General features: G+C 42.3%; 1 protein-coding gene across 1 annotated transcript; it reads left to right on the top strand.

The window, feature by feature from the left end:
- The first annotated feature begins 39,445 nt into the window (after positions 1-39,445).
- Positions 39,446-54,275, top strand: LOC125457771 (extracellular calcium-sensing receptor-like). The gene is given in 6 exon segments (XM_048542363.2): positions 39,446-39,654; positions 41,240-41,531; positions 47,954-48,772; positions 49,217-49,444; positions 50,992-51,115; positions 53,208-54,275. Coding segments are annotated over 6 exon segments (2,586 nt in total). The 3' UTR covers positions 54,122-54,275.
- Positions 54,276-72,089: the final 17,814 nt, after the last annotated feature.

Genomic DNA, 72,089 nt, shown 5'->3' with positions numbered 1-72,089 from the left:
CAAGCCAAGCAGCATAAATAAAAGATGACTTGGTGATGAGATGCCATCCTCTGTGCAGTTGCTTCACAGCACTATATCCATGCTTTACATCAGAAGCTAAAGAAGAAAATATTCTTTAAGAAAAGAAAAGCTTGCATTGATGTAGCACCATCTCATGACCACCAGTTGTCCCAAATTGCTTTACGACCAATAAAGGATTTTAAGGTCAAAGCTGTAGTGTGGAAATCATGGTAGCTAATTTATGCTGAGCAAAGCAGAAATATGATTAAAAAACAGAAAATCAATGTTATTATGTGTTCATTGAGGAATAAGTATTGAAAAGGTGAGCAGGAAGAACTGCCCTGCTCTTCAAAACAGTTCACATGGTCTTTTACATCCACTGGACCAGGCTGGTACGGTCTCATTCTGAAGTCTCACCTGAAGGATAGTCCATCCTTGACTTTTTGTGCAAGAATCCAGGCGTGGAATATGACAGCAGCAGAAGCAGGCCCATTAAATATTTTTAAGGCTGACATACATAAATCCCTTGTCATTCAGGAACCGAAGGGATGGGGGGTTGGACAATAAAGTGGAAATGAGTCCATAGTCAGATAGGCTTTATCTTAATAAATAGTAGAACAGGCTCAAGGGACCAAATGGCCTGGTCCTACTCTTAATTCTTATGTACTTATTTGAACCCCAAGTTTCAGAGACACAAGTGCACAAACAACTGATCCACAATAAAATCAAAGATGTATAAATGTCTACATTCAGACAACAGTACATTGGTGTGAACCCCAGACAAATATTGGTCAAGCCAAGAGCACCATCATGGAAAATGCGCCCTTAAACTGAGAAGTAGACCCTTTGCTCAGTTTTCCCCATTTTGAGCTGCTAACACTCACCAATGTTCCACTCCACCAGGGTGTTCCCATATTTGCTGCGAAGGATGACGGGCTCAGCTTTAATGGGACCCCGAATGCAATAAAAACCAGTCCCAACATAATCTGGGATACCTGCAAGAGTGACAGGCAGAGGTTGCTTTTATTCTTATGCAATCAGTTTGGAAGATTCTGCCATTATAGTGGTCAGGAAGGGAGGAGAGGATGAGATCAAAATATACAGAGACAATGTAAATCATCGAATCCCTACAGTGTGGAAACAGGCCATTCAGCCCAAACAAGTCCACACCAATCAGAGGCTCCCAACCCACTACATACCCTATCCTTGCAACCATGCATTTCCCTTGGCTAATCCATTGAGTCTGCATATGTTTGGGCTGTGGAAGGAAACCCACACAGACAAAGGCAGCCACCCAAGGGTGGAATCAAACCCGGGTCTCTGGTGCTGTTCAGCAACAGTACTAACCACTGAGCCACTATGCCACCTCGAAAGCATTTACCAATACTGCCATTTAGGAATGGAGGAATTTTACACAAACGTGGTATTGATTTTGCTCAATACAATTAGCAGAAGGAATCACTTAACATGGTTAGATGTAGAAAAATCAAAGCATGACATAACTCACCAAGTTAAAGGGGCTTACAGTGGGGTAAAATGAAGCTTTCAGATCAGCCTTCCATTATTTGCAGGGCATGGTCATTAGTTACATTGACTGCCACTGCCTTTGCAAAGATTTGTAGCAGTGTCATAATACTCCACATAAAGAGGCCATTTGGCCCATCATGCCAGTGTTAGCTCTCTGAAAGAACAATCTAATAAGTCCCATCCTCCCAATCATTCCCCTTCACTTGGTCCAATAATAAAATTTTGTAAATCTTACACCTAGAGCTATTCGCTTTCCTTTCAAATCATTTAGTATAGTTGGTTCCATTGTGTGAGTTGTTTCCATTCTCACAGGAAGATCCTGTCCGCTCAGTTTGCGATCAACAGGATTAGGCAGATGTTGTCTACTACTTGTTAAAGGATCCATTATCTGCTGTTGGATTGAAAAATCTGTCAGGAACAAACAAAGAGCTCAATTTGTATAACATATCTCCAAGTCATGATAAGCAAACACTAGAACGATTTCTGAATCATTCAGTCGCACAATTCATAAAGCAAAAATGTAGTTTAGTTGAAATGATTGTTATTGACTAGTCTGTGAGACCAGTATGAAACAGTTGCCTGCTGAATATTTATACCTTCTCCTGGTTGAAAACATTTGACTCAGGTTGTGACAAGTCAGTTTATTGCCAGTTCAAAACAGTCAATACTGTTTAACTTATCTCAACCAAAAAATCCTCACTTTTTTATTTGTATTATTCTGGTTATTTTCTATAAAGGAAACAGGTGAATCCACCCCTAACAAAGTAAGCTTTTGTGAATCAGTGCGAAGTGTGAAATACTAAAGAAAACTTGTCAGGAAACAAAAGAAACATTAACTGAAGCGTCAACCTTCAAGTTGCACTTTGTAAACGTCGTACAAGTAAAAAAACTTTCTTCAAAAAATGTACAAGCGGCTCAATCTATTTTCAGTGAACACTGTTTCTTGTTGGGATCTTGTGCATTTCTAGAATGTATACTATAGGAGGGATTGCACTGGAGAGGGTGCAGAGAAGATTTTACTACCGACCTATGGCGCCCCTCTCATTTGATGCTAGTCCAATTCTCCCTCTGACCATTGCAGGAGGTATTTAGAACCACCTGAATATCCTGGAATGGATTGGCATCGCTGCCACTAGTGCCACCTATAAAAGGCCACAGTGCACACCTTCAAGTGCTGGCAGGCCAGAGCTACCCTGCACAATTCCTCACATTTCCCCTGGACATGGCAGATAACATGAAATTGCCATTTCGCTTCATGGGCAGGGACCTGAATGTCCTTGTGTGCAGGCTGATACAAGAGATGGGACATCTTCTGTCCTCAACACCAGCAGAGGAGGCCATGACGCCAGAGACTGGCAACTCATTCCGAGGTTGCCACCGAGGTCAGTGCAGTAACAGCCATCTGGAGGAATGTCTATCATCAATGGAAGAATTACCTGTTGTGTTCCACCAGTTTACATGCTACTATCTTCTCTTGAATACCTCAGACTCACACTACATCTACTACTGCTGCACACACCTCCCACCAAGACACATGTTCCACCACACTCACTAGACTGTAAGATCAGAAGAATTAGGAACAGGAGCAGGAGCAGGCTGTTCAACCCCTTGAGTCTCTGACATTCCTCATATTGACTTTCCTGTCTTTTCACCTGTGATTTCTCTACTGCTCAACATCTGTCCATCTCAGTTTTAAATATTTGCAAGTTGTCTACCCCCACAGCTATCTGTGGCAAGGAGTTCCATATGGTCACAACCTTCTGAGAGAAGAAATTCCTCCTTATCTCAGCGTTAATTTGCACACCTCTATTCTGAGATTCTGCTTTCTGGTCCTAGGCTCTCCCATGAGGGGAAACATTCTCTCAGCAGTTATCCATCAGACTCCTTTAGAAATCTTATACATTGCACCTCTCACTCTTCTAAACTCCATTGTGTGGAATTCCAACCTGTTTAACCCTTGCTCATAAGACAAGCCCTCTATACCAAAGATCATCCAGGTTAACTTTTTCTGAATTACCTCCAAAGAAATGACATCTTTCCTAAAATGAGGGGCCAAAACCACGCACAGTACTCCAGGCATGATCTCACCAGCATCTTGTGCAGTAAGATTTCCCTACTCTTATACTCCAACCCACTTGAAATAAGGGCCGACATTGTATTAGCCTTCCTGATTATCTACTGTACCTGTGTGGTAGTTTTCTATGATTTTTGCACAAGTCCACCTAAGTCCCTTTGTGTTGCAGTTTTTTGCAGGTTTTTTTGCCATTTAAGCATTGCTTACCACAATTCACTCATTCACTCTGTCACTCCCCACCCCCCACAGGATGCTGCTGTTTATTTATATTTAACATGAAAAGGCAAGAACCTTTAAATTGACTTTGGTCTCCTGCCATTGGGACACAGTATCGTTCTACCAGTTTACAAAGGGCCCACATTTCTCCTGTCCATTCTCATTTTTTGAAAAAATTTATTTTTAAAAATTGCTTTGATTTTGACATGCCTTTCAAGTTTCTCCATTTCTGAAGCCTTTGCTGTCTATTTTGTTGACTTTTGTCATCCTAATTATATCTCCTGATTTTGAAGGTCTGTGGCAGATTTCTCTTTTTTTAACTTTAATGAAGTCTTTGATCTCTTTTAGACATTCGTGCCATCGTGCTCTGTGTTCACTAAAAACAGAGTTTGCCCTTTACACTGATACTGTATCACTTTAAATATTTTTGTCCAATCTATTGCTGATCTTCCCTCATGTTGCACAGGAATAGATATTTTCTGTAGCTAATCTTTATTTCAATACACTGAAGTCATCTTTATCTAAATCTACAAAGTTTCTCCCATTCAAACTGAATCACATTATGATCAGTGCTAGGTATACTTTCTTCCACTGATTTGTAATCACCAGTGGGAGTTAAAAAAACTCCTGGCACTATTTTGAAGAAAAGCCTGGGAGTTTTCCTCAGACGTTCTTGTTAAGATTTATCCCTCAACCAGCATCTCTTAAAAATTCTTGTAAATGTCACCATTACAAATTGGAGGATCTAGTGGTGCGTAAGTTGGCAGTCATAGCTTTCACAACCATAACGACACTTGAAAAGTACTTTGTTGGTTGCCGGGTACATTCAACTTTCTCATAGTAGTGAAAGGTGCCATAGAAATAAAGCATTCTTTTCCTTTCTTCCTCCTAAACATATTAACCAAATTTTTGTTTAAATGTCACATATAAATAAACATACATTCAAAAACTACTGTAATTTTGAGAAGTTTCTGCAAAATAACATCACAGTATAATGCATAATAATGCATAAAGAACAGAATGAGCTTAAGAAACAAAGAGCACTGCGAAATTGTTTTGTTTACCTGGATTTTAGCAGTTGTATAGAATATCCCAATGTGGTTTCTGCACAATCTTCAAACAATATTAGCCTGGAAAAGGTGAAATTGCAGAACTAAAATCCTGCAGGAGCTGAAAATCTGAAATAAATTCACAAATGTTGCAAGTTTGTTGCTGATTTGTGCGGAGAGAAAATGATTGAACACTTCAGGGCTTGTCATTAGAACGGGCAAAGTGAGACATGCAAAAGGTTTAAACCGGAGAATTGGAGAGGAAGGAATAAAGAGCGAAAGGGAATGTCTGCAATCACACGCACACAGGAAACTGTGAAACCGAGGTTTTAGTTTACCCTGCATCACACACGTCTTGCAGTGAATAGTCAAACCTCAGCCATCTGTTTAAATGTGCTTGGGTTAGCTGATAAAAATTAGAAATATATAAATGTCAACTGGTGCTCTTAGAATGACAACTTGTGCATCAGAATCTATTTAAGTAGAAACCAAATGAGATAAATGGTCTTTTTTAGGCAGTGGTGTATGAATTGCTAAGAGACAGAGGCTTGTAAACAAATATCACATTCTTCGCACATTCTAATTTTTAAGGTTTACTTCCTGCAAATCTACAATTGGAAATGCAGATTCTTGCAATCAACTGGTAAAAATTGATAACAGAATTTGCATAGAAATTAGTGTCATTAAACTATTTAGCTAGATTTCCTGATAGAGGCTAGGTAGAAGATTAAAGAATGGAGCCTAAAACGTATAATCCCTGGTTCACTCCCAATGCCAAACTCAAACAGGGGAAGGAACAAAAGGATAAAGGAGATAAATCAATGGCTTAAGATCTAGTGTATTGTTCGAAGATTCAGGTGTTTTGGACAATTGGAATGTCTTTTGGGGTAGAAAAACCTGTTTGAAAAGGATGTGTCTAACCTGAACTGGAAAAGAACCAGTGTCTTAGCACAAGAGATTTGCTTGTTCCATTGAGGGAGACTTTATGTTGATAAGTAGCAGGAGTAGAGGAATAAGTAGCAGTGTAAATGGAAGGACTGATGGGGAAGGTTCTTCATATTAAGAGAGCATAGCAATTAGAAAAGAAAGCCGAGAGTCAGAGTATGTAATAACACTAAAGAACTAAATTGCATTTATTTCAACGCAAGTGGTCTCACACGTAAGGCTGATGGACTCAGGGCATTCTTAAGAGTATGGAATTAGGATGTCACAGCTATTACAGAAACTTGGCTGAGAGATGGACAAGTCTGGCAGCTCAGTGCTTTTAGACGCCATATGAAGGATAGGGAAGGAGGCAAGAAAGGAGAGGTGGGGTGGCATTTTTGATTAAGGAATACATTACTGCTGTAACTAGAGAAGATACTTCTGAAAAATTGTCCAGTGAAAATAGATGGGTAGAAATTAGAAGTAAGAAAGGAAAGATCGCCTCGATGGGATTATAATGTGGGCCTCGCAGTCGTAAGAGGGAAATTGAGAAATATGTCGGAAAATCTCAGGTCTATGTAAGCATAATAAGGTTATAATAATGGAGGTTTTAATGTTCCAAACATTGACTGGGGCTATCATAGTGTTAAAGGTTTGGATAGTGAACAGTTTGTTAAATGTGTTCAAGAAAATTTTCTTAACCAATATGTGGATGGCCCTACTAGTGAAGGAGCAAAACTGAACCTCCTTTTGGGCAATAAGGCAGGGCAGGTGACTGAAGTAAAAATGGGAGAACACTTTGGTTCTGGTGTTCATAATTCTATTAGTTTCAACATGGTTATGGAAGAAGATAAGCCTCCCACAAAAGTTAAAGTTTTTAATTGGAGTAAGGGAAATTTTAATTATATGAGACAAGAACTTTCAAAAGTTGACTGGAGTAGACTGTTGGCAGGTAAATGGACAACTGATAAATAGGAGGCATTCAAGCATGTGGTGACAACGGTCCAGAGGCATTAGTTTCTTATTAGAGTGAAGGGTAAGATTAAGGAGCAATAATCTCTGGGACCTGAGCTAACATATCCCAGATCACTGTGGGAAGTAAGGGAGGAAATTGTGAGGCCCCTTCCATGAATATTTGCATCATCTATAATTGCTTGCAAATTGCCTGATGATTGGAGGGTGGCTAATGTCATATCTTTGTTTAAGAAAAATTGTAAGGAGAAACCAAAGAACTATAGACCTTTGAGTTTGGCCTTGGTTGTGGGTATATTGTTGGAGGTAATTATAAAAAATAGGAGTTATGGACATTTAGAGAGGCATAAATTGATTAGGGATAGTCAGCATGGTTTTGTGTGAGGAAAATCATGTCTCACAAACTTTACTGAGTTGTTTAAGGAAGCTACCAAAAAGATTAATGAGGCAAAGCAGTAGACATTATTTACTTGAACTTTAGTAAAGCCGTCGACAAAGTTCCACATGGTAGACTAATTAGTAAAGTTAGGTCACATAGGATTCAAGGTGAGCTTGCCAATTGGATGCATAATTAACTTAATGGCAGGCCACAGAGACTGGTAGTGGAGGGTTGCTTTTTGGTTTGGAGACATGCCACCAGCGGTATTCCACGGGGATCAGTTCTGGGTCCTCTTTTGTCTATCATTTATATAAATAATTGGCATGAGAATTTAGAAGTCATAGTTAATAACTTTGCGGACTAGGCCAAAATTGATGGCACTATAGACAGCGAAGAAGGTTTTCTAAGATTGCACAGGGATCTTGACCAAATGGGTCAATCAGCTGAAAAATGGCAGATGGAGTTCAATCTGATAAATGCGAGGTATTGCATTTTGGTACAACAAGCAAGGGTGGGGCTTATATAAGTAATGGTAGGGCCTTGGGTGGTGGTGCAGAACAGAAGGGCCTAGAAGTGCAGATGCATAATTCTGTGAAGTTTGCATCACGTATAGACAGGACGGTTAAAAAGGCCTTTGTCACACCTGTCTTCATTGCTTAGTCTTTTGATTAGGGGTGTTGAAAAGCCATGTTGATGTTGTACAGTACCTTGGTGAGGCCTCTTCTGGAATATTATGTCTGGTTCTGGTCACCAGTTAAAGGAAGGATATTATTAAGCTAGAGAAGATTCTGAAGAGAATTACCGTGACGTTGCCAGGTATAGTAGGTTTGCGTTACAAAGAAAGACAGGGTAGGCTGGGACATTTTTCACTGGAGGTTAGGAGGTTGAGAGGCAAATTTATAGAAGTTTATAAAATAACAAGGGGTATAGATAGAGTTAGTGGTAGTCGCCTTTTCCCTAGGATGGGGATTTCAAGACTAGGGGTCACATGTTTAGGGCGAGAGGAGAAAGATTTTAGAAAGGCACAAGGGGAAATTTTTTTTATACAGGTGGTGGTTTGCATGTATGTTGAATGAACATCCTGAGGATTTGCTGGATGGGCATACAATTACAATGTTTAAAAGACATTTGGATAAGTACAAGGATATGAAAGGTTTGGAGGGATATGGGCCAGGAGCAGGCAGGTGGGACTAGTTTAGTTTGGGATTATGGCTAGTATGGGCAGGTTGGGCTGAAGGGTCTGTTTCCATGCAGTATGACTATGACTCTTTTGCTCTATTAGAGAGCAACTGTTTATCTGGCCTCTTAATAGGGTTTGACAAAGTTTGCAAAGTTATGTCAAAGATCAGTTAATCAGTGGCAGGACCCATACTGCAGGATGGTATCCAGTTTGGTATGCCAGGAAGGAACAATGCTAAGGTTTTAGATTGAGAGCAGAGGAGATTAATGGGAATGGTGCAAGAGATGAACAATTTCATTGTACCACATGGAGCAACTAGATTAACCAGAATTATTTTCTTTAGCACAGAAATATTTAAGGGAAGACTTGATAGAGGTGTTGAAAAATCTGAAGGCTTGATGAAACTTGATAGAGGATATAAAAAGAAGCTGTCACCAATGGCAGAAGTATTGACAATTTGAGGACACAGGTTTGAAATACACTTGTGTCATAAGTGAAAACATTTGCACGATTGATGGATGTAACCTAGAATGCAATGCCTTCAGAAGTGATGGAAGCAGTCAAGTTTTTTCGTATAAGGCAATGGTACTGAAGAGGTCAATGTTTAAGTGACATTAGCTCCATTTGTTCTACTGATATTACACACAGTCTGTAGGAAGACAAGGAGCTATATTCCAGCTTTCACAGGGTACAGATGTTTCTGTATCAGCTCCCTAAGATGCCAACAATTATGCCTGACCAAATGTAGTTGCACTTGTCGCTATGATCGCTAGGTATCTAAGAAATGTGCCTTTTCGGCAGATACCTCACAGCAGACCGTCCTCTGCAACTGATCTCTAGATGTCTCCAAAATGAAACAAGGAAGGATCAATGCCAGCAACTACTTCAAACAACTCTTAACTAGGAACACATACTGGAAGAGGTAGCAAATATCACAAGTATTGAATGTTGTATTAATAAAGTTTGTGTATGCACAGAGGAGATTAACAGTGTTAGCAAGACTCACTGTGTTGATTCAATATTTAAGAACATGCAATAGGAAAAGCTTTTCAATTTCTAGCTGGTTTTAGAATAGTTAGGTCCTTGTTTTGACAAGCAAAGACTCAATCGACCAAAGGGCCTTTGTCTGCGCTGTAGATCTCTTTGAGTCCATCGATAAATAAAAATGCAAAAGGAAGAGGGATTACAAGTGTAAAACCTAGTAATATTTTATCCCAGCTCAATTTAGATTTTTCTACAATGTCTTACTTCAAGACCAATACAGGTAATCACTCGGTGTCTCAGATTTCTTGAGGCAGAATACTCAGTGATGGACAAATATTAAAGCTGGGGGAGATGTTTAAGGATTGTGGGTTTTTCATACCCTTTGAACTCAGCATTCAGCAATTCCCATCCTATTATGAATTTAAAACCATTCGATATTATCTGATTAAAGCCTTGTCACATTTGACAACATTGGTTGAACACTTTCTCCCTACGGCAGGTTTTTTTTCCTTTATTCATTCATGGGATGAGGGTGTCACAGTCTAGGCAGCAGTTATTGCCCATCCCTATTTGCCCAGAGGGCAGTTAAGAGTCAACCACATTGTTGTGGGTCTGAAGTCACATTTAGTCCAGACCAGGTAAGGATGGCTGTTTCTTCCCCGAAAGGACATGAGTGAACCAGATGCACTTTTTCTGACAATGGACACTGGATACAGGATACATGGTCATCATTAGATTTTGAACTCCAGATATTTATTGAATTCAAATTCCACCATCTGCCAAGGTGGGATTTGAACCCAGGTCCCTGGACCCCCAAAGCATTATCTTGGTCTCTAGGTTAACAGTCCAGTGACAATACCACTAGGACATTGCCTCTCCTGGCAGGAAGGTGGGATGTAAAATTGGCTGTCATGACAAGGTATGATGTGAGCCTATGGCTTAGCTGTTTATATTCACATTTTACCAGGGGCAGGTGAGTTGTCAGAAGGCTCCCATCATTGTGAGAATTGAAGCTCATAAGTGGCGAAATAATGATCACACTAGACTCTGGTCCTATTCCTGTTTGTATTTTATTGTATTTGGTGGGGTCTCTCATTTTGGCTGCTTCAGTAAATGGACAGACTTCCTGGCCTAGGTACAGAGTAGGGGAGTGTTGTCAGCCTTCTGGAGAGACCACTCTCTCCATGGCTCCCTTGTCCGCTCCACACTCCCTCCAACTCCATCACACCCGGCACCTTCCCCTGCAACCGCAGGAAGTGCTACACTTGCCTCCACACCTCCTCCCTCACCCCCATCCCAGGCCCCAAGGTGACTTTCCATATTAAGCAGAGGTTCACCTGAACATATACTGTATCCATTGTACCGGTGTGGCTTCCTCTACATTGGGGAAATCAAGCAGAGGCTTGGGGACCGCTTTGCAGAACACCTCTGCTCGGTTCGCAGTAAACAACTACACCTCCCAGTCACGAACGATTTAACTCCCCCTCCCATTCCTCAGACGACATGTCCATCCTGGGCTTCCTGCAGTGCCACAATGATGCCACCCGAAGGTTGCAGGAACAGCAACTCCTATTCCGCTTGGGAACCCTGCAGCCCAATGGCATCAATGTGGACTTCACAAGCTTCAAAATCTCCCCTTCCCCCACTGCATCACAAAACCAGCCCAGCGTGTCTCTGCCTCCCTAACCTGTTCTTCCTCTCACCCATCCCTTCCTCCCACCTCAAGCCGCACCTCCATTTCCTACTAACCTCATCCCACCTCCTTGACCTGTCCGTCTTCCCTGGACTGACCTATCCCCTCCCTACCTCCCCACCTATACTCTCCTCTCCACCTATCTTCTTTTCTCTCCATCTTCGGTCCGCCTCCCCCTCTCTCCCTATTTAGTCCAGAACTCGCTCCCCATCCCCCTCTCTGATGAAGGGCCCAGGCCCGAAACGTCAGCTTTTGTGCTCCTGAGATGCTGCTTGGCCTGCTGTGTTCATCCAGCTCCACACTTTGTTATCTGGGAGTGTTAACAGTTGCCTGTATTAATATATATGTCTTTGATGATCCAGCCTGCAGGGCTTCATATTGAGCACCACATAATGTCATGGTCAGCTCATTATCATCTTAATGATAAGCCAATCTGTTTTGATGTGTTGCAGTTCAAAGTGTGATACTGGAGAGGAATGTAGATATCAATCACAAAGCCAGCATTTGCTGTCCATCACTAATCACATTTGAACTGAGTGGTTTACTGGGTCATTTCAGAATACAGCTAAGAATCAACCACATTACCCACGTCATAATGCCAGACTTCATTCTCTGAAAGGCTTCAGTGAATCAGATTAGATCATAGAATCCCTTCAGTGAGGAAAAAGTCCCTTCAGCCCAACAAGTCGACACTGAACCTCAAAGCATCCCACACAGACCCATCCCCTGTGACCTAATCTACACATCCCTGAACACTGGGATTTAGCATGGCCAATCCACCTAATTTGCACATCTTTGGGCTGTGGGAGGAAACTGGAGCACCCAGAGGGAATCCAAACAGAGAATGTGCAAACTCCATACAGACAGTCGCCTGAGGGTGGAATCGAACCCGGGTTGCCGGTGCTGTGAGGCAGCAGTGCTACCCACTGAGCCACCATGCCATCCATGAATAAAATCTGCAAGTTGAGGAAATGTAGTCAGTAGGATTTTACAAGAATTGGTGGTAGGTTCATGGTCACCATTATTGAGGGTAGATTTTAATTCCAGACTGTATTTATTGAATTTGAATTCCTTCAGCTGCCCTTCTAGGTTTTGAACCCCTGCCACCAGAGCATAAGTCTGTCCGTCTGGACCACCCATCCAGTGATACTGTCATTATTACCTCACCCTCTAGACTATTCACAATTCTAATTAACAAAGTGTCGAGCTGGATGAACACAGCAAGCCAAGCAGCATCTTAGGAGCACAAAAGCTGACATTTCAGGCCTAGACCCTTCATCAGAAGAGTTGGGTCCAGGCCCGAAACGTCAGCTTTTGTGCTCCTGAGATGCTGCTTGGCCTGCTGTGTTCATCCAGCTCCTAACTTTATTATCTCGGATTCTCCAGCATCTGCAGTTCCCATTATCTCTGATCACAATTCTAGTTATTATTTTAGAAAGCTTTAACAGTCCACAAATTTGCCAAATGTTTTAAAATACATTGACACATTAATCCCATTCCTCCCTTCATTCTTCCCATCCTGTCACCATCCACAAAATTGTGGATGAATCTGATTAATTTCCGAATAAAGAAACTCATCTTTCCTTCTCCTGCAATTTAACCTGTTGGTCCTTCACTTTATTTTCCCAATTTTAAAAGAAATCATAATAGAAAATCACAACGAATCACCTTACAGAATCATAGAAACCTCCAACCTCCTTATCGCTCCTAATTCTATGAAGGATTAACCACTCAGCCCCATGGTCCTTTAGTTGCCTATGCCCTTTAAGCATTTATCCAAATTCTTTTTCATTATTACTGATGAATCTGCTTCCCTTTCTGGTTGATCACAATTGGCTATTCCAGATCACAACTGGCTTCCTAAAAATATTATCCTCAACAGTTCAATTGCCAATAGCCATGAACTGTAAACTTGTTCCATATTTACTGCATCAACAACTCTCAGGTTTTTTGAACATCACTATTAAATCTCTCCTGCCCTTCTTTTACAGTCCCTTGTCCCCAAGTCTCTCCTCATGTAGTTGAAGTATTTCATCTCTGGTGCCATTCTGGTAAATTTCCACTGCTCCGTCTCTAAGACTTTGGAATCTTTCATAAAGTATGATGCCCATATCTTGATATAATTTTCCAGTTGAGGATTAGCCACTGTTATACAAATACTTTTCAGGTCTTGACTTTGCTGTTCTGGACATATCTGTATGAATCCCAGGTTCCAGTACTACTTTTAACAGCCTCTACTACTTGTGCCATCACCAACAAAGTTTTGTGCATGTGTGTCTGCAGATCTCTCAATCAACCTCTCGATCGAGTTTATTCTATGGTTTTTTTTTCTTAAACGTCTTTTGAAAGTCCATGCACATAATTGCTCCCTTGTCAGGAAGTACGTTTAAACAGAAAAGGATGCAACTAAATTTATTTCTGTGCAGATTCCAAAAATAGATGTGCATCATCAAAACTCAGATGATGCATTTGGAATTTCACATTATCAATTAGTGTATCAGTTGTGGTGTATAGGTTGTGATGAAGTTTACTCGTATTTCACAATAGCCTCAGTGCTAAAGAAATCCAAACTTTTGTCATATTATTCTGCAAGCCACAACCTGCTTGTGATTCAGTAGATGGATGCTTAGCTAATTTGATCTTTATTTAAATGCACTAAGAACTGTTTTCAAATATCACACGCTTGAATTAAATGTTTATCTATTTGTATCACAGTCAGTTTTTTAATGGTTGTTGTTGCTTCCACAGGAAAATTCTGGACTGGCCTTAAATAAATTGATTCAAACACCCATGGCCACTACTTTTACTTTGAATGCAACAAATAGCTCTAGGCACTCAAAATAAAAATAAAATTTGACATGAAACCATATAAGGAGATATCAGTGTGAGTGGTTAAAAAGATCCATTTTAATGAGTTTTCTTTCTTTACTTTTTTTAGTCCCACTTTTCGACACCTTTGACCTAACAAGAAGAGAGATCATGGCAATTGACTACCATCCAGTTATTTCCATGTTATAGGGTGTATGGCTGTTTGGACTCTGGGCCATTCGCTCAGTTTTGGTGTCAGCTCAGAGAAGCAGCCCACTGTGATGAAATTCTCTTTTGTATCCCTACTGTACTGTTCAAACAGCAATTTTTGAATACTTCAGTGTTCAAGGATCAAGAAATGTTTAGTTTGATGGTTCAAAACACTGGTTCCATTCAATTTTGTGTAGGGGCAAAAGTAGAGTTTTGTGAAGTTTTCAATTGACCAATCAAAAGTTTTCAGGTCATTGAGGAACTGTCTGTAGATTACAGGGAGTTGTAGAGGTAGTGTGAGTGTGTCAGAGAAGTAATCTCTGGGGTTAATGATATTGAATGGATTACTAATAGTTTAGCTGAACTGGACTGATTCTGCGTTGGGGATCAGGGATAATTTCCACGAATGGTTGGATGATTCTGCCCTGTAAGAGCTCAAGAAGGGTTTCTAGTAATGGCTAGATGCAGCTGAGTAAGATTAGAGCTCAGGAAAATCTCAGAGGCAGGTTGGTGCTTGATGAAGCTTGGTGTCAAGAAAAGAGTTGTGCCTCTTTGTAAATATTGAAATTCAGTTTCCAGAATCCAGGGGATCGATCATAGTCCCAGGAAAGAAGGATGAGTGACCAAAATATGAACCAAAATATTGAGTCACAGAATTGCACAGCATGGAAACAGACCCTTGGTTCAACTCATCCATGTCTACCAGATATCCTAAATAAATCTGGACCCATTTTCCAGCATTTCAGCCACATTTCTAAACACTTCCCATACATGTACCCATCCAGATGCCTTTTAAATACTGTAATTGTACGAGCCTCAGCCACTTCCTAGGATCATACAACCCCTATACTGTGGAAGTAAGCCATTTGGCCCATCGAGTCCACACTGGCCCTCTGAAAAGTATCCCACCCAGAACCTCCCCCTTACCAATAGCCTTGCATTTCCCATGGTTAATCCACCTAGCCAGAACATCTCTAGACAGTATGGGCAATTTAGTATGGCCAATCCAACCAACTTGCATATCTTTGGACTGTGAGTGGAAACAGGAACACCCAGCTGAAACCCATACAGACAAGGGCAATAACTTGCAAACTCAACACAAGCAGTTGCCCAAGGCTGGAATTTAACCCGGGTCCCTGGTTCTGTGAGGCAGCAGTGCTAACCACTGAGCCACCATGCCACCCATCCTCTGGCAGCTCATCCCGTACATGCATCACACTCTGTATAAAAAGGTTGTCCCTTAGGTCCCTTGTGTATCTTTCTCCTCTCACCTTAAACCCATGCCCTCTAGTCTTGAACTCCCCTACCCTGGGAAGAAGGCCTCAGCTATTCATCCAAATCACACCCTTCATGATTTTATAAACCTCTACGAGGTCACCCCTCACCCTCCCATGCCCCAAGTAAAATAGCTACAGCTTATTCAGCCTCTCCCTATAGCTCAAACTCTACAACCCTTGCAGCTGCCTTATAATTTTTTTTCTGCACCCTTTCAAGATTCGCAACATGTTCCCTATAGCATGGAGACCAAAAAAAGAACACAGCATTCCAAAAGCAGCCTAACCAATGTCCTGTACAGCTGCAACATGACAACCCAAATCCTATACTCAATGTACTGATCAATGAAGGCATATACCAAATACCTTCATCACTACCCTGTCTACTTGTGATTCCATCCTCAAGAAACTATGAAAGTGCACCCCAAGTTCTCTTTGTTTGGCAATACTCCCCAAGTCTCAACCATTAAATGTATAAGTCCTGCCCTGGTTTGTTTTTCCAAAATGCCATACCTCATATTTATCTAAATTAAACTCCATCTTACACTCCGTGGTACATAGGCCCACCTGATCAAGGTCCAGTTGTGTTCTGAGATAACCTTCTTCTCTGTCCACCACACCACCAATTTTGGAGTCATCTACAAACTTACTAACCATTTCTCCTATATCTACATCCAAGTCATTTATATAAATGACAAAAATCAGTGGACCCAGCACCCATCCTGATGGCACACTGCTTGTCACGTACGTCCAGCCCAATAGCTAACCTTCCACCATCATTTTCTGTCCTCTGCCTTCAAGCCAATTTTGTATCCAAATGGCTAGCTCTCCTTGTATTCCATCTGGCACCTTATCAAACTCCCTACTGAAGTTCATATAGACAATGTCCGCCACTCTGCCTTCATCAATATCCTTTGTCACTTCTTCAAAAAGTGACGCATGCTTTCCCACACACAAAGACATGTTGACTATCCCCATCCAATCCTTGCCTTTCCAAATGCATGTAAATCCTATCCCTCAAGATTCCCTCCAACAGTTTTCCCACCACTGATCAGTCTCACTGGTCTATAGTTCTCTGGCTAGCCTCACCACCTTTCTTAAATTAGCCACCCTCCTACCTTCCTGCACCTCACCAGTGACTATCGATGATACAAATATCTCAGCAAGGGACCCAGAATTAAGTTCCCTAGCTTCATACAATGCTCTGGGATACATCTGGTCAGATCCTGGGGAATTTATCCACCAAATGCATTTTAAGACATCCAACACCACCTCCTCTGGAATTTGGACACTGTTCAAGATATCACTATTTATTTCTCCTAGTTTTCTAGCTTTCCCATGTTTCTCCACAGTAAACACTGATGTAAAATATTTATCTTACTACTAATACTTACTACTGAGGGGTCTAGGCCCGAAACGTCAGCTTTTGTGCTCCTGAGATGCTGCTTGGCCTGCTGTGTTCATCCAGCTTCACACTTTGTTATCTTGGATTCTCCAGCATCTGCAGTTCCCATTATCTCTCCCACACACAAACGACCTTCTTGATCTTTCTATGTCAGAAAGACTCTTGTGTAAGTTCCAATGGTAGGCCAATTTAAGTGAAGAAATACAATCCTTTGTGAAGTTTTAATGAGATTTGACAACCTACTATTTCATTAATGTCTGGGGTGGATTGCTGAGAAATCTATGGGATCTGTGTTGACCATATTTGCAAATTGAAGTACAAATTGATGTCTTAAAATGCATTTGGTGGACAAATTCCCCAGGATCTGACCAGATGTATCCCAGAGCATTGTATGAAGCTGGGGAACTTAATTCTGGGTCCCTTGCTGAGATATTTGTATCATCGATAGTCACTGGTGAGGTGCAGGAAGGCAGGAGGGTGGCTAATTTAATTAAATTTGTTGCCTATGCTTTCTTTATGTTAAATCTGGGTACTGAAATGTAAGTTGTATTTAAATATATAGTAGATTGTATTACTGTTGTCACTTTCTGTCGTTGTTTGTTCAAAATCATGGAATCTATGACTTTATTGTCTAAGTAAGTACCTGGAGCTTACATTCTGTCAACTTTTAATAAATGCTACTGATTGTCAGCCAGATTGTAAAATAAATTAAAGGTGTGGTCTGGGATCATAACATCATTGACAAACACTTAGTTTTTAAAGAAAATGGTTTCTTTAGCAATAGTTCATAACTTCTTTTCCATTGTAATGTGGTGATACAATATAAACCAAGGCACCTTTACATCAGATCAAACTGACACGTATTGTTTTCACTATGCTTTGTACTGAATTGAATTCAAATATCCTGACAGTCACAAATTGGTAATTTCACTCATTCTAACCACATAGGCCCAAAGCCAAGACAATAAATCAGAAAGAACAATGCAAATTAATTAAAGATTCTAAAGCAGTGGCAATCATTAGCTCGATACTTGTTTTGGTGAGCGACAAAGGAGAATTGTTCTGAGATTTCTTCCAAATCTTCAGAGTTTCCTGTTTGTCAATTGTCAGCACCTGAGGTGTTAATATTCATTAAATTCTTGTTTTGTTTGAGGAAGCATGGGAGCCCAGCTGTTTTAACACCATCTCATTTAGTTCCTTAAGCCCTGCAGTTTAATTAATAAACATTACTCATCTCAATTTAACTCTCTTGTTATATAAAGTATGCCTTATACAGAGATACACATAATACTCATGATGAAGTATAATATATTTTTGCTTACATTACTTTGCGATTGTTCACCTTTGTTTTGTTCATTCCCAGGAATGTATCACACACCACATGAAACATCTCCATCCAATTTTTGATGAAGGGTCTAGGCCCGAAATGTCAGCTTTTGTGCTCCTAAGATACTGCTTGGCCTGCTATGTTCATCTAGCTTCACACTTTGTTATCTCCATCCAATTTCAAATCAGTTTGCCCAAAGGTTCTTATTCTTTTTGCATAATTTTATTCATCAAAGGTATTAATAGAACAAAGATGGGGCTTATATACAGATTAGCAATGACCAAGCAATTAGTGAGATATGCCTGAAGAGTTGAATGGTATCGCCCCACTAATGTTGAATTAAATCTGTGTATTTCCCATGTATTCCTGCTGCCTTGGCCAATATGAATTCTACAGCCAGCTTCATAAAAGCTGATTATTATGATATTGTTGTGGGGACTTGCATGAATTGGCTGCCTTGTCTTTTTACGTTATAACAGTGACTATATCTCAGCAGTATTCCACTGGCTCTAAAGTGCTTTGGGATGGCCTGTGGTGAAGGAAGGTGGTCTGTAAATGCAGGCCTTTCATTATTTCTCGAACAGGTTTTCTCAAACTGGAGTCCAGTTGCCTTGATATCAGAGAAAATGGGAACTGCAGATGCTGGAGAATCCAAGAATATCTAAGATGCTATTTGGCCTGCTGTGTTCATCCAGCTTCACACTTTGTTATCTCCAGTTGCCTTGATGTCAGCTAAATTAATCTTTCTTCACACTGTGACAAGCTCATAAAATATTTGATGGGGGATAGCTTCACACATGAACCACTCATCCAAGAGACGAGGTGAAGTTTTACATTGGTGGTGTTACAAAATGGCCAAAAGTCAATCCATCACAATTACAAACTCTCCATGATGGGCAATGCTGAGTAACAAATCATCAACCACAAATTGACAATTCTTGTGTGCTTGTCAGAAATGAAAAGGACTTCCTGTGTGTCCATAATTGTAGACTTTCCAGCAGCAACTGACCATCAACAAAAGGAACCTAGATAACAAAGTGTAGAGCTGGATGAACACAGAAAGCCAAGAAGCATCTTAGGAGCAGAAAAGCTGATGTTTCCGGCCTAGGCCCTTCATTAGAAAAATCTGTTCCCAAGGTGCTGCTTGGCCTGCTGTGTTCATCCAGCTCCACACTTCGTTATCTCAGATTCTCCAGCATCTGCAGTTCCGATTATCTCTGGAACAAAAAGGAACCTAATTAGCTTTAGCTCTTAGTGATAGCACAATCAGGCTCGACTATAATGAAACACCTACTCTAACTGGTGACAGTCACTGTCCAGTATCATCAATCTTAAAGTCACAAATGTCCACAAGGAATATCCTCTGGACAATGGACTGGAACTGGTGGGCAATATATCCTAGAAAGTCCAGCACCTTCAGAAGAATGGAAAAAAATAGGCAGATAAGGATAAATAGAATCATTGTCTTCAGTCCAGACAATCAAGACTTCCAAACTGTGTATTATTGTGTATTATTAAAAATAAGATTACGTACATTTCACAACCTCAAAGTATCTCCGAACATTTTACTGCTAATTAAATGCTTCAGGATTGTGATCACTGTTGTAATTTAGGAAACGCAGCAGCCAAATTACACAGAATAAATTCTCAGAAACACGCAATGTGATACTGAACTGATCACTTGGTTTCATGATGTTGCTTTAAAAACAATGTGAGGCCACTAGTGACAAATCAATCCACCACGATTAAAATCTCCTCCGTTCTGCTTCGAAATAGTGGCCGCAGAGCCATTTTTATACATCTGAGAAGGTTCAGTTCATTATCAATTTGAAAGATCAGCAACTCAGTCAGTGCAGCATTTTCTTAGTTGTGCTATGGGAACATCAGCATCAATATACGTTGTCAATCCACTCTGAAATTAGAGTGCTAAGCACTGAGTCATAGATGACTTTGTTCAGTGCGTGCTGTGGTAAATCCCACACTTCTTATGTGAGTTACTTGTTCAATCCAGCAAGCACCGACAGTCACTGCAGTTTAATGACAAAATTGCTTCTATTCAATACCTGTTCTGTGCTAGTTCATGGAATCCTGAAAGTGTCCTCAACATTCCCTATACTTGCATGGTGATGCCTTTCAAGCAAAACACAACCAACTGTCTTTCTCTAACAAACAAAAAACAGATAACAGAAAGACTGAGTAAATGTGCAAGAAATTTTTAGCATTCTGCAGACTCAGGCACTGGGAAAAAAGATTCATAGGGACAAAAGTTGCTCATGTTCCACTCAATCTGTGCTTATGTAAGCAGGGGGATGGTGTAAAATTCTGTGCATTGAGAATACTAGTTTAGATAGAAATGTCTAATCAATGGATACAGAGAGATTACCGCAAACTGAACAGCATCAGTCCAAGTAGTTGTACTGGCATATGAGAAGTTAGAGCATAGGTAGGCAGCCCGGTGGCCCAGAGGTTAGCACTGCTGCCTCGCTGTGTCAGAGATCTGAGTTTGATTCCAACCTGGAGAGACTGTCTGTGTGGAGTTTGCATGTTCTCCCCATGGCAGTGCGGGTTTCCAATGGATGCTCTGGTTTCCTCCCACAGTCCAAAGATAGGCAGGTTACGTGGATTGGCCATACTAAATTGCCAATAATGCAAGGTTACCAGAATAGGATAGGAAGCTGTATCTAGATGGGATGGTCTTCGGAGGGTTGCTGTGTACTCAATGGGCTGAATAGCCTGTGCCTGTACTGCAGGAATTTTATGATTCTATTTGGACTCTCAAGCTTGCCCCACCATTCAACAAAATCATAGTTGATCTGTCCCATGCTCCAACTCCTCTTTTGGGCCAGTTCAACATAACTCACAAATCCTCCAAAAGCAGTCCCTTTAATGTATCAGACTAGCAACAAAGAAATCATGAACTTGCACTTCTCCATTACGGTGGTGAAATTGAATTCGATAAATTTGGTCATTCTGAGTAAAACACAAGAAAATGTATAATGGAATCTTTCAGAATGTTGCCAATTTCACTCTCAAGATCTAGGCAGACATAAGCAATGTAGTACTGAAGCAGAAGGTTGGTTTTCTCCAAGTTCCTGTATTCAATGTTTATCTCGTATGTAACAACAGAGACAGATACTCTGGCTAAAATTTCACTGCTGGCTGTGGGAGCTTGTTGCACTAAATTGGCTGACAAATTTCCTGGCTACAACCTGAAAGGCCTTCAAAAATAATTCATTAGCTTCAAAATCCGTTGGGATATTCTCACACTCTGAAAGGTGCTAGCTGAGAGGGTAACCGTGTAGAGGTTTATAAAACCATGAGGTGCACAGATAGGATGAATAGCCAATGTATTTTCCGCAGGGCAGGGGAGTCCAAAACTAGAGGGCATTGGTTTAAGGTGAGAGGGGAAAGATTTAAAGATACCTGAGGGGCAATATTTTCAGACAGAGTGAGGCGCGTTAATGGAATGAGCTGCCAGAGGAAGTGGTGGAGGCTGGTACAATTATAACATTTGAAAGGTATCTGGATGGGTACATGAATAGGAAGGCTTTAGAGGGATATGGGCCAAATGCTGGCAAATAAGGCTAGATTAATTTAGAATAGCTGGTCAGCATGGATGAGTTAGCCAAAGGATCTGTTTCCGTGCTGTACATCTCGATGACTCGAAGTACTTTATTTATTTGCTAATATTCGGAAACCTGTTCCATGGTAGGTCAAATGCACATTTTTATTGGCTCAGTAGTAAAGAATCATGGGGAAGCGGGGAAGGGATTGAGCCACACTGTTATTTACTTTGTGATTTTAGTGAAGACTGATCCTCAACTGAATGTTGTTTTTCCATTCATTCAATACCCCACTCTTTAAAATTGAGCATTTAGACTCTGGAGGAGGAAGAAGAAAGAGCACAGAAGTAGTTACAGTCTAAGACTTCCATTTCAATATTTGAGCTGCGGAAGAGACGGATTGTTAGTAAAATGGAAACAAAACTTTAAAAGTGAAAGTAACGGCTAGCGTGGGAAATGAAATAGAAAAATCAATGCAAAGATTATCCAGTAAAAATTACAGACCATCAACAACATGATTGATGATTGATTTGATTTGATTTATTGCCACATGTACCTAAATACAGTGAAAAGCTTTGTTTGCAAGCAATACAGGCAGATCATAGTAATCAAGATCATAGGCTACAAAATACTTGAGCAGAGTAAGGCCTACAAGTTACACTGCATAGGATGCACATGAGGCAAGATCACATTTAACATGATCAGTATTATTTGGAATTAGAGAGTCTATTCATCAGTCTAATAACAGCAGGGAAGAAGCTGTTCTTGAATCTGCTTGTGCGTGTGTCCAAGCTTCTGTGTTTTCTGCCTGATGGAAGAAGTTGTAGGAGACCATTACCAGGGTGGGATGGGTCTTTGATGATATCAGCAGCCCCTTCTGCAGCAATGAGAAGTGTAAGTGGATTCCCCAAGGATGGAAGGGTGCTGAGGAAGGCTCACTGGGGCCAAAAAATGAGCTCTGATTTTTTTTTTGACAGATGCTGCCAAACCTGTTGAACGTTTCCAGTAACTTCAGTTTTTCAGATTTACAGCATCCGTAGATCTTTCGGGTTTTATTCCATGGATGGAAGGTCAGCTTCCATGATGGTCTGGGCTGTGCACACAACCTTTAGTAGCTTCTTATGGTCCTGGGCAGAGCAGTTGCCGTACCAGGCCGTTACGCACCAGAACAGTATGCTTTCAATAGTGCATCTGTGAAAGATGGTGAGGGACCTTATGGACATGCCAGATTTCCTGAGCCGCCTGAGGAAGAAGAAGCATTGTTGTGCCTTCTTGACCGTCACATTTACATGTGAAGTCCAGGACAGATTGTCGATTATCGTTTCTCGTAAGAATTTGACATTCTCAACCCTGTCAACCTCCGTTCCTTGATGTAGATGGGAGTGTGTTCTCCTCCTTCCTTTCTGAAGTCAATGATCAGTTCTTTAGTTTTGCTGACATTGAGGGAGAGGTCGTTATCATCGCACTGTGTCACCAAGCCCTCTATCTACTTTCTGTATTCGGATTCATCGATATTTGTTATCCATGCTGCCATGGTGGTGTCGACTGGTAAACTGCGTTCATTCTGAATTTAGCAACACCGCCATGGATGTACAGAGAGTATAGCAGGGAGCTGAGAATGCATCTTTGGGGGAGCTCCAGTGCTGAGTGCTAATGGGGAGGAGGTGCAGTTGTGCATCTTCACTGTTTGCAGTCTGTGGGTCAAAAAGCTGAGGATCCAGTTGCGGATCTAAGACCTAGCTTTTGGAGTTTTGAGATCAGTCCACAGCGGGTAATGGTGTTGAAGTTGGAGCTGTAGTCAATGAGCAGAAGTCTGTCCTCATTGTCTAGATGTTTCAGGGATGATTGCATAGCTCGGGGAATAGCATGCACTGTGGACCTGACATGTCGGCAGGCAAATTGTAGGGGATCAAGGCAGGTTGGGAGGCTACAGTGATGTGGGCCATGACCAGTCTCTCAAAGCACTTCATGAATCATTAATGTCGTATCTGCTTTCATAGGCACTGGATGATGATGGCCTTCTTGAAGCAGGTGGGGACTTTGGCTTATAGGAGGGAGAGGTTGAAGGTGTCAGTGAATACCTCCCCCAGCTGGTCTGCACAGAATCTAAGTGCATGGCTGTTGTCTCCATCTGGCCTGTCACTTTCCTTGGGGTGACTCCCAGAAACACCAATCTGACATCTGCAGCAGTGACAGAGGGAATAGGCCCATCCTGTGGTGTCGGGGCAAGTGACACTGTGCCACTGGCATTTTGTTTGAACTGAGCATAGAAAGCATCAGGGAGGTGTTCATCTTTGTCCGTTATCTTACTGTGCTTCATTTTGTAATCCCGTTACATTGTTTAGGCGTTGCCAAAGGTGGGAGGAGTCTATAATGATTGGTGTGGACCTCTAAGTTAGTCCGACACTGCCTCTTGATATGTCTGATGGCTTTGCGGAGATCATATATTGTATTTACGTATAGCCATTGCTGTAAAGAATGTCACAAGGTTAAAGGCCGAGCTACATAAGGAAGTATGAGCAAAGATATCCCAAATGTCTGGTAAAAGAGAGAAAATTCAAGAACTATCGTATTTGGGGAAGAGAGAGAGCGAGACAGATAGAGTGCAAGAGAGAGGGAGGGGTGGGGGTAGATTAGGGGGGGAGTCCATCCAGGACAAAAGAGCCCAACTGATTGGTACCACATCCACAAACATGCGCAAAGGCTGTTTTGTCCCACAATGCTATCCACTTGAAGGATGAAGGCAGCAGATGCATTGCATAACTTGTGAGTTTTCATCCAGGCCACTCACCATAATGACTTGTAAGTATATCAACATTGCTTCCATGTTGCTGAACCCTCCCCGCAAATCTACACCAAATAGACTGCAATGGTTCTAGAAGGCAATTCACCAACCCATATTGAAGGGTAACAAGATTGGGAAATAAATTCTGGACCAGCCTGTGATGCCCACTTCACATAAATGAATTTTTTAAAATTCCATGACTCGGGGCTGGACAACTGAAGATATAGCTGCCAACAATGAAGCAAATGAAATGGCAGTTGCTCAAGTAGTCTGAATTGGATGAGCACAGGTATCTTGCCAGGAGTCAGCAGAGCTGGAGGAAATTATAGACAGAAGCAGGGAAAGATGCTGTGGATTTGACAGTAAGGAGGAGAATTTTAAAATCCAGGTATTGCTTAACCAAGTCATCGTGGATCAGCAAAGACAGGGACAGTAAGTGGTCGTGACGTGGTACCTGTAAGGACATGAGGTATTTCACCTTCATTTTACACAAAGTAAGAGGCCAACCAGCAAGTTGGGAGAATCATCAAGTCGAGGGATAATGGAGCATCAATGACAATTTCAACAGCAGACAAGCTGATGCAGTGATACAAAAACGTAAGGGAGATGGAAACAGATCATCTTAACAATGGAACAGTTGCACACTTATCTGGCCAGAACTTCTTCTCAATGTCAAATGTTACAAAATGTCTGGCTCAAGGTCAGACATTTGCCAGAGAGCAGAATGGAGGCTGTAGCTGGGGACAGGAGATTGTGAGGGATCATAGACAACGGCACTGGTCTTCCCATTATTTAAGTGGAGGACATTTCTGCTTACTTGGGACTGGATATCAGACACACTGACAATTGTATGGAGCCAGGGCAGGAGAATCAGATTACCTCTGACTCCACCCAGAGTGGAATCTCTCACAGTCAAGATGGACCGCTCTTTCTGCGCTGGGTGCTCTTATGGTTAAAAATATTAGATGTAGATTATGTTGTTGAGAGGGTTTGAATTAAAATTATTTGAAGTTTATACTTTTTCATTTTCTGATTAATTTTACGCAACTAAAGGCTATTTCCATTATTTTGGTGATTTACTTCTGTCAAGCAAAACTATGTTTCAACTTTAACAAATTTGAGCCAAACAAGTAGATTTTGTTTTAATTGTTTGATCAGATTTGGTACTCACTGGCAAGGTTAGTATACATTGCCAGGCTGAATGAGGGGGAAAGCGACAATGAGAGGGAAGGTCACTGAGGGGGGAGAGAGGCAGTAAGATGGTGGGACAGTGTGGGGGAGAGAGGCAGTGAGAGGGTGGGTCAGTGTGGGGGAGACAGGCAGTGAGAGGGTGGGTCAGTGTAGGGGGAGAGAGGCAGTGAGTGGGTGGGTCAGTGTGGGAGACAGAGGCAGTAAGAGGGTGGGTCAGTGTTGGGGGAGAGAGGCAGTAAGTGGGTGGGTCAGTGTGGGGGAGAGAGGCAGTTAGAGGGTGGGTCAGTGAGCGGAGAGAGAGGCATTAAGTGGGTGGGTCAGTGTGGGGGGAGAGAGGCAGTGAAAGGGTGGGTCAGTGTGGGGGGAGAGAGGCAGTAAGAGGATGGGTCAGTGTGGGGGGAGAGAGGCAGTTAGAGGGTGGGTCAGTGAGCGGAGAGAGAGGCATTAAGTGGGTGGGTCAGTGTGGAGGGAGAAAGGCAGTGAAAGGGTGGGTCAGTATGGGGGAGAGAGGCAGTGAAAGGGTGGGTCAGTATGGGGGAGAGTGGCAGTGAGTGGGTGGGTCAGTATGGGGGAGAGAGGCAGTTAGTGGGTGGGTCAGTATAGGGGAGAGAGGCAGTGAGAGGGAGGGTCAGTGTGGGGGAGAGAGGCAGTGAGTGGGTGGGTCAGTGTGGGGGAGAGAGGCATTGAAAGGGTGGGTCAGTGTGGGGGGAGAGAGGCAGTGAAAGGGTGGGTCAGTGTGGGGGGAGAGAGGCAGTAAGAGGGTGGGTCAGTGAGGGGGAGGGAGGCAGTGAAAGGGTGGGTCAGTGTGGGGGAGAGAGGCAGTTAGAGGGTGGGTCAATGTGGGGGAGAGAGGCAGTTAGAGGGTGGGTCAATGTGGGGGAGAGAGGCATTGAAAGGGTGGGTCAGTGTGGGGGGAGAGAGGCAGTGAAAGGGTGTGTCAGTGTGGGGGGAGAGAGGCAGTAAGAGGGTGGGTCAGTGTGGGGGGAGAGAGGCAGTGAGAGGGTGGGTCAGTGAGGGGGGAGAGAGGCAGTGAAAGGGTGGGTCAGTGTGGAGGAGAGAGGCAGTGAAAGGGTGGGTCAGTGTCGGGGAGAGAGGCAGTGAGTGGGTGGGTCAGTGTGGGGGAGAGAGGCAGTGAGAGGGTGGGTCAGTGTGGGGGAGGGAGGCAGTGAAAGGGTGGGTCAGTGTAGGGGGAGAGAGGCAGTGAGAGGGTGGGTCAGTGAGGGGGGAGATGGGGAGTGAGAGGGTGGGTCAGTGTGGGGGAGAGAGGCATTGATAGGGTGGGTCAGTGTGGGGGAGAGAGGCAGTGAGTAGGTGGGTCAGTGAGGGGGGAGAGAGGCAGTGAGAGGGTGGGTCAGTGAGGGGGGAGAGAGGCAGTGAGAGGGTGGGTCAGTGTGGGGGGAGAGAGGCAGTGAGAGGGTGGGTCAGTGAGGGGGGAGAGAGGCAGTGAGAGGGTCGGTCAGTTTGGGGGAGAGAGGCAGTGAGAGGGAGGGTCTGTGTGGGGGGAGAGAGGCAGTAAGAGGGTGGGTCAGTGTTGGGGGAGAGAGGCAGTGAGAGGGAGGGTCAGTGTGGGGGAGAGAGGCAGTGAAAGGGTGGGTCAGTATGGGGGAGAGAGGCAGTGAAAGGGTGGGTCAGTGTGGGGGGAGAGAGGCAGTGAAAGGGTGGGTCAGTGTGGGGGAGAGAGGCAGTAAGAGGGTGGGTCAATGTGGGGGAGAGAGGCAGTTAGAGGGTGGGTCAGTGTGGGGGAGAGAGGCATTGAAAGGTGGGTCAGTGTGGGGGGAGAGAGGCAGTGAAAGGGTGGGTCAGTGTGGGGGGAGAGAGGCAGTAAGAGGGTGGGTCAGTGAGGGGGCGGGAGGCAGTGAGACGGAGGGTCAGTGTTGGGGAGAGAGGCAGTGAAAGGGTGGGTCAGTGTGGAGGAGAGAGGCAGTGAAAGGGTGGGTCAGTGTCGGGGAGAGAGGCAGTGAGTGGGTGGGTCAGTGTGGGGGAGAGAGGCATTGAAAGGGTGGGTCAGTGTGGACGAGAGAGGCAGTGAAAGGGTGGGTCAGTGTCGGGGAGAGAGGCAGTGAGTGGGTGGGTCAGTGTGGAGGAGAGAGGCAGTAAGAGGGTGGGTCAGTGTGGGGGAGAGAGGCAGTTAGAGGGTGGGTCAGTGTGGGGGAGAGAGGCAGTTCGAGAGAGATTCAGTGTTGGGAGAGAAGCAGTGGGAGGGAGGGTCAGTGAGTGGGAGAGGCAGTGAGAGGGAGGGTCAGTGAGTGGGAGAGGCAGTGAGAGGGAGGGTCAGTGAGTGGGAGAGGCAGTCAGAGGGAGGTTTGAATCAGGGAAGGGAGGCAGTGAGGGGGAGGGTCAGTGAGGAGAAAGAAGCTGTGACAGGGAGGGTCAGTGAGTGGGAGAGAGGCAGTGGAGTGTATACATTGTATTGAGTTATCAAGGTCACTGTCAGTATTTGAAAGGTCTGTTGAAAAGCCTCATCATGGTGCCATAGTTCATCTTATTGGTGATTCACATTGTATCCAATTAGATAGGGCAAACCCACAGCTGAAGGCTAGAGGGAAAGGGCTCAAAATAATAATTGGTTATTGTCACGACTAAACATCCTTAAACACTTTACAGCCAATGCAAATCTTTGAAGTGCAGTACTGTTTGTAATATAGGAAACAGGGTGGCCAAAATGTGCAAAATATGTTTCACAATCAATGATACCCAGATAATCTGATTAGTGATGCTGGATGAGGTATGAATACAAAAGCAGGATACTTCTGTGCTCCTGAGATGCTGCTTGGCCTGTTGTGTTCATCCAGCCTCACATTTTATTATCTTGGAATTCTCCAGCATCTGCAGTTCCCATTATCTCTGATACCAGGGAGAACACTTCCGTTATTGAAATGGATGTTTTTGATGTTTAATATTGGCCAGAGAGGGCAGACAGGGCTTCAGTTTAAGATTTCAACATGTGTAGGATGCACAGATCTGGAGTATTAGCTCAGCTCTGAGGATATGATCCCATAGCTGTCTCACTCAGCGACAAGATAACAAAGTGTGGAGCTGGATGAACACAGCAGGCCAAGCAGCATCTCAGGAGCACAAAAGCTGATGTTCCAGGCCTAGACCCTTCATCAGAAGATTCCCACTATCTCTGATTACTGAGCCACAAAACTGCTACCCTCTGAGCCATAACTGATTTATGGGCAAAACTCCAACCAAAGAATAGAGGAAGAGAAACAGGCAGGCAAAAACTAGAAAAGACAATTCGCTGTATGGTGAGAAAGTCAGTCAATTCAGTGGTTGAACTGGTATCAGTGATAATGGGAACTGCAGATGCTGGAGAATCCAAGATAATAAAACGAGAGGCTGGATGAACACAGCAGGCCCAGCAGCATCTCAGGAGCACAAAAGCTGACGTTTCGGGCCTAGACCCTTCATCAGAGAGGGGGATGGGATGAGGGTTCTGGAATAAATAGGGAGAGAGGGGGAGGCGGTCCGAAGATGGGGAGAAAAGAAGATAGGTGGAGAGGAGAGTATAGGTGGGGAGGTAGGGAGGGGATAGGTCAGTCCAGGGAGGACGGACAGGTCAAGGAGGTGGGATGAGGTGAGTATGTAGGAGATGGAGGTGCGGCTTGGGGTGGGAGGAAGGGATGGGTGAGAGGAAGAACAGGTTAGGGAGGCAGAGACAGGTTGGACTGGTTTTGGGATGCAGTGGGTGGAGGGGAAGAGCTGGGCTGGTTGTGTGGTGCAGTGGGGGGAGGGGACGAACTGGGCTGGTTTTGGGATGCGGTGGGGGAAGGGGAGATTTTGAAGCTGGCGAAGTCCACATTTATACCATTGGGCTGCAGGGTTCCCAAGCGGAATATGAGTTGCTGTTCCTGCAACCTTCGGGTGGCATCATTGTGGCACTGCAGGAGGCCCATGATGGACATGTCATCTAAAGAATGGGAAGGGGAGTGGAAATGGTTTGCGACTGGGAGGTGCAGTTGTTTATTGCGAACCGAGCGGAGGTGTTCTGCAAAGCGGTCCCCAAGCCTCCGCTCGGTTTCCCCAATGTAGAGGAAGCCACACTGGGTACAGTGGATGCAGTATACCACATTGGCAGATGTACACCTTCCACCCCAACCTTCAGTTCACCTGGGCCATCTCCAGCACATCCCTCACCTTCCTGGATCTCCCAGTCTCCATCTCAGGCAACCAGCTTGTAACTGCTGTCCATTTCAAGCCCACCGACTCCCACAGCTACCTAGAATACACCTCCTCCCACCCACCCTCCTGCAAAAATTCCATCCCCTATTCCCAATTCCTCCGCCTCTGCCGCATCTGCTCCCACGATGAGGCATTCCACTCCCGCACATCCCAGATGTCCAAGTTCTTCAAGGACCGCAACTTTCCTCCCACAGTGGTCGAGAACGCCCTTGACCGCGTCTCCCGCATTTCCCGCAACACATCCCTCACACCCCGCCCCCGCCACAACCGCCCAAAGAGGATCCCCCTTGTTCTCACACACCACCCCACCAACCTCCGGATACAACGCATCATCCTCCGACACTTCCGCCATCTATAATCCGACCTCACCACCCAAGACATTTTTCCGTCCCCACCCTTGTCTGCTTTCGGGAGAGATCACTCTCTCCATGACTCCCTTGTTTGCTCCAAACTGCCCTCCAACCCCACCACACCCGGCACCTTCCTCTGCAACCGCAGGAAATGCTACACTTGCCCCCACACCTCCTCCCTCACCCCTATCCCAGGCCCCAAGATGACTTTCCACATTAAGCAGCGGTTCACCTGCACATCTGCCCAGCTCTTCCCCTCCACCCACTGCATCCCAAAACCAGTCCAACCTGTCTCTGCCTCCCTAACCTGTTCTTCCTCTCACCCATCCCTTCCTCCCACCCCAGGCCGCACCTCCATCTCCTACCTACTAACCTCATCCCACCTCCTTGACCTGTCCGTCTTCCCTGGACTGACCTATCCCCTCCCTACCTCTCCACCTATACTCTCCTCTCCACCTATCTTCTTTTCTCCCCATCTTCGGTCCGCCTCCCCCTCTCTCCCTATTTATTCCAGAACCCTCACCCCATCCCCCTCTCTGATGAAGGGTCTAGGACCGAAACGTCAGCTTTTGTGCTCCTGAGATGCTGCTGGGCCTGCTGTGTTCATCCAGCCTCACATTTTATTATCAGTGGTTGGACCTCTTGTTGCAACGAGTATTGAAACCGCCATCTGGTGGTACGATTTTGAACTGCATCAAAGAAGCCTAAAACTCCATAATGCATTTCCTGGATATAAGCATTGCCAGCTAGTCCAGATTTTATTACCATCCCCGATTGTACCAGAGGGCAGAAAAGTGTTAATCACATTGCTGTTGAGTCTGGAGTCGCATGTAGGCCAGTCCAGGGTTTCCTTCCCTTAAGGACATTTGTGATCCAGATAGGATTTTCTGACAATCAACAATGGTTTCATGGTCACCATTAGATTCCACTTATTCAGTGAATTCAAAGTCAATCAGCTGCCATGGCAGGATTTGAACCTGAGCTCCCAGAGCATTACTAGAGTCTCTGGATTAATAGTCTTGTGATAATGCAATAATGTGATAAAATCCGCAGACAAGGGAGGCACAGTTATAGTATGGTGCACTGACCTCTACTTTGCTGATGCCAGACGCCAACCCTCCGACGCCTCCTCATACCACTCCCTGGATCATGGCCCCACCTCCAAGCACCAAACCATCATCAGCTTTTTTTTCCTGATGAAGGGTCTAGGCCCGAAACATCAGCTTTGGTGCTCCTGAGATGCTGCTTGGCGTGCTGTGTTCATCCAGCTCCACATTTTGTTATCTTGTGATAATGCAGCGAGGCCATCAGTGCCCACCACCTCCCTGCTCACCCTCTCCTTAACATAACCTTAGTCAGATACTGCAGTACCTCTTGTGGAAGGTGTTACCAATTATCGATGGTGAATGAAGTGGGTGTTCATGTTGGTCAATGTGGAACCAATCAAGAGGCTTTCTGTCCTGGATAGTGTCAGGCTTGAATTTTGTTGGAGCTTCACTTATCCAGGCAAATAAGGAGTATTCCATTACACTGCTGACATGCGTCTTGTAGATGGTGGGCTGGCTTTGGGGAGTTGGGAGGTGAGTTACTCACTACAGGATTCCTAGCATCTGACCTGCTTTTGTAGCTGCAGTATTTATATGGCTAGTCCAGTTCTGTTGTTCTGGTCAATGGTAACCTCAGGATGTTGACAGTGGGAGATTCAGTGATGACAATGCCTCGACTATCAAGGACAATGTTTTGATTCTCTCTTGTTGGAAATGGTCATTGCCTGACACTTATCTGACATGAATGTTACTTGCCACTTATCAACCCAAACTGGATATTGTCCAGATCTTGCTGCATATGGGCACAGACTGTTTCAGTACCTGAGGAGTCATAATTGGTGCTGAACATTGCACAGTTGTCAGAAAATATCCCTCCTTCTGACCCTAAGATGGAAGGAATGTGATGGTACAGCTGAAAATAGTTGGGCCTAGAACATGCTTAAATCTTGCAGAGGTATCCTGCAGCTGAAGTGAATGATATCCAACATTCATAACCATCTTCCTTTATGCTGGCCATGGCTAGGAACATTGCTTGAGTTGCTTAGGAACATACTTAGTCAAAACATCTTGACATCAAGGACAATCATTTTCCCACACCTCTAGAATTTACCATTATAAGAACTAATTTTGTACCACTCAAATGGAAAGTGTGATTGAGCTGAAAAGTGGCAAATAATGTTTACAACACACCCACACAAGTGCCAGACAAAGACCACCTCACACAAGAAAGGATCTAACCATTATGCTTTGATGTTCAATGCAATTACTACTGTTGAACCATTGATCAGAAATGTACTGGATCAGCCTTATAAATACAATAGCTACGAGAAGAGGGCAAAGCTAGAAAAACTGTCTACGATCTACCGAGCACAAGCCAGGGTATTGATGCAATATATCTCAGTTGCTAGGATGAGGGTCCAACAATACTCAAAAGGATTAGAACATAGAACACAGAACATTACAGCACAGTACAGGCCCTTCGGCCCTCGATGTTGTGCCGACCTGTCATACCGATCTCAAGCCCATCTAACCTACACTATTCCATGTACGTCCATATGCTTGTCCAATGACGACTTAAATGTTCCTAAAGTTGGCGAATCGACTACCGTTGCAGGTAAAGCATTCCATTCCCTTACTACTCTCTGAGTAAAGAAACTACCTCTGACATCTGTCCTATATCTTTCACCCCTCAATTTAACGCTGTGCCCCCTCGTGCTCGCCGTCACCATCCAAGGAAAAAGGCTCTCCCTATCCAACATATCTAACCCTCCGATTATTTTATATGTTTCAATTAAGTCACCTCTCAACCTTCTTCTCTCTAATGAAAACAGCCTCAAGTCCCTCAGCCTTTCCTCGTAAGACCTTCGCTCCATACCAGGCAACATCCTAGTAAATCTCCTCTGCACCCTTTCCAAAGCTTCCACATTCTCCTTACAATGCGGTGACAAGAACTGTACACAATACTCCAAGTGCGGCCGCACCAGAGTTTTGTACACCTTCACCATAACCTCTTGGTTCCGGAACTCGATCCCTCTATTAATAAAAGCTAAAACACTGTATGCCTTCTTAACAGTCCTGTCAACCTGGGTGGCAACTTTCAAGGATCTGTGTACATGGACACTGAGATCTCTCTGCTCATCTACACTACTAAGAATCTTACCATTAGCCCAGTACTTTGCCTTCTGGTTACTCCTACCAAAGTGCATCACCTCATACTTGTCTGCATAAAACTCCATTTGCCACCTCTCAGCCCAGCTCTGCAGCTTATCTATGTCTCTCTGCAACCTACAGCATCCTTTGTCACTATCCACAACTCCACCGACCTTAGTGTCATCTGCAAATTTACTAACCCATCCTCTACGCCCTCATCCAGGTCATTTATAAAAATGACAATCAGCAGTGGACCCAACACCGACGCTTGCAGTACCCCACTAGTAACTGGTCTCCAGGATGAACATTTCCCATCAACTACCACCCTCTGTCTTCTTTCAGCAAGCCAATTTCCGATCCAAACTGCTATATCTCCCACAATTCCATTCCCCCACATTTTGTACAATATCCAACTGTGGGGAACCTTATCGAACGCCTTGCTGAAAGCCATATACACCACATCAACCGGTTTACTCTCATCTACCTGTTTGGTCACCTTCTCAAAGAACTCAATAAGGTTTGTGAGGCACGACCTTTCCTTCACAAAACCGTGCTGACTATCCCTAATCAATTTATTCTTTTCTAGAAGATTATAAATCCTATCCCTTATAGCCTTTTCCAACACTTTACCAACTACTGAAGTAAGGCTCATTGGTCTATAATTACCAGGGTTGTCTCTACTCCCCTTCTTGAACAGGGGAACCACACTTGCTATCCTCCAGTCATCTGGCACTATTCCTGTAGACAATGACGAGTTAAAGATCAATGCCAAAGGCTTGGCAATCTCCTCCCTGGCTTCCCAGAGGATCCTAGGATAAATCCCATCCGGCCCAGGGGGCGTATCTATCTTCACCCTCTGAAGGATTTCTAATACCTCTTCCTTATGAACCTCAATCCCACCTAGTCTAGTAGCCTGTATCTCAGTATTCTCCTTGACAACATTGTCATTTTCTACAGTGAATACTGTTGAAAAATATTCATTTAGCACTTCCCCTATCTCATCTGACTCCACACACAACTTACCACCACTATCCTTGATTGGGCCTAATCTTACTTTCGTCATTCTTTTATTCCTTAAATACCTATAGAAAGCCTTAGGGTTTACCCTGATTCTATCGGCCAACAACTTCTCATGTCTCCTCCTGGCTCTTCCCAGCTCTTTCTTTAGGTCTTTCCTGGCTACCTCGTAGCCCTCAAGTGCCCTAACTGAGCCTTCACATCTCATCCTAACATAAGCCTTCTTCTTCCTCTTGACCAGAGATTCCACCTCCTTCGTAAACCACGGCTCCCGCACTCTACAGCTTCCTCCCTGCCTGACAGGTACCTACTTGTCTCGGATACACAGGAGCCTTTCCTTGAATAAGCTCCACATTTCTAATGTGCCCATCCCCTGCAGTTTCCTTCCCCATCCTATGCTCCCTAAATCTTGCCTCATCTCATCGTAATTGCCTTTCCCCCAGCTATAACTCTTGCCCAGTGGTATACACCTATCCCTTTCCATCACTAAAGTAAACATAACAGAATTGTGATCGCTGTCACCAAAGTGCTCACCTACTTCCAAATCTAACACCTGGCAAGGCTCATTACCCAGTACCAAATCTAATGTGGCTTCGCCCCTTCTTGGCCTATCTACCTACTGTGTCAGGAAGCCCTCCTGCACACACTGGACAAAAACTGACCCATCTATAGTACTCGAACTATAGTGTTCCCAGTCAATATTTGGAAAGTTGAAGTCCCCCATGACAACTACTCTGTCTCTCTCACTCCTATCAAGAATCATCTTTGCTATCCTTTGCTATTGTTCTCATCTAATGTACAAAACTGTAAGCTGCATAGAAAGGTTAGTAGCATGAAACTTTTTTCCCCTTAGTAACAGAATTAATAACCAGGAGACAAAGATTTAAGGGAAAAGGCAGCCATTTTTGAGGGAATTTCAGCCAGAAGGTGTTGAGTATCTGAAACTCGCTACCTGAAAGGGTGGTAGAGGTTGGAACCATCATAAAATTTAAGAAGTACACAGATGATCATTTGAACCAGCATAACAACATGGCAGGCCAAGTGCTTAAAAGTGAGATGACAGTAGGTAAGTCCTCATATACATGATGAACTGAATGGCTTCCTTCCTTGCTGTAAAATTCTATGACTACAATTTTATAGCTACGACTATGACAATGCAGCCTGCCTGACTGGCACGACATCAACAAAAATTCATATCCTCCAGCAGTGGCAGTAGTATGCACCATCTACATGATGCACTGCAGACATTTGCCAAAGCTTCTTAGACAGCACTTTCCTAACCCACAACCACTACCATCTAAAAGGTCTTGGATAGCAGATTCATGGGAATAGTACACTTGCAATTTCCCCACCATACTGCTCACAATCCTGACTAGAAAGTATATTGTCAATCTTTTAGTGTGGCTGGGACAAAATCCAGCAATTTCCTTACTAATAACATTGTGGGAGTGCCTAAACAAGTTGGACTGCAACCATTCAAGAAGGCTTCTCAAGGGGAACTAAGGATGTGCAATAAATGCTGGGTGAGCCAGTGATGCTCACACCCAATGCACAATAAAAATAATTAACTCTGATATCTCCAAGATTGAAGTGGTACATTTTAGAAGAAAGAATAAGCAGATTAAGAACTTTTTTGAAGATAAGAGCATAACTTGAGGAGAGGACTGAGGGATCAAGGAAGCAGTTAGAAAAATAATTTTTAAAAAGATATGCAGGTTGTTGAGGTTACAAAACTGCAAGTCAAGTGTTGTGTTCATTTCTAGTGGGATAGATTTGAAAGAAAAGACAAAAACACCACCAAAAAATATTTACATGACCTTGTTTAGATCACATGGTGTTGTGTATGGGTCTGAACTTCATTTTACAGACAAGCAATATGGAGACTGGGAAGATCAAAAGTGTTTGTAAGGATGATATTAACAACTGGGCGTTTCTGTCTGCCCGGGGAGATGGAACAATCTGGGGCACGTCGTACTAGAAAAAGGATGAACCTATAAAAATTCTTTAAAATATGTCAGGCTTTTATAAGGTAGAGAAGATATTTTTGCTATGCAGAGTCTACCACTAGGAGCCACAGGTAAATTAGTCATTAATAATCCGGTACAAAATGCAGAACAAACATCTTTCCTTTGAGAAATGGTTTGAATGTAGAAGTCAAACTGCTAGGAGTGGTTGAGGTAATTGGAGTAGATACAGTTAAGGGAAAGTAAGGTAAACACTTAAAGAACAAAGAAGCGAAAGGTTTTGTTGATGGGTTTGGTAAAAAGGCTGGACAGCATCTCCTGAAATCAGAAGAAATTCAAGCAGAGGCCAGTTCGCTGATCAAGCCTGGCCCACCATTCAATAAGATCATCTGGTATGGCCTTAGCTCCACTTTGCTCCCTATCCACATGACCCTGCCTTCCTTACCAATCAGAACTGACCATATTCAGTGATCCAGTTTCCATTGCTTTCTGTGGACCAGGGCATCAAAAATTAACAAACTCCTGTGAGAAGACTTCTTCCTAAACTCCATTACAAATGGGAGATTCTCTTACCCCCAGAGAGGAGCCAACTGTACAGCATCCACCCCACCAAGGCCCCTCAGAATTTTATATGTTTCAACAACATTGTCTTCATTCATCTAAACTCCAATGTGCATAGGCCCAGCCTCAATTTTTCCTCATAAAATAAATGCCTTCAATCCAGGAATTAGTCAAATGAACTTTCCCTGAACTGTTTCCAAAATAAGTGTATCTCTCCTTAGGTAAGGAGGTCAAAAGTATACATGATATTCCAGATACATGCGATGCATAAACCCTGACACTGGCATTCCAAATCAAAATGCTATGTGATCATTGAAACATAGAAAATAGACTATTTGGCCCTTCTAGCCCACACCACCATTCAATATGATCATTGCTGATCATGCAATTTCAGTATCCCACTCCCACTTTTTCTCCATGCCCTTATCCCTTTAGCTATGTCGGCCAAATCCAACTCCCTCCTGAGTATATCTAATGAACTTGGCCCAACAACTTTCTGTGGGAGAGAATTCCACAGGTTCACAACTCTCTAAGTGAAGAAATTCTTCCTCATTGCAGCCCTGAATAGCTTACCCCTTATTCATAGGCTGTGACCCCTAGTTCTGGAATTCCCAACAATGGGAAAACTCTTTCCACTTCTAGTGTGTCCAGTCCAGGATTTTAAAAGTTTCTATGAGATAGTGGCTTTTAAGATATATCTGACCAGGTACATGGATGGGCGGGGAGCAAAGGGATACAGACCCTTAGAAAATAGATGACAGGTTTAGACAGAGGGTCTCGATCGGCGCAGGCTTGGAGGGCTGAAGAGTCTGTTCCTGTGCTATAATTTTCTTTGTTCTTTGAGATTCCCCCTTCATTCTTCTAACTTCCAGTGAGTACAAGCCCAGTCAATCTCGTCTTTCTTCATATGTCAATCCTGCCATCCCAGGAATCAGTCTGGCAAACCTTTGCTGGACTCCCTCAATAGCAACAATATCTTTCCTCAGGCTAAGAGATCAAAACTGCACACAATACTCAAGGCATTGCCTCATCAAGGCCCTGTCTAATTGCAGCAAGACACTTTTCGGAAGAACATCAGCTTTACTGCTCCTCTGATGCTGTTTGGCCTGCTGTGTTCACCCAGTTCTACACCTTGTTATAGCAAGACAGCCCTACGCCTTAACTCAAATGAAAAGTGGCTTAGGTCCTACGTTACTGCTCTACCATCAGAGTGACTTTAGCATGCATGAATCCATATAATGAAAAGGAATACTCACCACAGCTCTTTAAAGTCTTAGCAACACCAAATGAGTCACAAACCAATGCAATGTATTACCAAATAGCCGGTGGAATTGTATCAAGCTACTCAGGCCTTTCAATTTGCTGGTATGTAACATACTGAACTAGCATGAAAACAGATGGGCTCTGACCTTTATAGCTCCTTCCAAACAGTATCACTCACAAAGCCACATACACCAGCCCATTTCTTTTCTGGCCTTTCCATGTCACATGGAGTTGCAACAATACTTGATCGTCCTGGTCAGGACCATCATTCTGGATTTGGCCTCCGATTACACAGATTCATCTCCTATGCAATTTAGCTGGGGCTATGTACCATAGCATATCTGAGCAAAAAACCCTCTTGCTCCTTCCATGTTCTAAGTATTTGCAATGCAACAATCAATAAAGCCATGTTACAACACACCATCCTTGGCCACTAAGACCTGGCGTGGGACTTGAATGCAGAGTTTCTATCTCAGAGAAAGGGATACTACTTACTGGGCCACTAGAACCTTCTTCATATTGAGTTAGTTAATAGTGAAGAAATGGTCTTTGATTACAGAATATATACTCTGAAGGGCATAGATCGAGTGAACAGGAAGCAGCTGTACCTCTTGGTTGAAGAATCAATAACAAGGGGGCATATTTTCTTTCTACAAAGGGTGGGAGGTTTAGAGGGGATTTGAGGAAAGAATTTTCACCCAGAGAGAGGTGGGAATCTGGAATGCACTGTCTGGGGGGGGGGCAGTTCAGGTGGGAAATCTCACAACCTTTAAAAGGTACTTGGATGAGTACTTGAGCTGTCATAAACATTCAGGGCTATGGGCCAAATGCTGGCAAGTGGAATTAGTATAATTAGGCGATGGGTTTTCTTTTGTTGGTGCAGGCTTTATGGGCTGAAGGGACTCTCTGTACTCTATGACTTGATGCTTTGGCATTAAATAAAAACAAAAGGAATTCTAGGGAAACTCAGCAGGTCAGGTAGCATCTGTGAACAGAAAGAGTTTTCAGATTTGTGACTTTTGTTAATTGTGTGTGTCTTTCTCTCTGTTTACAGATGCTGCCTGACCTGCCAGGCAATTTCAGCATTCATAGCTCTTACTTCAGATTCCCAACATCCTAAGTATTCTGCTGGTTGATGACTGTAACTCAACCGGGGTTGTCTTCTCTAGAGACAAAAGGAGAATATTTTACTGATTCCTTTGGAATTGTTCCAATTCTTTGGTATTTTTAATCAATCCATGATAATGCTCTGTGTGTGTGTGTGTGTGTGTGTGTGTTGTCTACAAGGATATATATTCATTCAGGAATACTTTGGCCCAGCACTTTGTAACCAATCAGTGAGCTATCATGTGCCTGTTCCTGTTTCTGATATATCTCTTGGCTGTCCCTGGTTTGGGGCAAAACGATTCACTCTGTAGACTTCGAGGTAGGTTTGATTTGCCTCGGCTATCAAAGGACGGGGACATTGTCATTGGCGGGTCGTTCAACATTCACTATTATCGAGAGGAGCAATTTCTCGACTTCAGAAGCCCGCCAGGACCCCCGGAGTGCAAAAGGTCAGTTCATCTTCCAAATAGGAACTTGTGTTTCTTTGTTCGTGTGTTATAAAGAACGGCACTTGAAGGATTGACTCTTGCACCGAGCTTAGCGTTTGCATCTTAATTTTTCGGTTTTGTTTAACAAATGCGGGGGATTTGGGAAGCTCAGAGATCCTTAGGTGGTGGAAGTGTGCTGATTTGAGCTCTAGTGTAAGATAACGGCTGCGATTTACAGAGCCCATGTGCACCACCCTCCCCTAAACAACACACTGGGTTTGGTCCGGGTCAATCGCTTCAGATGATAAAACTGTTCTTTATATATGCTTTCATGGGATGTTAGCCTTGCTGATAAATTCAGCATTAATTGCCCATTCCTAATAGCCTTTGAGAAGGTGGTGGCGAGCTGCCTCCATTCAATCCATATGGTGCGAACACATCCACAGTGCTACTGGGGAGGGAGTTTAGAGGGTTTAACCTGTTTTAGAAGCAGTGTGGAGTTGGTTACAATATTGGCATGAAAGTAGACATGGGCAGACATGCAAACCAAATGGTACAACATTGCCCATCTGACATAGAGTCTGCCTCCCATTCAGTTCCATTGAGTTTACTAAAACTTAATAGTGGGCATCTCCAATAGTGGGACACATGGGGCTTCACCTGTTTTGCAGACACATCCATGTCCGATTTCACCCCCAACTACACAACCATATTTGTACTGAGCAATGCTGCATGGTGTGATGTGGTTTGCTCATTTCCATGCTACTTTACTTTATCCATGGTCAGAAATTCATGGCAACTTTCAAAATGAAGGGCATTTACTGCCTTTACTTGATAGTTTTAGTTCCCTCTTATTCTCATTAAAATAGTGATATTCAGATGAAATCAGAATATCCCAACTCATTATAAACAATAGATTCATTTTTGAAAAGGGAAACTGTGCAGTAATCTCACGGGGGAGGAGGCAAGAAAATATCTTTGGTCACTAGCTGAAGGAACACATTTATGAAAAGTATTTATGTACTTATTGCTAGCCAAGTCATATATAGATTTTATGCATTTGTAAATCACAAGTGTTGCAGTGTAGGAGGAGTTCACTCAGCCTATTGTATTTACAGCAGCTCTTCAAATGAGCAACAGAAACTTACAGTTAGATTGAGATTTTGGCATTGTTTCTTCTATTAAGCAAGTAAGTCATTAAAGGGAAATCTGTTTTGATCACAAAACCTTTTTTTTCGTCATCCCTTTAAAATTGGGGATAGCTGCAGCCCATGCTGTGAAATGACAAAGTGAATAAGACAAAGTAAAGGTGAGTGCAGTGTGGAAACATTCTAGTCAATAACATCGCTCACTAACCCCAGCAGTATCACTGAAAAGAAGAGAAAAGGCTCACAATATGCACTCAAAGATCATTGTATTTCTTCATTATCTTTATTGAGAACATTGTACCATTTCAGTGCAAGTGCAGAAATGCAAGGAACAAAGAGAGTTATTCCACCAGAGTTGGACTGGGCTCCCGTTTCACACTTGGTTTTCTGTAAGCTCAGTTTAATAGCGAATAACACAATCTAGTCCCAATGATTTATTTGTCTGTTTCACCTCACAGTTTTGACTTGACACAGTTTCAGTTTGCCCAGACCATGATCTACACCATCGAGGAAATAAACAGGAACCAGACTCTGATACCGAATATTACACTGGGCTATCAGATTCACGATGGCTGTGGGGACCCAGCCATGTCGACCAAAGTCACCACCCTTCTCATCAGTGGACAAGAAGAAACCCTCGCTGACCCGAAGTGCAAAACAACCTCCAACATCCCGGCTATAGTTACAGATGCCGAATCCATGCAATCTGTAGCAGTTGCAAGAGTCATTACTCCTTTCAACGTCACAATGGTAGGAAATACCACAGCATCAGCACCTTTCCCTGTACTCGTGTCAGAAAAGATGTTCTTTTATGCATAAATTGTTTGATTTCAAAGTCAGTTTACTTCCAATTTGAAATACTAAACAAACCAATTCACTATATAAATATACTTGGGGATCCAAGAAAAAGGAATGGCACTAGAAATTCTCAGCAAGTCTGGCAACAGGTGTGGAGAAATAAACGGAATTAACATTTCAGACTAATGGCCTTCCTTTACAGTATTCCTAACATTTTCTGTTTTAGCTTCAAATTTCCAGCATTCACAGTACTTTGCCTTTTTACATATACCTGACCTTTAGGGGTTTACTTCACATGGAATTACATGATGTATACTGAAATAGGCCTTTTAGTCCAAGCAATTCATCCTGACATTTATCCTTGGCTTTCTTCCTGAACCTCCTTCAAACGTTCCTCTTTAAGCATACCTTTAATTTCCTTCTCTCTTGTAAGTTTATCCGATTTCCTCTTGAACACATCTACAAAGTTAAAGTCTTAGCGAAAATTTGTAGCTCAGGTTGTGAATGCAATTGTGCATTAGTTCACTGAGCCGGCTGTTCTGTGGTGTGCAGACATTTTGTTATCTTTCTAGGCAACGTCGTCGGTGTGACCTACAATCGAAGTGTCAGTGTTCAGCTTCTTTCCAGATTTAAATGCTCCTCTGGTGTGATGGCCTTGTCGCTTGTGGTTTTGTTCTTTTAGCAGCAGTCTGTATACAGGATCTATTTCTATGTGTTTGTTAATGGAGTCCCGTATTGAGAAGTAGGCTTCCAGAAATTCCCTTGCATGTCTGATGTTCGCTCATCCCTGTACGGTCACCTTGTCCCAGTCAAACTGATGGCTCTCGTTGTCTGTGAGTATTGAGACAAGTGAATATTGGTCATGCCAGATAGCATTTAAAGGTCATAAATCCATTAACAAATGTATAGAAATAGACCCCAAATACACACAGTTGCTAAAACAACAGAACCAGAGAGGTAATGTGAAAGGGGTAGGTAATTGAGATGATTATGGATGGCAGGCAAGGACAGAAGAGAAGCTGGATAAATGACAATGAGAGCTGAGAGTAGCAGAGAATGGGTAGCCTTTGCTGAAAAAAAACCAAAAATATTTTCTCTCTGTCTGTTCTATTTAAACATTTCATAATATTAAAAACCTTGAATAGACAATATCACAGCCTTGTCCTTTTGAAAAGTGACCCAGCCTGGTTGTGCTTTCCTGATAACTATAGCCTCAGAATCCTCCTGTCCTCGCCATTGTACGTCTATATTTTTAATATAATATGTGTAACCCTATTATGTAGTTATTTTGCCACTTTGCTTATCTTAAGAGTGCTAAGTTTTATATTATATTGATTTTCAGACGACAGGTAATGAAAATCTGCAACTCCCTCCATCAATGTTGGTTCAAACTTGCAGTCAAGTGCAAATTTTAAAGCTAGATTGACAATGTTCTATTCTGAACTTATTATTTCTCTATTTTTTTCTAATTCTTTTCCCTAAGAATTTGTGCTTAAGAATATGTACCTGGATACATTTCTATCTAAGATGGCACCATAAATGTCAACTTGAAAACTTTTCACTATACTCATTTGAGTACGTGTGACAATAAAGCTAACTCTAATTCTGAATCTAATTCTAAAATATTTGATGGGCCAGGCTTAAAAATTCTGAAACTAAAAGGGTAGCTTGAGTTACGATATTAATTAGCCATGACCTAATTGAATGTTTCAACAGATTTATAGGACAGGTCCATGATTCTGTGGTTAATCTTTAGTTTTTTTTATCGTCATTTGTGATTCGGCAGTGCGTAGCATTTCGTGCTCATCCCTAGTAGACCTTGAATAGGTGGTGGTAAGAAGCCTTCTTGAACCACTGTAGTACATATGGTGGAGACCCAACTACAATGTTGTTAGGAAACGAGTTCTAGGATTTGACCTAGCGACACTGAAGGAACAATGGTATATTTCCAAATCAAGACGGTGTGTGGCTTGGATGTCAACTTGCAGGTGGGAGTGTTCCCATGTACTTCTACCCTTGTCCTTCTTGAGGGTACAGGTTATGGCTTTGGAACTTGCTGTCAGAGGGGCTTTAGTGAGTAGCTGCAGTGCACCTTGTAGATACTGCTATCACTGTGCATTGGTGGTGAAGAGAATGAATGTTAATGGTGGCGGCTGGGGTACCAAAACCATCATTTAACACATTTAAACATTGCCCAAAATATCATCAAATGAGGCTCTTAGAGTATAAATTGGATAAAACTCCAAAAACATAAAAAACAGCAGGAACAGGCTGTCCAATCACTCAAAATTGCTCTGCCAGCCAGTAAAATTTGGGTGAGCTTCAATTTCCACTTTACTTTTACACAAGGGTATTATTAAATTGGAAAGAGTGCAGAAAAGATTTACGAGGACATTACCAAGACTGAAAGGTTTGAGTTATAAGGAGAGGCTGGATAGGCAGGGACTATTCTTCCTGGACCATAGGAGGTTGAAGGATGACCTTATAGAGGTTTATAAAATCATGAAGGGTCTCGACAAGGTTAATATCAAAGGTCTTTTTCCTAAGGTCAGGAAGCTCAAAACTAGACAGCGCAATCTTAAGGAGAGAGGGGAAAGATTTAAAAGGGAACTAAGGGGTAATTTTTTCACAGAAATTGTAGTTCGTAATATTATTACTTGGACAGCATTGATTGGAAGCGGCTGTTTGAGGGTAAATCCACATTGGACATGTGGGAGTACTTCAATCAGCAGTTGATAAGAGTTCAGGAACAGCATGTTCCTGCAAGAATGAAGAATAGGAGGACAAGTTACGTGAACCTTGGATCACCAGGGATGTTATGACCTGGGTCAAAAAGAAAAAGGAAGCATATTAAAGGTCTAGGAGGATGGCACTGACAAAGCTCTTGAAGTATGTAAGGAAAGTAGGAAAGAACTTAAGCAAGGAATTAGAAGGGCTAAAAAAAAGGGCATGAAAAGTTGTTAGCAAACAAGTTTAAGGAGAATCTCAAGGCTTTTTATACATGTATAAAAAGCAAGAGGGTACCCAGGGAAAAGGTTGGCCCACTCAAGGACAACAGGGGAAATGTATGTGCAGAGTCTGAAGAGGTAGGTGAGTTCTTAAAGGAATACTTTGTATTCACCAAAGAGAAGGAATTGGTGGAGGATGATCTTAGGGAAGGAATGTGGAGTTTCCAAGCCAAGTTGCTTTAAAAAGGAAGAGGTGCTGTGCATCTTAAAAAGTATTAAGATGGATAAGTCCCTGGGATCTGATGGGATCTATCCCAGTATACAGAGGGAGGAAAAAGAGCAAATGGCTGGAGCGTTGACAGACATCTTTATCCTCTTTGGCCACAGGTGATGCCCCAGAGGACTGGAGAATTGGTAACGTTATCCCATTGTTTAAAACAGGGTAAGAGGGATAATCCTCATGACAGTAGTAGGGAAATTATTGGAAAGGATTCTCAGGGACATCTATAAGCATTTTGAAGTAAATGGACTGCGTATCAATAAAACAGCATGGCTTTGTGCGGAGGAGGTCATGCCTCACTAACTTGATCAAGTTTTTTGAGGATATGATGGAAATTATTGATGAAGGAAAAACAGTTGACATTGTCTCATGGATTCAGTAAAGCCTTTGACAAGATCCCTAATGGCAGACTGGTACAAAAGGTGAAGTCACATGGCATCAGGGTGAGCTGGCAAGATGGATACAGAACTGACTCAGCCATAAGAGACAGAGGGTGGCGGTGGAAGGATGCTTTTCAGAATTCAGATCTGTGACCAGTGGTGTTCCACAGGGATCAGTGTTGGGACCTCTGCTGTTTATGATCTACATAAATAATTTGAAGGAAAATGTGGCTGGTCTAATTAGTAAGTTCGCGAACAAAGATTGGTGAAGTTGCGGATAATAAGGACGGTTATCAGAGGATACAACAGGATATAGATCCGTTGGAGCCATGGGCAGAAAAATGGAAGATGGAGTTTAATCCAAACAAATGTGAGATGATGCCTTTTGGAAGGTCAAGTACAGGTGGCAATTATACAGTGAATGGCAGAACCCTTAAGAGTATTGATATGCAGAGGGATCTGGGTGTGCAGGTCCACAGATCACTGAAGGTAGCACAGCAGGTGGATAAAGTAGTTTTAAAAAATGTCCTATGGCATGCTTTCCTTGATTTGAAGTGGTGTTGAGTGCAAGCATAGACAAGTTATGCTGCAGCTTTATAGAACTTCAGTTAGACCAGACTTGGAATATTGCAAACTATTCTAGTCACCACACTATCAGAAGGATGTGGATGCTTTGGAAAGGGTACAGAAAAGGTTTACCAGCATGTTGGCTGGTATAGAGATTTTAGCTAAGAGACACATTTTTCATTTGAATGTGGTGAGTGCTGGAATGCACTGCCAGAGAAGGTAGTGGAAGCAGACACAAGAAGGACCTGAACGAATACATAAATAGGAAGGAAATAGAGGGATATGAATCCTGTAAGTGACGACAATTTTAATATGTAAGGGAGAAACATGTCGACACAGACTTGGAGGCTGAAAGGCCTATTCCTGTGTTGTATTGTTCTTTGTTCTTTTGTTCTTGTTCTTTGCCAGAGGAAGTGGTAAATACAAGTCCAGCTACAGCATTTAAAAGACATTTGGACAGGTATTTGAGCCAGAAAGGTTCAGAGTGACATGGGCCAAATGCAGGCAAATGGGACTCCTTTAGTTTGGGAAACCTGGCCGGCATGGACAAGTTGGACCAAAGGCTTTGTTTCTGTGTTGTCTGACTCTATGACCATCTCCATATACTGAATGATTCTCTTAGGATCCAGAAGCATAATAATCTCAGAAGCATAAGAGGTAGGAGCAGAAGTAGAGCATTTGGCCTGTTGAACTGCTGTATCATTTATTATGATCAAGGCTGATCCTGAGCACAATCTCCACTTTTCTGCCCAAACCCTGACCATGAATTCATTGTCAATCATCAGAAAAACCCAACTGGTTCACAAGAAAAGAAAACTGCCGTCCTTACCTGGTCTGGCCTACATGTAACTCCAGGCTCAGCAAAGTGTTCGACTCATAACTACCCTGTGGGCAATTAGGGACAGGTAATAAATGCAGGACTAGCCAGTGAAGCCCTCATCCCATGAATGAGTAAAAATATATTTGACTATGGCCATGAAACTTTAATTAATTCTGAATCACTAATGCTAGCATGGGGAAGAAATCACAGAGTAGTACAGCATGGAAACTGACCATTCAGTCCACCCAGTCCAAACTAAACTAGTCCCACCTGCCTGGGCTTGGCCCCCAAAACATTCCTTATTCTCAAACTTATTGAAATGTCTTTTTAATGTTATAACTGTACCTGCATTCACCACTTCCTCTGGCAGTTCATTCTACATACGAACCACTCTCTGTACAAAAGAGTTACCTCTTGTATGCTTTCCAAATCTTTCTCCTCTCACCTTAGAAATATACCCCTAGATTTGAACTCACCCCCCCCCCAAGGGAAAAGACCCTTGTCAGGAACCTTGTCTATGCCCCTCATCATTTTATAAATCATAATATGCTATGCTTCAGCAAAAAAAGTCCAAGCCTCTGCAGTCTATCTTCTCTTATTTCAAACCCTCCATTCCTGACAACATCCTGGGAAATCTTTTCTGAACCGTCTCCAGTTTAAAAATATCATTCTTATAACAAGGTGATGAGAACTGTACAGAGTACTCCAGAAGAGGCCTCACCAATGTCCTGTACAACCTCAACATGACATTCCAATTCCAACACTCAAAGGTCTCAGTAAGAAGGCACATGCGCTAAATGCCTTCCTAACCACCCTGTCTACCTTACCAGGACTGGTGTATGTGTGCCTTGAGACCCATAGTGATATAAACACTAAAGTAAATCAGAACTGAGGATGCTGAAAATCTGAAGCAAAAACTGAATCCCTGGAGGAACTCAGCAGGTCTGGCAACATCCGAGGAAAGAAATCAGTGTTAACATTTTGAGTTCAACAACCCTTGTTCAGTTCTAAAGGACTGAGGGGGTCCCAGAACAACAGAACTCTGCTTTCTTTCCACAGATGCTGCTACGTTTCTCCAGCAGTTTCTGATTTTACCACAGCGATATCGTGATTTCTTAGCTACTCACACAAATGGCAACCAAGACACTCATTTCATGTGCAGTAAGGGGTGGGCAACAAGTGTTGATATTGGCAAAACCTTCTATTAAAGAATAGCTCAAATACATTTAAGAATTAAGTAGAATTTCACTTATTGATTCACTAGCTGGTCCACATGTTTTGGATGGGTTGGAATTGTTGAAAAGACTAAATTTATTTTCCTGAGAACACAATTAGCAATTCCAGATTCTAATGGCCACTTATCCTTTCAATTCCCATAGTTCAGCTATTCTGCTGCTTATGATTATCTCAACAACATGTACGAATTCCCTACATTTTTCCGAACCATCCCAAATGACTATCACCAAGTGGACGGTTTAGCTCAGCTTGTCAAATACTTTGGATGGAACTGGATCGGCACAATAAGGAGCAACTCCACCTATGGTGCCCTGGCAATGGATGAGATTATCAAAAGTATGGAGAGTTTTGGCATTTGTATTGCTTTCTCTGAAGCTGTTCACAAAACAGACTCTAAAGAGAAGCTACTGAATCTCATCAAAATCATTAAAAAGGCCACCACAAAGATCATCGTTGCCTTTGTCGCTCAGGCAGATATGGCAGTCCTTTTGCAAGAAGTTGTCCGGCAGAATGTGACGGGAATCCAGTGGATTGGGAGTGAGTCTTGGATCACAATGCCCGACATCTCCCCTAAAGAAGATACGAGATTCCTGGTTGGCACGTTGGGTTTTGCTGTCCCGAAAGCCATACTACCAGGGCTAAAGGAATTTCTTCTTGAAGTTCACCCATCAAAATATCCAGGAAATGTATTTGTGACTGAGTTTTGGGAAACTACATTTGAATGTGTCTGGCAAAAACCAGATAACCTCACTCAGATTGACAATGAGTTTGAGGTCAAGATCTGCACTGGAGATGAAAAGCTGGAAGAAGTGGATAATCAATACACCGATACATCGCAGCTGAGAATTGCTTACAACGTATACAAAGCCGTGTATGCAATAGCACATTCCCTTAATAACATGTTGTCAAAAACAAATTTTACCTTTACACAACTTGACCTTTGGGAGGTACGAAGTTTCTAAGTTTCTTGGAAATCTGCCATTTCTGATTCTTTTGGAGACAATATGTACTTTACTGTTGACCTCGCTGAATCTGTTTAATTCATTTATAGATAAGGTAATAATTTTGTAGATACAAAGGTTAAATTACTTCTGAACACTGTTTGTAGAAGAGTTTATGAGTTTTGTCAATATTGTCTGTGATGTGTGAAATTTCAGAGATATATTTAACCAAAATAAATCTACCATTTGAGCAGAAAGACCATAAAATTGAATTTGTTTTCAAAAATAGAAGTACATAGTCATGATCTGATTTCTAATTTTCTGAAAATGTTGTCTATATTTTGATTGGAGAGAAGAGTGTAAAATAATTTCTAATTTTGATTTAATGGTACACAATCAATAGAGTTTTGAAACATCATCTCACCACGAATTTGTAATTTCTCTTTTCTTGCCCTTTTACTCTAGCTGCTTCATTATATGTATGCTGTGAACTTTACAGCACGGAATGGAGAAAGTATATACTTTGACCCAAACTTAGATACAGTCCCATTGTATGAATTGGTAAATTGGCAGATGAATTCTGAAGGTGTTGCTCATGTAGTGACAGTTGGGCATTATGATGGACTTGTAGCTTTTGACAAAAGGCTACATTTAAACAAAAAAAATATTGTTTGGATAAATGGGAAAAAGGAGGTAAGTTCATCTTTGAAATATGTTTATTTCCGATTGTACATCATGGTCTTGAAATGACGTTGTTGTTGTCCTACACTATCATCACATTATGGGTTCATTTAAAATTCTTCCTTTGCTAATACTATAGACTCATAAACACTGGATGGACACAGAAAACCACACTAAAAGAAATGGCAGTTAATGTGTAAATCATCACCTCCAAATTCCTTTCAAAGTACCACAATACATTGTTGCTATTCAAAAGTTCTGGAACTCCCTACTTAATGGTGCTATGTGTGTGCCATTGCTGCAGTTTGTATCATCCTTTCATGGAATGTGAGTGATGTTTGGCAATGTCAACATTTATTACTGATCCCTAATTGTATGAGAATTGAGTGTTTCACCATTTCCAAGGGCAATTAAGACTCAACCACACAACTGTGGATCCAGAGTCACATCTGGACCAGCCTGAGTAAGAATGGGTGTTTTCCTTCCCACAGAATGTTAACAAACTGGATGTTTTTTTTTAATGCTAATCAATGGTAGGTTTGTGGTCACCATTACTAAGACTGGCTTCCAATTCTACCAGCTACCGTGGAGGAATTGGAACCCACATCCCAAATCATTAGACTATGCCCCTGGACTATTAATTCAGTGACAATGCCACTATACCACCACCTTCCCAAGTGCCATAGGTTTTATTTCAGTGAATCAAGTAGAAGGAATGGGCGATAAATGCTTGTCTTAGTAGAAACACTTATATTCAGAAAATTAATTTGAATACCCTTTTAAACTAGTTACATATTGTAAGAGATAAATGGAAAAAACTGTTTTCCCTTGTTAAGGAGTCATTGAGGAGAAGTCACGAAGTTAAAACTGACTGAAACAGTAATCAGAGTTTCAAAAGATTTCTTTTTATGTTAATAACTGAAAGAGTATCCAATATTTTACTGCAAAAATGTCGCTGTAGAGACCATTGATTCTGTGAAAAAAGTATTAGTTAATCACATGATCCCTAAAGTGTAGAAGCAGGCCATTCAGCCCATCGAGACACACCAACCCTCTGGAGAATATCCCACCCAGACCCATGCCACTACCTGACCCCTGCATTTCTCATGGCTAACCTGCCTAGCCTGCACACTATGGGCAATTTGGCATGCCAAAACCACCTAACCTGCACATTGGACTGTGGGAGGAAACCCATGCACCCAGAGGAAACCCACACAAACACAGGGAGAATGTGCAAACTCCACACAGACCATCACACAAGACTGGTATCAAACCCAGATCTGTAATGCTGTGAGGCAGCAGTGCTAACCACTGAGCCACCACAGTTTACAAACCACAGTTTGTAAACTGTTTATTCAAATTTAATCTGTTTAATTGCAACCAGGGATTTTCTTAATTGATAATTATATTAAATGAAGCCTAAATATATCAAAGACATGCCTTATTTTGGTCACCTGTTGTAACGCAACCAGGCGCAAGATTACAGCATCTTGTGAGCTTAAGTGACTTCCTCTTTTAAAGGTCACTGGATTGAACAAAATACCCTTTCTTTATCCAAGGTTCCTCGGGGAGTTTGTTCTGACAGTTGTCTTCCTGGCACATGGAAAACCGTCAAAAAAGAAATGCCCTTGTGTTGCTTTACCTGTATACCGTGCTCTGCTGGTGAAATCAGCAATGTGACAGGTATTTATCAATATAGAACTATATAACAGGATAGAAAGAGGCCATTGTATCCATTCTCACTTTGACATCTCTTTGAAAGTTAGTCACACTCCCTCGTTTTTTCCATGTAGCTCTGCAAATTTTTCTCTTTCAACAAAATGATCCAATTCCCTACTGAGAGTTACTATTGAATTTGCTTCTACCACTCTTTCATTCACAGCTTTTCAGATCATTTCAGAAGCCAACGCATGAACGGAACGCTCCTTGTCTCCCCACCCTTGTACACCACCCTGTACTTTTGCCATTTATATTAATATTGCATCATGTAGTTACCCATCCCTCTGCCAGAGGAGACAACTTCTCCACACCCAATCCCTGAGAATCCCTCATAATGTTTATCTCTATTGAATTCCACTTTGACCTTCTTTGCCCTCAGTGAACAATGTCCAAAGCCTCCATACAGCTGTATTTCCCTTGTTCCTTTGACAATCTGGTCTAGATATTTACTCTTCATTTGTGCCAATTCCTCATAGCCATAAATGCTCTGATAGTTCAGAAATCTATCCACCTCGACTTTAAATACTTGCAGTGATCAAACATCCTAAACTCCTGGGATGGAGAATTCCACACTTTCGCTACTCTCTGAGAGAATAAATTCCTTGCTTGAGTTTCCCCTGATTGTGTAACAGTGTCTCCTTGATTGGGATTCCCTCATTAGTGAAAACATCTTCTTAACATCAACCCTGTCAAGTCCCCAGTAAGAACAACTTATTCCTGTCTGCCATATCTAAAACTCTCATAATCTTGGAAACGATTGTCACATCTCCCCTCAATTCCCTCTACTTCAGGGAGAACAACCCTAGCTTTCCCAACCTAACCTGGTAGTTAAATCCCTTATCCCTGGAACCATTCTGGTAACCCCTTCCCAGTACCTTCTAAAAGGCAAGAAATAAACACGCAGGATGAGAGTGTCCACTGCAGAATGAACACCCCTCCAATTCAAAGTACAAAGCATTGCCTTTTGCTGCCTTATACTTAGGACAGAACATGGGAAACTGGTGGTAATTCCTGTGTGGCTAAACAATACTTGAAACTGAATCAGAGCTTTGTAAAGGTTTTGCACAACTTCACTTGTGCTTTCCTATTAATACATGGCTAACAGTGAGGATGGCGGCATTGATTAACAACAGGACATACATTAGTTTGGAATGGACAGACAAGTGGCAATTGAATTGTGAAGTGATGCATTTTAGCAGAAGGGATGAAGAGAGGCAACACAGACCAAATGATGCACTTCTAAAGAGTGCGCAGGGACAGATGGATTTATTAAACATTTAGCCACGCAGGAGTTACCACCAATCCCCTTAAATGTAAGGCAGCAAGAAACAATGCTTTGTACTTAGGTTTGGAGGGTTGCTCATTTTCCAGTGCACTCTCTCATCCTGCATGTTCATTTCTTGCTCAAACATGTGAAAGTGTTGCCACCATTTGATTTCACAATATGTAAAATTACAATCATTGTAGAAAAATCTGTTTAATCGTGCAACTTTCATACAGACAAATACAACTGCCAAGGGTGAGATGGGGTGAATGTCAATGGAATTTTTATAACACAGGACGAGGACCTCAGTAGCAAATATGGTTGAATATTCTTGCATTAAATCACTGTACAAATGAAACTTTGCCATATTTCCCTTTCTAATTCAGGAACACAAAGACTAATTGAACCACTTTCCTTTGGGCTCTCTCCACTTCAATCAGCAACACAATCTAGAGATCTTGCTGCACAGGATCGTAATGTTATTTATTGGATGGATGAGGTATTTTAACTATGATGTCAGGTTGGAAACACTGGGGTTGTGCTTTGAAGCAAAGGAGATCAAGTGTACAAGACTTGGACAGGTTTAGACACGGTAGACAAGGCAAAGTTGTTTCCATTAGCTGAAGATACAAGGAGTAGGGGATAAAGATTGACGGTTACATTTAGGAGATTCTGGTGCGAATGTGAGAAAAGTAGCTCAGGTATTGAAGGAACCTAACACATTGCCCTTTAATGGCTGTAAGAATTGATCTACTTGAAATACTAACAATGTGTCATATTGCTTTCTCATAGACTCAGTATCTTGCTTAAAATGTCCACCAGAATACTGGTCCAATCAGTTCAAAACCCGGTGTGTGCCTAAGAAGATTGAATTCCTTTCTTTCGACGATGAGATGGGAAGCTCACTTATGACCCTGGCAGTGATTGGAGCCTGTTTGACAGTGGCTGCAGCTATCATCTTTTATAAGCACAGACAGACACCTCTTGTCAAAGCCAATAATTCTGAGTTGAGCTTCCTTCTTCTATTTGCCCTAACACTTTGCTTCCTCTGTTCTTTGGCCTTTATTGACCGGCCCTCTGTTTGGTCCTGCATGTTGCGTCACACAGTTTTCAGTATTACTTTTGTTCTTTGTCTCTCTTGTATTTTGGGGAAAACACTCGTTGTGTTGATGGCTTTCAAAACCAGACTTCCCAACAATAAAAAGATCCAATGGTTTAGCCCAATGCATCAAAGACTGAATGTTTGTGCTCTCACATCTGTCCAAACTATAATTTGTATTGTCTGGCTAACCACTTCGCCTCCTTTCCCTGTGAATAGCACAAAGTACTACAAGACGATAATTATACTTGAATGTAATGTTGGGTCCTTGGTGTATTTCTGTTGTGTGTTTGGTTACATTGGCGCTTTGGCATGTGTGTGCTGTGCACTCGCATTTTTAGCCAGAAAACTGCCAGACAACTTCAATGAGGCAACTTTTATAACCTTCAGCATGCTTATATTTTGTGCAGTATGGATAACATTTATCCCAGCGTATGTCAGCTCCCCCGGAAAGTACACAGTAGCAGTAGAAGTTTTCGCCATTCTAGCATCAAGCTTTGGCCTGCTGTTCTGCATTTTTGCTCCCAAATGTTATATCATCTTATTTCAATCGGAAAAAAACACAAAGAAATATTTAATGCGTAGATCACATGCAAAAAAAATTTGAATTGTCTCCAAAACTGGGACTATGTGAGAAATATCCAAAGCTTCATCCTAATTAAATGGTTGCAGCTTTTGCAATGCAGATAAGTATCAACTTAAATTGGACTTGAACTTTTTAAAAATTTGCTTTAGTAAGTGATTATGCAATTTCATATCCAAATTTAAAATATTATTCAGTGACCTTTCTATTTTGCACATGTAACATCTGCATTGATGTCAAAATGCATCGTGTTCTGTCTATTAATGTTAACTAAAATTCATCTTCTACATTTGGCATTTATGACTTTAGTAATAAACTTGTGAAATGCACTGAGATTTTACATTGTGTTTATTCCACAATGTCTGGTGTTGTAAACTGGACCAGATCTCTTGCGATTTTTCTGACAGTGATTCTAAAGAGAACAAACCTCAGGTATCGGTTTCAAGAGCAATGAGAGGAAATTTCAAGGCTATATACCACAGTTCAAACTTATAGAGGAAGCAGTCTCAATGTGTTTATGATCAATTAGAGATTAAAAGGCAAGGAAGCCATAGTTTTACCAGACCATAGACTTGCATTGTCACCAGAGAGAGACACAACTGGTGGTGGTTTAATTTGAGGATCGTCATGAGTCAGGTGAGGGGAGTGATTGAGGGCGAAAGTCCTTCATGGTAACCTCAGCCAAAGTAGGAATTGAATTTAGACCAAGTCAACAAATGCATAATGGACCCAGAGAAAAGTCACTTGCTGTTTAACTTGCCTTTAATAAATAGAGACACGGAAACAGAAATATAGGACTAAATGTTCCCAAAATTGGTTAATTGCCAATTTTGGGTTATTTCATGGAGGATTTCTGAGTTACTTTTCTCACATAATTTTATGCAGTTCTCCTCATTAAGTCTGCATTCTGGATCCACAGCACTGCTGTTGCTGTATCTTGTTCTTGGTAATGGTGAAATGGTTGTCAGTGTCAGGATCTTCACACTGCAGACACCACAATTTAAACCCCAGCCACACACTATCACAACACTAACAGCCTGTTCTGAAGTAGCCAACTGGGTTAGTGCATTGCCCATGCTACAGGGCAGTATGCAGAAGGGTAATAAGTAGGTTAGGGTTAGGGTTAGGTTTGTTGCTTCTGCGCTCTCCATAAGTGAGTGCCACCATCTTCTCTCTGCTCCTTACACTCACTCTAACTTTGCTTCTCGTCTTTCACTCTTGGTTTCCCTGAATGGCTGTCATCTGTCTCATTCTCCCCAAAACACTGAGCACTGCCACCACCCCCCCCCCCCCCCCCCCCCCCCACCATCCCCCGGCCCTCTGCATTTCCTACTCACTCCCTAGGGGACCTCACAGCCTTTCCTGACTGCTGAGGAATAGCTCCCTGAGAGACCACAGCCCCCAACCCACCAACTGTTCATTGCTGCCAAACTTGACAAGCTGCCAAACTATCTGACTGCACTAAAAGACAATGAAAGGAAAGGCAGAGATGCCAAGTAAGCACACACTGAGTGCATGTTAGGAAATCAAGCTCGGACCCCTGTGGTGAAAATTATTCCAGTACATAAGATGGGCATCTATCCCTATGCATCACATAGTCTGGCAGCAGCATTGCAATGTAAAGCATTGGTGAGCTCCAATGTGCAGTACTGAAGTGTTGAACTGTATTATAAATTAATTCCAAGGGTGTCGTGATGATATTGTGAGGCAGGTGCTTTGCTGATGCCAACCTCTGTGGACAGAAGGTGCAGGCAGTCATTGCCTACAGAGCATGGCCTGAGATGTTGGGGGATGCCATCCAAGTTGATCGAGAGAAGGTGCCATGGAGCTGCAACTGCCATTTACTTGCTCATGTTGCAAATTGTCACCATCTAATTTCTCTCTACTGCTTCTGAAAATAGCAAATAGCATCTAAATAAGGCAACCTTGGGTCACAATTAATTCATCTAAAAAGGTCACTTGCTGCTCACTAGCAAGATTCTCATCTAGCCAATAAAATCGTGGATAGAAAACCAGACCTTTTTTTATCGTGATATTGAAGATCACATTTTTCTGTTGTTGCCATATTGTCCTCACTGACTCACCATTGCCATGTCATTCAGAGCCGGAGAATTCAGCACATAGTAACAGTAGCCCTTCCAACCTATGCAATTACATAATCATAATGCACTGCAACTTCATTTTGTTATATTTGCCATATACCCCTCGATGTCCTTACTCATAAAACAAAATCTACTCATCTCAATCTTGAGGGCACTAATTGCCCCAGCAATCACAGCCTTTTGGAGCTGAAATTTTCAGATCTCCATCTTTTATGCTATTTCCACTATCCTCAATTTCCTTCTTGAGTGGCATAATTTGAATGTAAGATCTAGAATTAGTTGACATCAAATTACGGCCATAGAGATGTACAGCATGGAGAAAGTCCCTTCAGTCCAATTTGTCCAAGCTGACCAGATATTCAAAATGAATCTAGTCCCATTTGCCAGCATTTAGTCCAATTCCTTCTAAATCCTTCATTTTCATAAACCAAGACAGATGCCTTTTAAATTTTGTTATTGTATCAGCCTCCACCACTTCCTCTGGCAGCTAATTCCATACACATACCACCCACTGTGTGAAACAGTTGCCACGAAGGTCCCTGTTATACCTTTTCCCTCTCATCTTAAAGCTATCACCTCTAGTTTTAGATTCCCCCACCCTGCGGAAAAGACCTTGCCTATTTACCCTATCATCATTTTATAAAACTCTATTAGGTCATCCTGTCAGCCTCTGATACTCCATGAAAACCAGCCCCAGCCTATTCAGCCTCTCCCTATAGCTCAAACACTCCAACCCTAGAAACATCCTCGTAAATCTTTTCTGAACTCTTTCCAATTTCACAACATCATTCCTGTAGCAGGGATACCAGAATTACATGCAAAACTCCAAAAGTGGCCAAACCAATGTCCCGTACAGCTGCAACATGACCTCCCAACTCATTTACTCATGCACTGACCAATAAAAACAAGCATACCAAATGCCTTCTTCACTATCCTGTCTACCTGCACTCTCTACTTTCAAGGAACTATGAGCCTGCACTGCAAGGTCTCTTTTGCAGCAACACTCCCCAGGATCTTACCATTAACTGTAAGAGTCCTGCCTTGATTTGCCTTTCCAAAATGCAGCACTTCACATTTAAATTAAACTCCATCTGTCACTCCTCAGCCCATTGGCCCATCTGAGCAAGATGTCATTGTACTCTTAGATAATGTTCTTCGCTGTCCACTACACCTCCAATGTTAGTGTCAAAACAGCAATACATAATGTTTATAAGCTAGCCGCCGAAGATTGCCAATTAAATTGTGGAGCTGGAAGAAAGAAATCAGACATTTGAGGACTCTGTGAGGAAAGCAATACTGTTGAATCTGTGATTTAATCATTGAAGTCAGAGAATAATTTTGAGAATATAAGGCAATCATAAGTAATGAAGGATTCTGAAGAAGCATTGCTGCAAATCTTAGAACTAGTTTTAATGAGTGTCAAGTATCAAAGATCTGAGAAGCAGCAGTTCTGGCAGATGCACATTGTATTTCGCACTAACATTTGCATGTGGAGAGGTGGCCATATGGAAATCCACAAGGAATTTGGAGAAATAGAAGGCCTGCAAATGGAGAAGTATTAGTTTCAGCAGACAAGCAGGACATCAAAGTAACAAGGGAAAAAGTCTCGAACCCACAAGTGAATAACAGAAATAACGGGCTTCCATTATAATAAGACTGGACAAACAAAGCCAATTGCTAAAAGTTACAGGGGAGACCACTTACTGCAGTAGGAATACCTCACCAATCCACAGAAAAGGACACCTTAGGAAAGGAAGTAGGTATTAAACCTGGAATAATAGTCCAATAAGGACATGATCCCTGAAATCTTCTCAGCAGGGAAAGATGGCTCAGGACAGTGGAAAAAAACTCTCCTTCAATTAGTGATAAAGACAATCAGATCATGAAAGGTTTTAAATATTTTAATTTAAAAAGAACAATATTTCTTTACACTAAAATGGAATGCAGTGGTACAATGGTTCTGTCCCTGGTCTAGAAACCTACATACCTGGCTAGTGTTGTTGGGACATAAGCTTGAACCTCACCAGGGCATATGTTGAAATTTGAATCAAATACTAGTATAGTAACCCACTTTCAGTGTTTGTCTTTCAGAGGAGGATATCTTCCATCTTTACATGGTCTGGCCTACATGTGTCTCCAGACCTACATCAATGTGGTTGACTCTTATTGTCGTCTGGACAATTAATCTACACAATAAATTCTAGCCCAGCCAGCAATGCCCAAATCCTATGAATGAGAGAACAAGGTCAAGGACATAAATCAATAAAGTTATTTGGTGACAATGGAGCAAGTCAGTCACAGATGCTGGCTGATGATACAATTAATGAAGAAGAAGCTATTATGTGGAGGTGCATACTGAAGTTACAAGCTGGTCCCACTGCATGGAGTTGAATTAAAGAGTGACTTAGTAAATGATAAATCTTAAGTGCTCTTTCTTTACCAACTCACCAATCTGAGAGAGCAAAAATTCCTCCTGCCCTCCATTTCAATTGTAAAATCCCTTACTCTGAAATCCCTTACACCTCCTTGGTCTAGAGTCCGTCATGAGGGAAAACATCACAACATTACCCTATCGAGCTAACTCAGAATCTTCTTTGTTTTGCCATATTCACCTTGCATTCTACTAAATTCCAATGGGTGCTGACCCAATCTGCATAATCTTTCCTCATAAACATCTCATTCATTCCAGTGGTCAACCAAATGATCCATCTCTGAACTGCCTTCAATACAGGTATATTTCTCCCAAAAAAACCCCAAACTATTCACACATCATCAGTGTGGTTTCATCAGTACCCTGCACAGTTCTAGATTCATTTCTGATTTTTATATTCTACACCCCATGCAAGAAATAACAATATTCCTTTGGCTTTCCTGATTCTTGGGATTCGGGTGTTACGGAATATATTACGCATATGATAACTGGAGATTCAGCGATGGTAATGCCATTAAACACCAAAGAGAGATGGTTAGATTCTTTCTTGATGAAAATAGTCATTGCCTGGCATTTGTATGATAGAAATTGCTACTAGCTACCTGTCAGCTCAAGGCTGAAGTTGTTCTTTTTTGGAGGGTGGATGTAAATGCATTGGAAGCAGTTCAGAGAAGGTTTATTAAATGAATTCCTAGAATGGGCAAATTAGTGAATGAGGAAAGATTGGAGAGCTAGGCTTGTACCTGCTGGAGCTTCGAAGAGTAAGAGGCCACTTGATTGAAACACTTACAATCCTGGGGTGTCTTCACAAGGTGGAAGGGACCAGGATATTGCCTGTTTGGAAAAATCCAGAACTGTTTAAAAATGAGGCATTATCCACTTAACATATTTGCAACAAAAAGGTTTTATTATAGAGATCTACAGCACAGGAGCAGACCCTTCGGTCCAACTCATCCATGCTTACCAGATATTCTAAACTAATATAATCTCACTTGCCAGCATTTGGTGCATATCCCTCTCAACCCTTCCCATTCATAAACCCATTTAGATGCCTTTTAAATGTCATACTTGTACCAGCCTCCACCACCCCCTCTGGCAGCTCATTCCGCACACCTACCACCCTGTGTGTGAAAAAGTTGCCTCATAGGACCCTTGCAAATCTTCCCCATCTCACTTTAAGCCTATGCCCCTCATGATTTTATAAACCTCTATAAGGTTGTTCCTCAGCTTCTGCTGCTCCAGTGAAAGTGGCCCCAGTACATTCAGCCTCTCCCTAGAGCTCAAAACCTCCAACCTTGGCAACATCCTTGTAAATCTTTTTTGAACCCTTTCAAGTTTCATAATATCTTTCCTACAGCAGGGAGACCAGAATTGAACACAATACTCCAAAATGGCCTAACCATTGTCCTGTACAGCTGCAACATTACCTCCCAACTCCTATACTCAATGCACTGATCAATAAATGTAAGAGTACCAAATGCCTTATTCTCAGAATATGATGAGTCTTTGGCACTAAGTAGTAGAAACAATTATTGAATATATTTAAGGCAAAGGTAGATTGATTCTTACTGCCAAAAGGGGTGAAAGGTTATTAAGGAACGTAGAAAGCAGATTTGCATTGTAATCTGCTATGATCTTATTGAATGGTGTAATAGGGTCAAGGAACTGAATGGCCTACTGCTGTCTTTTCCTCAAACTTTCATTCATATGTTTATCGTGCTGCATATTGAGAGGGGCTCTTCAGTATCTCCAGAGTCACAAATAGCACAGAAAATCAGGTGATTAGCAGTGAACATCCCTGCTTCTGAACTTATCACAAAAGGAAAGTAATGAATGAAGCAGTTGAAAATGGTTGAGCCCAGGACATTGCCCTTAAGATCTCCTGCAGAGATATCGTGGAGCTGATATGATAGACCTTCAACAGCCATAACAAACTTGCTTTTTCCTTTTCATCCTCATTACTTATTTTTGTATTGACATCAGATCTGGTTAGACTACACTTAGAATCTTCAATGTAGTGATTAAGGTAGATTGTAGATATTGAACCTTGGGACTGATCACTGTGATACTATATTAATTACAGTTTGTCAAACTCAAATGGCTCATTTAGCTTCATGTCCTGATTTTTGTCAGCCAGTGAATCATCTTTCTATGTTATTATATTACCCCCACTACGACAAACTCCACCTTGTCCAGCATGCTTTTACATGGCATCTCAACAAATAGTTTTTGAAACTCTAAATAGACTATACCTACTGGCTCCGCCTTATCTACCCTGCTTACCCTCCAAGATCTCTACGCAGCTGCATCTTTTACATCTAATTCTATTAAAATATCCTTCTATTCCCTTTTCCACCTTGTATTTGTCTAATTTCCTCTTAAATATACCCATGTTGTTTACCTCAATGTCACACAGTAGTAGCAAGCTGCATATTCTCACCATTCTCTGATTCAGTTTTTCCTGAATTGTGTCTTGGATTTAGCAGTGATAATCTTACATATATGACCTTTAAATTATATATCTCACACCATTTAGCAACCCTTTCATAATCTTAAATATCTCTTGGGTCAGACCTGAGCTTTCTCTTTTCTTCAGAAACATACCCCATTTGTGCAGCCTTTAATGATAACAGTAACCTCTCTACTGCTATCACCCATATCAAGATTGCTTTTGGACCTTGTCCAATGGCCCCTTTATCAAATAACAAAGAATAAAGAAAATTACAGCACAGCAACAAGCCCTTCAGCCCTCCAAGCCTGCGCTGATCCTTCTTCATTATATTGAAACCAGAACTTTTTGCAACACCCGAAGTACAATCTGCCACAATACTATAGTTAAATTCTCTCCTTTACAATGCCATTCCTCTAGGAATGAATCTCAGTGTTTTGTTTGCTGTTTATGGGATTTTTAGCCCATGCTGTTACTTTTAGTGAATCCTACAATTGTTCCTTTCTATTCTTTGCCCCTTTACACCATTTAACTTTTTGTTAGCCAGCAGCATTTGGCATACTTAAGGTTCTCATCAAAATGCACCAATGTTACTATATAAAATAGGAAATAAATACAGCAAAAGAGCAAGGTATTAACAGGATAATTCAGAGCACAAGCACAGAAATATAGGGTGACTCAGTGGTTAGCACTGGTGCCTCACAATGCCAGGGAATTTTGATTCCATTTTTGGATGAATCTGTGTGGAGTTTCCATGCTATCCCTGTGTCTGCATGGGTTTCCTCCCAGAATCCAAAGAAGTACAGGTCAGATGCATTGACCACACTAAATTGTCCCATTGTGTCCAGGGATGTGTATTACGTGGATTAGCCATGAGAAATGCAGGGTTATGGGGATGGGGTTGGTCTGGGTTGGATGCTCTTCTAAAGGTCAGTGAAATATGATAGGCTGAATGGCCTGCTACCGTACTGTCGGGATTCTGTGAGAGCTACAATGGGCTTAACAGCCTTTTCCAATGCAATGAAATTCTATGATTTCGCATACAAGGGTCTGAATTGTGCGTTCCTCTCTTGAACTGTTAGCTACCATGAGTGTGAAGTACTAGAATTCTATGTTTGTGGCCAAGTTTATAATTAACTGAGCCCATGTGCAGTTGTTATTCACGGGGGCAATTGTCTGGATTCGGTTCATTTCGCATGCAACTTGGTTCTCTCGAGGCTGCCTGTAATTTCTAACAAGTGTTTTGGAATTATTCCAGTATTTCTCCCTCAGCTGAATTACTCATCATCGCATCACCCAACTGGTTGGGATGTGCAAAGTACATAAATGTGTGGGTGCCTGTTTTGGAAAAGCAATTGATGCCAACAAATCTGTGGTGATGTACTACCTTCTATTGTGGGGGTATTTATCCCTTGTTCCTAGTTGGGGAACAAACCAGCCAGTCTGCAAACTTCGAAAGAAGTTTAATTTACCTAGTTTATACAAGGATGGGAACATAATCCTGGGTGGAATCTTTCACTTCCACTATCACCTCGCACAACAGCTAGAGCCTTATTCCTTCACCAAAGAACCACAGCCACCAGAGTGCAAAACGTGAGTTGATCCCTGCAAAATGAGCTAAGAATTCAGTGAACCAAGGTGCTGCACGATCCTGAGAACAATTTTTTGAAATGGGATGAAGGGTGTTTCATTTTATTACTTGAATCCAATAATAACCAGAAGCATTGTAGCAAGTTTAGTGTTCGCAGCTGTTTTATCACAGATATATGCACATGTACAATGTATATTTATGTGTGCCCTTGCATATGGGTAATTTGTGTATATGTTTCTTTGCTTGCATTTATCTACATTGCATACTCCAGATTCTGTTGAAAGTGGAGTCTTTTTTTTAACCAGAAATGGATTATGAGTGGAGCAGGTTTGAAGGGCCGAATTATTTATTTCCGTACCTAATTATGTGAAACAATCAAACATCCATGTTTAGACTGAGTTTTTGTTGATGTTTTGAAGCAGTTACCACAATGGAACTTTTACCAGGTGATTTTTCCTTCTCTTTGGTTCAAAATATTGATTAGAATATTAGGCTTCTGGCAGCAAAGATCAGAATCAGACCTAATGGTGGCTTTGCATCACGAGCCATTTGTTGCGTCTTTGGATAACAATTCAGTTCAGTCTGACATTCTTGCAAAGATTTATAGCTCGGGTTGTGGGTGAGCTTTGTTGACTTGCTTGCTGAGCTGGCTGGTCATAATTCAGCTACACTAATGATATTACCTGGCATGGTGATAAAATGTCTGAACTTCTGACCAGCCAGCTCAGCGAGCAAGTCAACTACTTCAGTTCAGTCTTCAGTAACCAGTGACTCTCACTGACAGGATGCAGGAGGCAAGATCTTTTTCATAAACGGAGGTGAACTTATTCCTCTAAATTTAAATCAGGTTCAGCTCCACATTAGAGTGTTTGAAGAAAATTTGAGAACCATGGAGTATTGCACATTATTCATAATTGGATTAAGTTGTAATATGTTAAAACATCGCAGCTTGCAAATAATTGCATCCACCAAATGATTCTATTTTGCTTGAAGCAGATTAAGAAAGTGAAAGATTGCATCAAATGTGATTGAGACAACATGTCATAACAATTTACTCCTCTACAATTCAGTTTTAATTTCAGAGAATTTCGTTTCGCACAGACCATGATCTTTGCTATTGAAGAGATAAATAGGAATATGAAGCTGCTTCCTAACATCACACTGGGGTATCAAATTTATGATGGCTGTAATAGTGAAACCCAGTCAGTAAAAGCGGTTATGGCACTCATCAGTACCCAGAATGAAACTACATCTGATTTCAACTGCACAATCATTTCAAAAGTCCCTGCTATATTTGCCAATGCTGGATTTGTCAGGTCACTAGCAGAAACAATGCTAACTGGTCCTTTTGGAATCCCAACGGTAAGATACCTGCATCCTATTGAATATTTTTTAGTGTAATTATTGAAATCATGTTGCATTAAATTACTAGGAGTTAACAGTTTAAAATATGAATGCGACACATAAAGTGTAAGGTTTAAAGTAAAAGTAGAAATTGCTGGAGAAATTTGCCAGATCTGACAGAGAGAGAGAGACGCTTTAATACTTCAAATGCAATGACACTTCATTCAAATTCAAATTTAACTCTGAGTTTAATTCTGAACTATTTTTCTCTGAGGAAGAGATTATAGAATCAAGTCCCATTCTATTCAGCTTAGTCTAAGATCTAGGTTGATTTGTCAGTGCAGCATGAAGATAGAGCTGCAGTTGGAGGTTCTGTCTTTTGGATGAGGTGTTAAAGCAAGGTCAATGCTTAGAATCTATTTTGGACATTGAAAGATTGCACTACCATATTTTGAAGAGGTGTAGTGGAGCTTTCTTTCATATTCTTGTCAGTATCTCCTAACCAACATCAAAATCAAAGTATCTAATAATTAGCACTCCTTATGGGATCTTACTATGTGCTGTTTGGCTGTCACATTTCGTGTATCACCAGTAATGACACTCAAAAGCATTTCATTCACTGTAAAGTGCATTGAAATGCTTTGAGTATATAAAAGATGGCGTACAAATGCATTGATCTTTAAACATCTCAACAATGCTGTGCATAAATTAATCCATTCACTACTAATTTCTGAACGCTAGTAATCGGCAATGGAATGCTATATGTTGTTTTTTTTCTTACTTTGCTCAACCCTTCCCTGCAAAGCTTGGAGGTTTAAGCCCTTTTTCATAGACTTAACATGCAATCTATACTGACACTTCAGTGCAGTATTAAGCGAGATGCTATTATCCATATAGAATGTTTGACTTAGGCTTCTCCAGCTCTACAGGTGGATAGAAGAGATCTTATGGTACCATACTAGGGGAAAAAAGTGATGTTTCCTGTGACTTGGCCCATTTTCTTCAATTTGTGCAATTAATTTATTGTGAAAGTAATTTAAGAAATGAAGAATATATTGTATTCGTGAAAGATTATAGTTTGTGGAGCTGTTGACCTGAAACAATTTAATAGTTTCTCTCCCCACACATGCTGCCCAACTTGCCGAATGTTTCCAATATTTTATGTTTTTATTAAAGGCAACAGCTAAGGTTTATATAATAAAATGTGAGGTTGGATGAACACAGCAGGCCCAGCAGCATCTCAGGAGCACAAAAGCTGACATTTCGGGCCGAGACCCTTCATCAGAGAGCAGGGTCTAGGCCCGAGGCGTCAGCTTTTGTGCTCGTGAGATGCTGCTTGGCCTGCTGTGTTCATCCAGCTCCACACTTTGTTATCTTGAATTCTCCAGCATCTGCAGTTCCCATTATCACTGATACAACTCCTCTTCCGCACCTACACAGGCCCCAAACCCCACCTCTTCCTCCGTTACATTGATGACTGAATTGGCGCCGCATCTTGCTCCCCAGAGGAGCTCAAACAGTTCATCCACTTCACCAACACCTTCCACCCCAACCTTCAGTTCACCTGGGCCATCTCCAGCACATCCCTCACCTTCCTGGACCTCTCAGTCTCCATCTCAGGCAACCAGCTTGTAACTGATGTCCATTTCAAGCCCACCGACTCCCACAGCTACCTAGAATACACCTCCTCCCACCCACCCTCCTGCAAAAATTCCATCCCCTATTCCCAATTCCTCCGCCTCCGCCGCATCTGCTCCCACGATAAGACATTCCACTCCCGCACATCCCAGATGTCCAAGTTCTTCAAGGACCGCAACTTTCCCCCCACAGTGGTCGAGAACGCCCTTGACCGCGTCTCCCACATTTCCCGCAATACATCCCCCACACCCCACCCCCGCCACAACCGCCCAAAGAGGATCCCTCTCGTTCTCACATACCACCCCACCAACCTCCGGATTCAACGCATCATCCTCCGACACTTCCGCCATCTACAATCCGACCCCACCACCCTAGACATTTTTCCATCCCCACCCTTGTCTGCTTTCCGGAGAGACCATCTGCCAATGTGGTATACTGTATCGATTGTACCCGGTGTGGCTCCCTTTACATTGGGGAAACCAAGTGGAGGCTTGGGGACCGCTTTGCAGAACACTTCCACTCGGTTCGCAATAAACAACTGCACCTCCCAGTCGCGCACCATTTCCACTCCCCCTCCCATTCTTTCGATGACATGTCCATCATGGGCCTCCTGCAGTGCCACAATGATGTCACCCGAAGGTTGCAGGAACAGCAACTCATATTCCGCTTGGGAACCCTGCAGCCCAATGGTATCAATGTGGACTTCACCAGCTTCAAAATCTCCCCTTCCCCCACCGCATCCCAAAACCAGCCCAGTTCGTCCCCTCCCCCAACTGCACCACACAACCAGCCCAGCTCTTCCCCTCCACCAACTGCATCCCAAAACCGGTCCAGCCTGTCTCTGCCTCCCTAACCTGTTCTTCCTCTCACCCATCCCTTCCTCCCACCCCAAGCCACACCTCCATCTCCTACCTACTAACCTCATCCCACCTCCTTGACCTGTCCGTCTTCCCTGGACTGACCTATCCCCTCGCCACCTCCCCACCCATACTCTCCTCTCCACCTATCTTCTTTTCTCTCCATCTTTGGTCCGCCTCCCCCTCTCTCCCTATTTATTCCAGAACCCTCATCCCATCCCCCTCTCTGATGAAGGGTCTAGGCCCGAAACGTCAGCTTTTGTGCTCCTGAGATGCTGCTAGGCCTGCTGTGTTCATCCAGCCTCACATTTTATTATCTTGGATTCTCCAGCATCTGCAGTTCCCATTATCACAGCTAAGGATTATATAGTTTGTTTTGTATTAAATAATCAATAGAATTCCATATTTTATTAGTAAGGTATAGACTGTAAAAGCTAAACAGTAATGTTGAGTCTACCTGAAACATTAATAAATCTCTGAGCCATCGTTCTGCATTCAAGTCTCACATGCAGGCCAAGAAAGGCCTATTTAAAACCTGGCCAAACAGGTTGATGGTCAATCTGCAAATATTGCCCAAAGGCAGAGTGGGAGAGATCCAGCCATAGTGAAGAAGGTAAGGGAGTCTACTTCAGTCCCTCACTAAATATTTTAGAATGCTTTGTGCTTTTCTGAGCTGAACATTATTTGAAGGCTTCAGAGAAGGTAAAACACCTGCTTTCCACTCTAAACAAATGTTTCCATTGTTCATTCTTCATCTGTCTTCAGCCCACTTACACCCTAATCTATTTTTGCACTGCATAATTTTTAAAATATGTAACATTTGTAAGCTTTGATAAAATGATGTTCATGTGACACTAAAAGTTAACACTTTGTCTCTTCAGACATACTGTCTGACACATAATGCACAGAAATAACCTACCCCATGTCCTCCTTCTTTACAGCAACCATTCTATGGCTTTACCTACTTCTAGTATTTGCTATTTTGCTTTAGTAAGATGTGCCTGGCATGACAAAAAAGGAGGTCTTGAGATAACACAGTCTGGAGATGGAAGAACCAGCAGGGCAGGCAGCATCAGGGGAGCAGGAAAGTTGACATTTCAGTTTGGGACCCTTCTTCAGAAATTCAGAAATTTCTGAAGGAGGGTCCCAACCTGAAACATCAACTTTCCTGCTCCTCTGATGCTGCCTGGCCCACTGTGTTCCTCCAGCTCCACACTGTGTTATCTCTGACTCCAGCATTGGTAGTTCTTACACCCTCTCAGAGAAAGTCTTGAAATTTGATTATAGAAGTGCTATAAGACACTTGATAAAATTGTTTAAAATCATGAACTGTCAGAACAGGTTAGAGGGAAGTCTGTTAGTGAGGTGATAATGGGAACTGCAGATGCTGGAGAATCCAAGATAACAAAGTGTGGAGCTGGATGAACACAGCAGGCCAAGCAGCATCTCAGGAGCACAAAAGCTGACGTTTCAGGCGTAGACCCTTCATCAGAGAGCCACTCTCAGAGGCTCTCTGATGAAGGGTCTCGGCCCGAAACATCAGCTTTTGTGCTCCTGAGATGCTGCTTGGCCTGCTGTGTTCATCCAGCTCCACACTTTGTTATTCTGTTAGTGAGATGTCTAGAGTTAATCAAGAATGAAGTTCTTTGTACAAAGTGTGGTAGAAGTAAGGAAATCTCTGTCAGAAAAAAATGTAGATGCTCGTTCAGTGAATGGCTTTTAACCTGAATCAGACAATCCCTACTCATCAAAAATATAAAGTGACATGTAGCCAATGTAACTTGTTGGAGTTAGGATGTAGAGGAATGAGAAACAATTGGATGGAAATAGCTCCACAAAATTGAATGACCCAATGATTGGGTCTGTACCATATTAAACGCGAGGGAATTAGAGCAAAGAGATGTTGTTTCACACAGAATAGGGAGGTCCTGTGATGCTGTGGCGAGTGTTCCAGTCTCTGAGACAGAAGCTCTGACTTCAAGTCCCACTCAGGGTTCATAACACAGTCAAACAGATTAGTCGTTGACCTGTGAATCCGACCACTCATCTGGTGTTGAGCAGGAAAATACAAACAGAGAATGGGACAGTCTCCTAGACAGCGATGCTGCAGTAAGCCATGGTGAATTCAGTTCTCTGGTTGTTCAAATATGAGAATGAGTTATTCATTAATTATACCATTTCTTCACACTCCCATTGATCCATCAAGAATGCCTGTAAACACCATAGCCTTAATTATTTCTTCATAATGTGTTGGTGGGCCTTTCTACTTTTTATTCTAAATATCTCCAAATCTCAGGGTATCTTGTTGGCTTTGGATTTTGATGCTCGTGTTATTGAAGATATTGTTGTATTTTATTCACCCAGATCAGTTTCACCGCCACGTGCCAATGCTTCGGCGATCATAACTTCCCTACACTTTTTGAAACGGTGCCCAGCGATTCGCACCAAATCATAGCCATAACCTCCCTGGTGAAGCACTTCGGTTGGAATTGGGTCGGGTTAATTCAGAGCAGTTCCACACATATAGCGATGGAATCTGAAGCGATTCTTCACCTGTTTGACAGATTGGGGATTTGTACCGCCTTTCACAAATCATTCTCTGCATCAGACTCTAAGGACAAAATACAGCGAATTGTGAAGCAGGTCAAAGAGGCCACTGCAAACATCGTTATCGCCTTTGCTACCCTGGCAGATATGCAAGTTTTACTTCGAGAGGTGGTACGTCAGAATCTGACTGGCATACAGTGGATTGCGAGTGACTCTTGGGTCACAGCCCCCATTCTATCACCAGAAGAAAATGCTCGATTCCTTGTTGGAACACTAGGATTTGTCATCCCGAAGACAGATATCCCTGGCTTAAAGGAGTTCCTTCTTCAAGTCAACCCGAACCAATCGCCTGCAAATCCTTTGATGAACGAGTTTTGGGAGAAAACCTTCCACTGCTCCATGCAGAAGCTACAAAATGGAACTGAATGCAACTCAGAATCTCAGGCTCGGCAATGTAGTGGGAATGAGCTTCTGGAAACAGTAGACAATGAGTACACACACACTTCCCAATTGCGGAGTTCTTACCGCTTGTATATAGCAGTACATGTCGTTGCGTTGGCCCTGCACAATATCTTCTCTTGTGGAAATGACAGCTGCCTCAACGTGTCAGATTTTCAACCTTGGCAGGCAAGTAACTTTAAAGTTGTGTCATTATGCTGACAGGGTCCACATGTAGGTTCGGACCACTAATATTGCTCCTGAAGCATTTCAATGTTGCTAAGAGAAATGACAGGTAAATCCCTGCCAGGACCATTTTATCTTTTGGTGAAATGGTAAATGCATTCCTACTCATGGATTGGTTTGAAACTTCATCCAGGGGTGAGGTGTACTGGCATCATGGATAGTCAGAGTCACTGATGTCCCAATATCATGGGGAAACAATTCAATGAGTTGGTTTTCAATTTTTAGGACTCACTCCCTAGGCATGAGGTGGAAGCCAATGTACTAATCCATTCACGTGCAAATAATTTTTGGGCAGGTAGGGAACTAACATTGGAGAATCCAGTGTATGTCCAACATGATGTACAACATGTGGTGAGTTTAAAATTTTTTAAAGAAGCAGGTGACCTTTGACTTATGGTTCACAAAACCCTTGGGACTGGAGTTTCCCCACTGCAGTGCCTGGGTTTGTTGGTGACTACTGATAGACATGACTGGCAGGATGACAGGAGATGAACCAGTTGGAATTTTAGTACTGAAGAAAGATCACAGACCTCAAACATTATCACTGTTCATCTCACCACAGATGCTGAGTGGTTCTAACATTATCTGTTTTGATTTCAGATTTTTGGTAATACATTTAATAAGTACTTAGATGTACACTTGTGATGCCAAGGTATACAAGGATATGTGTGAAGTGCAGGAAAATGGGACTGGACTATTTAGGCAGTTGTTTTTAATCAGTACAGTCTCAGTGGGCTGAAGGGCTTTTTTCTTCGATGCAGATCTCTATGACTCTATGCATTGCAACAACTTACTAAAGCTCCTTCATCAGCACGTTCCAAGCTCATAAACTCCACCACTAAGAAGAACAAAGGCAGAGGGAAATTATAAATATATGCAAAATGTACACGAGAATGCATACTGAGAAAATTTTACATTGTAGTGTGTTGCTTTCCGATGGAACTTGATCTGCTTTTTTTTCCCTTTAGTAGCTGTACCAGTTCAGGCTCCATGTATTATTTGTAAAACTTGGAATCCCTTTAAGCCATCAACCATGAAATTTGTTTCTGCTTTCTCTCCACAGGTGCTACCAGACCTGCTGAGTTTCTGTAGCAGTATCTGATTTTGTTTGTTACATAATGCATTTTGTTTAATATTGTATGCTCTGGGATGATGAGTTGTGTTTCTTTTTTACAGTATTTACAACTAACGGACTCCCTTTCTGTCTCTTTCACACTACCATGCTTTCCCACCCAATCTGTTTCTAAAGTTATTCAATTATTTAGGCACCTTACAGTCCACAGGCATGAAAAACGCTGACATACATTCTCATCAAGATCAGCGTTGGATCCGAAGATATGAGCTCGTAAACAGGCAAATAAGTGACAGTGGTGACATTAACATGGTGAACGTTGGGAAGTATGACACATCAGAACCTATAGGCCACGCGCTGAAGATAAATGAAAAAGATATTGTTTGGAGCGGCACTGGAAGTGAGGTAAAGTTGAGCAGACAGAAACGGGAGTGTTTTCCTGCCGGCACTCATTTTAAATGGCCAGTGCCCATACATCACCTTCAACATCCACTCTCTCCACCACCAAAGGACAGTGGCAGCAATGTTTACTGTCCACATGGTGCAAGAATTTCAAACAACATAAAAAGTTGACTAGGCCACAGCTATAGCAGTTCTGGAATTCATATTATAAGGGGGATATAATTGAACTGGAGCTTTTGCAAAGGGTATTTGCCAGGATGTTACCTGGATTGAAGAGTTTTAGTTGTGAAGAGAGATTGGATAGACTGGAATAGCAGGAACCACAGATGCTGGAGTCAGAGATGGCAAAGTGTGGAGCTGGAGGAACACAGCAGGCCAGGCAGCATCAGAGGAACAGGACCCCCGAAGTGTCCCAACCCAGAACGTTAGCTTTCCTGTTCCTCTGGTGCTGCCTGGCCTGCTGTGTTCCTCCAGCTCCACACTTGGATAGACTGGAGTTATTTTCCTTGGAACAGAGCAGACTGAGGGCGGAACATGATTGAGAGGTATAAATTTATGAGGGACATAGATGTGGTAGGCAGGAAGGAACATTCCCCCATTGTGGAGGTAAGAAAGACAAGGGATCATAGATTTAAAGCAAGGGGCAGCAAGTTTAGAGGGGAAATGAGGAAAAGCCTTTTCACTCAGGATGTGGAAATCTGGAACTAGCTATCTGTAAGGGTGGCAGAGGCAGATATTTAGAGTACACTTATGATGCCAAGTGCTATGGTATGAGTCAAGTGCTGGAAAATGGGACTGGACTATTTAGGCGGTTGTTTTTAATCAGTACAGTCTCAGTGGGCTGAAGGGCTTTTTTCTTTGATGCAGATCTCTAT

The sequence above is a fragment of the Stegostoma tigrinum genome, chromosome 14 (genome assembly GCF_030684315.1).
Source record: "Stegostoma tigrinum isolate sSteTig4 chromosome 14, sSteTig4.hap1, whole genome shotgun sequence".
Lineage (NCBI taxonomy): Eukaryota > Metazoa > Chordata > Chondrichthyes > Orectolobiformes > Stegostomatidae > Stegostoma > Stegostoma tigrinum.
Note: the sequence above shows the minus strand (reverse complement) of the source record. Positions and strands in the feature narration are given on the sequence as shown.